Here is a 55,940-nt window from a genome sequence, read left to right on the forward strand (position 1 = left end):
CTCTCGTCTTCTCCCGCTGTCCGTTACACATTTCCGCTTCTCGTCATATCCGCTCAAGGTATTTTCTTGCAAAAACAACTAAACATATAAAACAAACTAAACATAAACTATGATGCCACGCTATTTACCCAGACAACTGTGCACTTATCAAAAAGATAAAATAAAACGGAAAGAAATCTCGCACTTGTCGTCATGGCAACCCATACACAACTCTGTAGCGCCAGCTACATGCAGGACAAATACTCTTTCAGTCTTTCATTTCTTCAGCTGCATTATGGATCTTTTGATACTACTCGGAGACATGGAAATAAATGTTTAAGCCCCTTGTTGTTGCACATATTTACATTTCCAAGGTGAAAATGATTCTGTAAATAGAGACGGAAGAGCTGATTTGTTTCATATCTTATCAGCTTAGAGAAAACTGTGTGCAGAATTGTAATTTTGATTAAACGTCAGTGTTATTGTATCGTTGGACATCCCTGTCACCGTTTGCTTTCTCTCTTCAGGGCGGCGTCTCTGATGAAGTGACTCTCAGTGCGTACATCACTGCTGCCTTCTTGGAGATGAACTCGTCTGTTAATGTAAGTACAGACTTGTTCAACAGCTTTGTTGTGTGTGTTATATTATAGAGGTAAAACAACAATGTCACACTGAATTAAAAAGAGGAGTCGAGGGGCGTCGAGAATGCCCAAATTAAAATCTTAAAGAAAGTGTAGGTGACTACAGCTGATGTGTGCTGTCAATGATTTAACCAATCAGAGAGCAGTAGAGCACCAGGAACTGCAGCATGTGCTTCACTAAAGAGACACATTCAGAACAAACAGGGGTTTGAGCTTTCTGTCAGGACAAACGGTTCCATCCAAAACGCAAAAAGAAGCTCTGGACAGCCAAAGTGACAGTCAGTCAGTGAAACGGCTTTAACTGATTCTGCTGACTGTTTACCTTTTGTGCCATTCATCTCTGGAGGCTGATGTGATTTGTATCTCGCAAACTTGAATTGTTTTCTTCACTTAACCGTGAAAATAAGAGACGGACAAGTCTGGACACGTCTTCTAGGTTTTCTTTATCCAGGTCATTTCTGCATTTACCCAAATGGTACCTCATGGGCACCATTTCAGTGACGCACAGATGACTATTTATTAAAACAAGATTATTTTAAATGTCAGAGTTTTGACGTCACATTTTAATTTATTTATTACGATGATTACTTCCTTATCAGATCATGTGGCTTCTTAAACGTGTTGCAGGATCCTGTGGTGAAAAGCAGCCTGTCCTGCCTCAGGGAGTCCATCAGTGACCTCAGCAACACCTACGCCACCGCTCTGCTGGCGTACGTCTTCACCCTGGCAGGTGACATGGAGACCCGTGCTCACCTTCTGAGACACCTTGACACAGTTGCAATACAAAAAGGTGAGTCTTCCCCCTCAAGGAACCCCTTCTGGTATCGTAGCTCTGACAGTATAGCTCACCATGAGTGTGTTTGTGTTTCAGGAGGTTACCTCCACTGGTCTCAGAGCGCAACAGACACCTCCTCTCTGTCTGTGGAGATCAGCTCTTATGTGCTGCTGGCCAAACTCAGCATCTCTTCTCCCACTGCTGAAGACCTGGGATACTCCACACGCATCGTCAGATGGCTGACCACTCAGCAGAACTATTTTGGAGGCTTCTCCTCCACACAGGTAACCCTGAAATAGAGTCAAAGTGAACTTTTTTAGAAGAGAAATACACTACAAAAAATGTTCTCAGACAAGCCTGTGACTTGGCTAGAAACTCTTTTTATAAACCAAGTTAGCCAACAAATTTGATTGTACACAAATGCATCAGGAAGAGAAGAAGGAAAGCACAGTTACAAAACATCTAAAGTCTTTTGTTTTCTTTAAATGTATTTTCCATAGTTTTAGTTGTTTCTGGCATTGCTTTTGTCAGCCATCATTTCCTCCTGTAAATAAAGCCTTCATAAGAAATACTACTGATCTCGTGTTTGTCGTAGGACACAGTGGTGGCTCTCCAGGCTTTGGCTCTCTACTCCACCCTGGTGTTCAGTCCAAAAGGTTCCAGCACGGTGACGATCCAGTCTCCCAGCATGCAGCTGTTCTTCGACGTGAACCAAGAAAACAAGCTGCTCTACCAGGAGCAGGTGCTGCAGGGCGGGGCCGAAAAGTACAGCCTGCAGGTGAAGGGAACGGCGTGTGCTTCAGCGCAGGTCAGTAAACGTGTAAACAAATTGTTGCTGATAACACTAATAGAATCCTCTTGATGAACATGTGGTATGTTTTATTTCTGTCTCCACTGTGACCCATTCACACAACACTATCTGTCCTGTAAAGGGAGAAAACAAGTTTTAGGTTCACTGCTCCTGCAGCTTGGACTCTGCTGCAGGAGGATTTGTGTCTGGGGGAGCGGGTCTCTTAAATGTGTTAAAAAGTAGACTGAAGATGCATCAGGTTACAGATATTAATAATACTTTTCTGCTCTGTGACTGAGATGTTGAATGTGTTTCTGCCTGTCTTACATCAGGACACTTTCAGGAAAGACCTTCTTAATCTCAATGAGGCTTTACTGTTGAAATGAATCTGATGTCAAATTTCTTTGAGTTATTTTCTGTCTTCAAGTTTATTTAAAGTCAAATATCGCAGCAAGTTTCTCACAGTCACAGCGCCAGTACATGTTTGGCCTTTACATGCTGCAAAGAAAAAATGTACAGCTTCAAAATCAGGTGAGAAGAGTTGAAGATCGTTGTAAACTTGTTTTCCAGATTTCTCTTCACTACAACATCCCAACTCCAACTGCTGTCAGCACGTTGATGGTGAATGTCGAACCAGAAGCTGACTGTGGCAGCGCCTCTAACAGACGCAGGCTTTCCCTGAAATTCAAGAGCTTGTAAGTTAAATTTCTACACAAACTGGAGCCAAATTCCAAATAACTTCATAATGGATCACTCGCATACCTACAAACCGCACACAAACACTTTAAGTGTTTGTTTGAATCAGATGTTGTCTTTTTGACTTTTTTGCGTTATGAAGCGGGCTCAAAAGCTGTACAATCCTGATTTGTGTATCATAGTAAAATGCCTTACTGACTGCTGTAGTAAAAGGCACCTGATATTTGCAGCAGCACCCAAACGTCCCCTTTTTCCTCGCCTATCACAGGGTGTAAAATAGAATGCATACGTATACTCTGTACATGTATAAGCTGTAATGTTGAGAACAAATGAAAGGACACATCTTGTGGTCAATGACTGATTTTGACTTTTTGAATTATCTGACAAAACCTACACTGCAGTGAAAACATCAATCTAATGATGTCTTTGTTGTCAGGCCAATAACTGTTGTATGAAGGAGCTCACAGTGCACTGAGTACAGGATAAGTCCCTGTGTAACTAATTTACTGCTGTGTACAGATACAGCGGAGCGGAGAACAATACAAACATGGTGATCCTGGATATCAAAATGCTCTCTGGATTTGTCCCAGACCCAGAGTCTTTGAAGAAGGTCAGTTACACCTCATTGTTAACCTGAGAGATGATGATGTCATCATGATGGTGATAATAATTTGCTGTCTCCTCACAGCTCAAAAGCGCCCCGCTAGTGGATCGTGTGGAAGAAAAGAAAGATCATGTTATGGTTTATTTTACGGAGGTGAGAGGAGTCAAAGTGAGAAATGATAAGTAATGCTCTGCACATTAGTTTCTAACAATATTGTCTGTTTTCTTTTCTAATAGTTGCCGAAAGACACACCCATCAATCATGAGTTAGCGCTCATACAGAAGCTCTCGGTGCAGAACTTGAAGCCAGCTGTTGTCAAGATCTACGACTACTACCAAAAAAAAAAAAAAAAGCTAAAATTACATTCTTTAAAGACAAAGGCTGACTGTCTGCTAAACACCACAGCCTTTGTCTTTAAAGTACCTTGTATATGTAAATCTAAAAAGTCACTGCTGTTCCAGGTTGGATTGGGGAGCTCAAAGCCAGAGGTAGCCAGAGTCTCTAGCACAGCTGTCTGCATGCTAGAAGCCTACTTTTATTTGACTGTGAAGCAGAGTTGTTTAGGCCTGAGGGATAAATGGGGTCTTTTAAGAGATGAGCCAAGATTGGAACAGCCTTCCCTCAATGATCTCTAAATGCAACAAGAAAGCTATAATTTTATTTAATTGGCTCAGTAATTTGTTTTTGATCGTTTTCTTCTTTTTTCCTTTCAGGTGACCAGGCTGAGACTCAGTACATCTACCCCTGTGTTACAGGAAAGGAAGTGTGAGAGCGGCTTGCTTTCCAAACATTAAGTCATCAGATATTTATTCTTAATTTTTAGTTGTTTTCACACATGCACTCTGAATAATTTCCTTTTTTAAGTTTACTTTTTTAAGGCAGGTTGAACCCCAAATCTTCCAGAGTTGGTTATTCACACATGCACCTGCGTGTGAGGCTATCCCTGTCTGATACATCCTCCTTTGACCCCACTGGTCTAAGGAGGCAAGATGTAATGTAAACAGCTGTCAGCTTTTTGATTGTCCTGCTGTCTTTTCATTTGCAGCCTGAACACTGATGTTGTCTTGATGCTTCCAGTAAGAGTCTAAAATAAACATGAGTTTTATTCCAAGTCACATCTGCTTGAGTGTATTTATTTTGTTATAAATGTATTTCTTTTTTGACCACTTGATGGCAGCACAATATGCCGTTGTCCCAAATAAAATGAAAAATTCTTCAACTCATCTAAGTGGATTACAAGGAGAAACGTGTAATGAGACTGGTGCAGGGTTATATTTAGTAAAATGATTTGGAATAATATAGCTGTAAGCAGAAATATTGTTTAAGGGTTATTAACCTGTGACCTCTTCATTCTTACTGACCTTGGATATCATCTGATTTATGGTTATGGTGGTTGATCTTACACATATTGAGCTCTCTTTTATAAATTGCCTAAATTAAACTTAATGAACGGTAAAGAAACAGTTTTCACAGAAGCGTGATCCATTTTGTCGTCGCAGCAAAAATGTTTTATTTGGAGATGCATAGAAATGCTTAATTAACTTTAGAGTCTTAACCAAGCACCCGGGGGTATCATTACTGAGTGGAGTCCTGGCTGAACCTTGTTTTTGTGCACATGTTTAAAGTTAAAAAATCCCCTTTTTTTTTTTTTTTTTTTTTTCTGGATTCTGAAAGTTTTTTTTTTTTTTGTCCAGGGCTTGTGATTGTTTTTGTAATCACCCTCTATCTAGACAAAACAATTCTGACATGAACTAATCCATCGAATATTGTCGTTCACAAATTAAAGTGCAAAGCAAATTTGAAAATTACATGGCACCAACTGAAATGCTTCATAACTTTTAGATTGTATGTGTTTACCTAATTTGTATTTTAAGTTTTAATCTAAAATATAAATTGGTTTATTTCACACTAAACATTTTTACAAGAAAACCAGACACTTAAAGCTAAATGCATTAACAAATGTATTTTTCATTTTCAGAATATGCATGATTGAATTAAATTTAAAATGACATCACTAATCTCTGCGGTCGTCACATTGTTGCGTCAACTAGGTGAAAATGTGATCGCCTTTCTTGGTCAGTCAGTGCCAATTGGTCCAATTTTAGAGATCTATCCCACCTGACCACCTCAGATTGTGATCATTTGATCAATTCGGTATAAAAGTTGGCACTTGGCTGAAATGAAAGTGTGCAAAATTGTAGCTCTGTAGTTCCATGTATAGTTCCTCTATATCTGTTGTGACGTCTTGAGAAATGGATAACCCAAGTTCTTCTGGTTCCTATGCAGAAAAGCGCTATTGCTGCAATCCTTTTGATCTTCCACACACAAACAGATTGATGGTAGATTTGAATGTTGTCGGATGCATTACACATTCACAAATAAACCACCCTGATTAAAAAAATGGGGAAATTAGTGAATCCAGAAGAGATTAAATTAAATCCATGAGTGATTTTTTTTTAACGTTCTGTCTAAATAAAGAAGAAGGAGGTGGAGAAGAGATGAGGTTAGTAAGTCAGAGAATTTAAATATGTCCACAAAAACAAAAAAACATATTTTACAAAAAAGCTTAGTTTGTTTTACGCAAACACAAAATTGGTTTAAAATGTTAAGATAATTTATTGAAAATGTTGATGCACTCAGGTCTTTGCAAAAAGTGGACAGATATATCCACCCTTATTTACAGTATTTATATAAACATCACCCTTATTACCTGTTAAATGTCTTTAAGTAATATTACAGTACAGCTTGCTGCAAAAAAAACACCATGAAATAAAATGTTGGACTCAACATAAATCAACAAAAATAAAGCACAACATCCAATGTATTAATTCATGTTAACAGTGAAATTATGTTGTGTCTAAATAAAGAGAGTGATTACAGAAAAAATAACCCCTGGACAAAATCAATCTTGATGAACAGTGAACCAAGAAAAGAAGAAATGAATGATATATTTTTTTAAATTGCTGTCTAAATATAGAAGAACAAAGAAAGAAGACACAAACTAGTGTAGTAGGTCTAAAGAAACAAAGTTGAGCCACTCTCAGTGAACTCTCCATCACTCGGCGTAATGGTGCCACCTAGTGGTTGGTTAAGACCCTCATTTGAGTTGAGTGGCTATGTCTCAGATCAACCACAATAACCAGAATGATCTGTTCATCTGTTTTTAAAATTTTAAATCAACACACCGTCTAATAATAATAATAATAATAATGATCATAGTAATTATAATTATGTGTGTATATACAGGTCCTTCTAAAAAAATAGCATATTGTGATAAAGTTTATTCTTTTCCATAATGTAATGATAAAAATTAAACTTTCAAATATTTTAGATTCATTGCACACTGTGGTGTACTTAGCCTAAATAACGAGGCGATGCACACGTTTCTACACTTTATGCAGCGTACTTGTGGAGAGCAACGTGCACGAGAAGTAACATGGCACTTCCGGCAACAACATACACATGCGCAGTAGACAGTATCAAAACTATGGTGAGCTTGAACGGTCAAACATCCACAAATAATAACATTAATACACCACATTACCTCCCCCCTTAGTTTAAAGGTAATTTCTTCCAGTGCATTAACTTCACCATTATAAACACAAATACCACATTCTTTTATCCATTACAGGTTATCTTGTGAACAGGTTTTTACCTGGTTAATTAAAGAACCATTTCAATACTGCACATGTAACTATTAATCAACTCAACCTAACAGGTAATTAAACATCTCCCCTCACTGTCCTTATTCCCTGTAACGAGTTGGCAACCTAGTTGTGCGCCCTGAGCGTCTCAAAGTCATTGTCTCTGTGTCAGGTGGCGCAGGTTGGTCCAGCTCGGAACCTGGTGGCAAAGATGCTGCTGACTCTGGTTCACCAAAGTCACTCTCCTGCTCAGTTGACTGAGTTGCACCTTCAGGTTCAGGATCAGGAAGGTCCTGAGTGTAGCGAGGTCTCAGTTGGTCCCCATGGCGTCTGTACACTTGGTCAGTTGACCCACCTTGTACTCTGTACGATACTGGGCCAGTCTGTTGGGTCACTACTCCTGGAATCCATTTATGTTTTCCTCCTGCAGTGTTGCGCAGATACACAGGGTCATCCACTTCAAACTCTCTCACAGCAGCCCGACTATCATGCTCTTCTTTCTGTCGATACTGCCTCCTCCTCACCTTCTCTGAGATGCTAGGCTTCAGGAAGTCCAATCTGGTACGCACATGTCTCTTGAGGTGCAAGTCTGCTGGAGACTCACCGGTAGCACTGTTGGGAGTCGTGCGATACCGCAGTAGGAAATGCGAAACCATATCCTCCACACTCAAATTTTGTCCGGCAAGCTTCTTCATGCCTGCTTTGAACGTGGCAACGTACCTCTCAGCCAGGCCATTAGTAGCTGGGTGCCTGGATGCTCCAGTTGTGTGAAGAATACCATTACTTTTCACAAACTGTTGGAACTCATCTGACGTGAAAGTCGTGGCGTTGTCTGTGACGATTTGCTCTGGTATCCCATGAGATGCAAAAAGTCTCTTAAGTCTTGAAATGGTCACAGTGGATGTTATTTGAGACATTGTAAACACCTCAAGCCACTTTGAGTAGGCGTCGACCACTATCAAGAACATGTGACCCATGAACGGGCCTGCAAAGTCCATGTGAAGCCTTGTTCCACACTTCTCCAGGGAACTCCCAGGGGTGCAAAGGGACTTGGCGTGGTGTGCGCTGTTCCAGCTGGCACGTTTCACATTGTTTGCAGATCATCTCGACGTCCATGTCTACATTCGGCCACCAGACATATTGCCGTGCAATCATTTTCACAATGCCAGGGTGTCCACTGTGGATCTCACTTAGCACTGCTCTTCTCAGTTTTGAGGGCACCACAACTCTAGTTCCCCACAGGACACACCCCTGCTCCACAGATAACTCCTCCCTCTTTTTATGGTAAACTTTTAAGTCTTCTGGTATTTCTTTTGGCCATCCTTCCATAACATACCTATGCAGCCTTGAGAGTTCAGGATCCTTTCGTGATGCTTTGGAAATCTGTTTCGCACACCCCGGTGCCTCATCCAGGTGCTCACATATCAGTGCATTCAGGCATGCTGTCATTGGCCCGGTTTCAGTGTCTGTGGTTTCAGGCAACGGGACCCGAGACAATCCATCTGCGTTGCCGTGCTCCTCCGACTGCCGGTAGGTTATGCAGTAATCATACGCGGACAGTATGATGGCCCACCTCTGGCTACGCGCTGCTGCCATTGTTGGAAGTCCCTTGTGTTCTCCAAACAGCGTGAGTAGAGGCTTGTGGTCGGTGACCATGTTGAACCTCCGCCCCCACAGGTATTGATGGAATTTCTTTACTCCATACACCAGGCTTAACGCTTCCTTCTCTATCTGTGAGTAGTTTTTCTCGGCTGGCGAGAGCGTTCGAGAAGCGTAGGCTATTGGATGCTCCTGTCCATCAGGTGTTGTGTGTTGGATCACAGCTCCAATTCCATACGCCGAAGCATCACATGCGAGGGACAGTGGCAGGTGCGGATCATCGTGAATTAACACCTTATCACTCGTTAAAAGTTCCTTACATTTGTTGAAAGCGCTCTGCTCCGCCTTGCTCCATCTCCATTTGGTTTGGTCCTTCAGCAGCTTATAGAGTGGTGCTAAAACAGTACTTTGCTGTGGCACAAAACGTCCATAATAGTTCACCAGTCCTAGAAAAGCTCTGAGCTCTTTGATGTTTGTGGGTGCCGGAGCGTCATGAATGGCTCTGACCTTGCTCTTGGAGGGGTAAACTCCTTTCTCATCCAGCACATGACCCAGATACTCAATCTGAGTTTTCCCAAAGTCACACTTTGACTTCTTCACTCGCAGGCCATTCTCTTGTAGCTTCTGTAGAACCCTGTCCAGGTTCATCAGGTGCTCCGCTTCATCCCGGCCCATCACCAGCAGATCGTCCAGGTAGACCACGACGTTGAGGTCCTTCATCAGGTTCTCCATGATCCTCTGGAAAATACTGACAGCAGAGTTAACACCAAAGCAGAGTCGGTTGTGCACAAACAACCCCTTGTGCGTATTTACAGTTGTGTATTTCTTTGATTCTTCGTCGAGAAGAACTTGCTGATAGGCGGCTGCTAGATCTATTTTGGAAAATATCTTCCCCCCACATAATGCAGCCAGCACCTCTTCAATTCGCGGCAGTGGGTAAGTCTCAGTGTTTGTAGCTCTGTTTACGGTTACCTTGTAATCACCACACAAGCGGAGCCCACCATCCCATTTTAGTACTGGGACCACAGGAGCAGCCTACTCGCTGTGCTTCACAGGGCTGATGATGCCATCTTTCTCCAGGCGCTCCAGTTCTTTTGCTACCTTTTCCTTCATGGCAAATGGTAGGACACGTGCTTTGTGGAATTTTGGGACTGCATCAGGCTTTACTGAGATTGTTGCTTTAATGCCCTTTAATGTTCCTAACTCGTTTTTGAAAACACTTCTTTAATTGACTTGGGCTTTGTTGTCAGTTGCACTGTGCTTTCTGTGACTTTTTTGATCATTTTCCAATTTAGTCTGATCTGGTCCAGCCATTCCCGCCCACAGAGTGATGGACCTTCTCCGGCCATTACTATTAGTGGTAAGTCAGCAGCCTGGTCTTCATAGATCACTTTCGCCATGAACTGCCCTTTTACTGGAATGGTCTCCCCTGAGTAGCCTTTGAGGGCTACGCTGCTGCCCTCTAGTGGCACATGTGAGAATGACTTTTCATACACATTCTCTGAAATAATGCTGACCCCAGCTCCCGTGTCAATTTCCATACGCACCTTCTTTCCATTTACATCAAAAATGGCATTGTATGGCCGTCGACCAGCACCACTTGCATTGAACACGGGATACATGAGAACCTCATCTTCTATTTCATCAGCCTGCACATAGCCAGTCACTTTCCCCTCTTTTCGCTCACTTTTTCTCTTCCCCCTTTTTACGTGCTTGCCTTGTGATGGTCCCCCAGTCTTGCATGCTTTCTGAATATGTCCAACTTTGGCACATTTATGGCACTTTGCATTTTTGTAGTAACAGTCATTGGCGCTATGTCCCTTTACATCTATAGCGTTCATCTTGTTTTGAAGGCGAGCGTCTGTGCTTCTCAGTTACCTTGTAAACAGAAGCGGTGACATCCTCACCCTTCCTCAACTGCTGTGCATCTCGGTGCGCCGTCTCCATGTTGACAGCAAGCTCCACAGCTCTCGCAAAAGTCAGTCTGTCCTCTGAGAGCAATTTGCGTTGGCACGCCTCAGAGTTGACACCGCTGACAAAACCATCACGCAGAGCTTCATCAAGCCTGTCTCCGAAATCGCACTTTGCAGCGAGGTGACGCAGCTCAGCGGCATATTCTGTAGCCGTCTGGTTACTCTTCTGAACACACTTGCAGTACCTGAAACGCTCGGCTATGACCAATGGCTTTGGCTCATAGTAGTTCGTCAGAATGGTCACAACTTCATCAAAAGTTTTGTCCTTAGGCTTGTCCGGTTGAACCAGGTTGCGCAGAAGTCCATACGTAGCCGCTCCGACCGAACTTAACAAGATAGGGACCTTTCTATCATCGTCGACATCATGTGCTTCAAACAGCAACTCCATGCGCTCCACATAGGCTGACCACTGTTCTTGTTCCGGCTTAAACTCGTCCGGTCTTTGGGAAAAGTATGCCATTTTCACTTAGAAAAACCGATTTACTCGTCGCCAATTATGTGGTGTACTTAGCCTAAATAACGAGGCGATGCACACGTTTCTACACTTTATGCAGCGTACTTGTGGAGAGCAACATCACAACGTGCACGAGAAGTAACATGGGTTCCCGGCAACAACATACACATGCACAGTAGACAGTATCAAAACTATGGCGAGCTTGAAAGGTCAAACATCCACAAATAATAACATTAATACACCACACACACCAACTGAAATATTTCAGGTCTTTTATTGTTTTAATACTGATGATTTTGGCATACAGCTCATGAAAACCCAAAATTCCTATCTCAAAAAATTAGCATATCCTGAAAAAGGTTCTCTAAACGAGCTATTAACCTAATCATCTGAATCAACGAATTAACTCAAAACACCTGCAAAACATTCCTGAGGCTTTTAAAAACTCCCAGCCTGGTTCATTACTCAAAACCGCAATCATGGGTAAGACTGCCGACCTGACTGCTGTCCAGAAGGCCATCATTGACACCCTCAAGCAAGAGGGTAAGACACAGAAAGAAATTTCTGAACGAATAGGTTGTTCCCAGAGTGCCGCATCAAGGCACCTCAGTGGGAAGTCTGTGGGAAGGAAAAAGTGTGGCAGAAAACGCTGCACGACGAGAAGAGGTGACCGGACCCTGAGGAAGATTGTGGAGAAGATTCCGATTCCAGACCTTGGGGGACCTGCGGAAGCAGTGGACTGAGTCTGGAGTAGAAGCATCCAGAGCCACCGTGCACAGGCGTGTGCAGGAAATGGGCTACAGGTGCCGCATTCCCCAGGTCAAGCCACTTTTGAACCAGAAACAGCGGCAGAAGCGCCTGACCTGGGCTACAGAGAAGCAGCACTGGACTGTTGCTCAGTGGTCCAAAGTACTTTTTTCGGATGAAAGCAAAGTTTGCATGTCATTCGGAAATCAAGGTGCCAGAGTCTGGAGGAAGACTGGGGAGAAGGAAATGCCAAAATGCCTGAAGTCCAGTGTCAAGTACCCACAGTCAGTGATGGTCTGGGGTGCCATGTCAGCTGCTGGTGTTGGTCCACTGTGTTTTATCAAGGGCAGGGTCAATGCAGCTAGCTATCAGGAGATTTTGGAGCACTTCATGCTTCCATCTGCTGAAAAGCTTTATGGAGATGAAGATTTAATTTTTCAGCACGACCTGGCACCTGCTCGCAGTGCCAAAACCACTGGTAAATGGTTTACTGACCATGGTATTACTGTGCTCAATTGGCCTGCCAACTCTCCTGACCTGAACCCCATAGAGAATCTGTGGGATATTGTGAAGAGACAGTTGAGAGACGCAAGACCCAACACTCTGGATGAGCTTAAGGCCGCTATCGAAGCATCCTGGGCCTCCATAAGATCTCAGCAGTGCCACAGGCTGATTGCCTCCACGCCACGCCGCATTGAAGCAGTTTTCTGCAAAAGGATTCCCGACCAAGTATTGAGTGCATAACTGAACATAATTATTGGAAGGTTGACTTTTTTTGTATTAAAAACACTTTTCTTTTATTGGTAGGATGAAATATGCTAATTTGTTGAGATAGGGATTTTTGGTTTTTCTTGACTTTTTTGCCAAAATCATCAATATTAAAACAATATAAGGCTTGAACTACTTCAGTTGTGTGTAATTAATCTAAAATATATGAAAGTCTAATGTTTATCAGTACAATATAGAAAATAATGAACTTTATCACAATATTCTAATTTTCTGAGAAGGACCTGTATGTGTCTCTCTAAAAATAAAGAGATACAGTAGATCCATCCTTGTTTACAGTATGACATCACTTCTTACCTGTTAGATATCTTTAAATAATATCACAGCTTACAGCTATATTATTTTAATTGTTTCAGCTGTTTTTACAAACAGACATTTTAAGTTGTACCAATAATAACATTTTTTCCCCCTTTTTATTAACACACTGTGTCCTCTCTGTCTTCTTCTTGGATTTGGTTGTTACTGTATGTTTCCAAAACTGTACAAACGGTTTATGACTCCATGCACACAGATTTGTAAACCATTAGAATTGGCTTTACAAGCTTTGAACCTTTCTCAAGTGGGGTACACAGATGCTCTGGGCCCATTTTACACCCGCTTGCGGACTTATCGTGAGATAACTGCGCCCCTACGGCATACCTTTCACAACGTGTGTTTGAGGCAAGAGGAGAGAAAGTATACCTGAAATGTATATTTTTTGCGCTCTCAGATCGTTAATATGACATATAGTAAAAATTGTTGCTTAAATGCAGGCCTTCCGACTTAAAAAAAAAAAACAGGACTTGATGAACTGGCTTCATTTATGCGTAATGATTGAATAACAAGCCGCCCAGAATAAATAAGTGGGCGTGTGTTATTTTCCGGAAAGGTGCGTCAATTTGTGGCAGACCTTATATAACACAGGTGGTCTTTGGAGTTCATCACAGTCAGCCATGGGTCGTCCTGGGGTTCAGACGTTAACATGGACACTGTTTGTCTACCTGAGTTTGATGTGTGTGGATCAAGCAGTGGCAGGGCCGTAAGTTCACTTTTATTGTTGATAAAATTCACACTTTTGTTTGATTGTAAGTTTAGTTTAAGTTTAATACTTTGATGCTCAATTTGTTGTGTGCAGGCAGTTCATGGTCACCATTCCTGCAGTCATCGAGGCTGGAGCTGAAACGCCGTTCTGTGCGAGCCTCTTGAAGCCCAATGAGACCCTGGTGATGACTGTATCTCTGAGGTCCCTGCAGCAGAATATGACTCTCATGGAGGAAACATCCAGTCAGGAGTTTCATACCTGCATTAAGTTTACGGTCAGCTTTTTTTGTTGCTTAAATCCTCTGTGGAATTTTTGTTGTAACTTCTAAAAACTGCCATATAATGGCTTAATACGGACTCTGAAAATGGAGAATCATAACGCAGGGTGCCAAGGAAATGATCAGCTTTCACAACTATTGAAACCCTGTGCGCAATATTCGGTTTATGTTTATTTTGGCGTCCCCTGTAGACAAAGTGGAACCTCTGATTCTGTGCCTATTCCCTGCCCTCATCAAGCGGTTACACGTTTAATATATTATCTGGAAAATGTCACATCACTTTACCCACTGGAGCTTAATTTAAAAGATTAGATTTTAATTTCCATCAATGGGAAACACTAACATGAGAAATCTTATACAAGGCAAGGAACACTGTGATTACGGTAAATAGACCGGGGTAATCAAACACAGACACAGGTGAGGACAATCAGGACAATCAACAGGAAGGTAAAACAGGCAGGAGTAAAGACAACACTGGGGACTACCATAATCTAAGTAGTTTATTGGTTCTATACTACAATTGGGTCCAGTTCCCTGTTTTCATTCGCAACGAGAAGACACTAAAAAAAGTACCCTTCTTTCACAGGCTCCTTCAGTTCAAGAGGAAGTCCGGATGTTGGAGGTGCAGGTCCGCGGGGCAACGTTTAACTCAAAAGAAGTCCGAAAAGTTCTGATCAAAGCCTACCAGCCCAGCACATTCATCCAAACGGATAAACCGATCTACCTCCCAGGACAAACAGGTTGTTAGATAGTTGTCTGGCTTTCAATTTCTTATGACGTAAAATAGGTGTTTATAATTTATTGAGTGGTTGACTTATTGCTTGATGATTAAACAATGTAAGGAAATGTGTGTTCCCCTTTAAATGGTACCACAACAAAGAAATGATATACTAGAGACAAATGTCCTTTTTGTGCAAGGTTTAGGTGGATTGAAAGTAATACTCAGAAGATGAGGTTTTTTAACTTCATATCTCTTTGCACATTTCTCAGTGAATTTCAGAGTCGTCTCTCTGGACAGCAAGTTGAGACCTGTCAATCGCTTGGTAAGAGTGTAAACGGCCTTTTCCTGGATTATTAGATTTTATTCATCTAAAGATTGGTACTTGGGCTGATTTTATAATAGATTTACTGAAACACTTAAACGTGATGTATTGTTCTAATGTAATGTTTGGCAGTTTCGTCTTGAAACTCGCTAGAAAGCCAACCTAGGTTTATGATGGAAGCCTCAGAAAGAGTAAAATAAATTCAGTGTTTAATTGCCAGTTGAAACTGGAAATGATGAAACACAATGATTTTTCTATGGAAAATGAAATGTAACAAAGACACTGGCAACAATGACAGAATCAAAATGTCCTCTAATACAGCTTTCTTTTTTCACAGTACACTGTCATTGAAATGAAGGTAAGAAAATATCTACTCACCTTTTTTGATGTATCAGGACCTGTCTCACAAAAATATGTTGCACACTAACTTCTGCAAACATGTCAAAAAGATGTATAATTTACAAATCATTCAAAGTGTTCCCTTGCACCCCTAACTGCGCTGCAGAGCGAAAATGATTATTATTTTTTTTTTTTTAGAAATGAAATGAGCTTCATGCTGTCATTTGGGAGAGAAGTTGGCAGTTTGGTCTGGGCTTTATTCTGTTTTGAATACACGTTTCTCCTGTATTTTAATTTTGCACCTTCGTCATATACAGGATTCAGCCAACAACAGGATTGGACAGTGGTTACAAAAACAATCCAATGGGAAAATATTGCAGCTGTTTTACTCCTTAAACTCTGAGGCTCGTGAAGGAACCTACAGTGTCATTGTGTCGATTGGGGATGAGAAAATTGTTCACAACTTTAAGGTGGAGAAATACGGTGAGTTATTTCTCCATGCCTTCTATTTCAATACGTTTGTATTGAAGCAATAATAAAATGTTTTTGTCTGCAGTTTTACCGAGATTTGAAGTCAAAATAGATGCAGCTGGTGAAGTTAGTATCGGACAAGAAGACATCAAAGTTGTAGTTTGTGCAAAGTAAGTCAAGCTTCTTTCATTCGTTCACTCTTAAACAAACTAACAGAAAATGTCTCCATTCAAACACCATGTTTAATTTGTCTATGTAGATATACATACGGGCAGCCTGTCCCAGGAAATGTTAAAATTGAGATGCACCGACCTCTCAGTCACTATTATACAAGGACCTTTGACGTCACCCCTGATAATCCAGCTCGTGTCCCTGAGATAACACCCCCATCTCACATGGAGATAAAACAGGTAGAGTCTGCTGGAACCTTACATGCATTACTTGACATTCAACATACTGCATACTACTAAATACAGAAGAAAGTATATAAAGGCTCCTGTCTTATCATTCCAAAACAAAGAACAGAAGATTGTTTTCCAGCTTGAACCAAGCTTCAACAAAACTGGAGACTGAACCTCAATGTCCATATTTTAATTAGTCTGTTAAATTAAACTTTTTAGGCGGATAAGACCGGCTGTGCAACTTTTCTTATCAAGATGTCAACTTTCACAAAACTTGACCAAAAAGTGCTTCGAGATGAACTGCAACTCGAGGCCAGCGTGGAGGAGGAGGGAACAGGCAAGTGTCAATCATGTTTTGAAAAATCTATTCATTGTTTATATCTTTGAGCTTTAACACTGAGGCTTCTTGTACAGGTATTTCACACCATAATCAGAAGAGACTTGATGTATCCTACGTCATCGGAAAGGTTTTCTTCATTGACACACCCAAGATTTATGACAAAGGATCAGATGTGGAGGGAAAAGTAAGTTCACGCTCACTCATGCATCAGATCCTGAGCACAGTCTCAGCTTTTCGTTTAGTCATGCAACTTTGTGCTTTTAACAGGTCAAAGCTGTGACTTACGACAACACGCCCATCCCTGGCATGAAGGTGCACTTGTTTGAGGGAGAGAGGTGGTCGTCACGTCTGCTGCAGAATCTCACAACTGACAGTGAAGGTGTCGCAGCTTTCACGATCGGCACAGCTGAGTTTAAACACGACATCCAGCTTCTTGTAAGTACGATGTGAAACTGCACTAGAAACTAAGACAACATCAAAACACACAAAGGTTTAGACCTAAATGATCAATACGCTGCTACTGATCATCTCTATGCACAAATATCTGCTTCAGACTGGATTTTGGCGTCTTATGAACAGGAATGTACAGCTTTCTGTTTTGTCGGGTTGATCGATCGTGTTGGTTAGGATTTGGTTTCTTTGCAGGGAAAAAGTCGAGAACAGAATATGTGATGTACATACTTCTGTTACACCTTTTAGGGATCTGTATGTTCATATAGACGCAAACAAGACATCAATCTGACATCACTACACACATTCTCCCATGTTGTCATAGTAAGTTACACAGAGGGTTGTGAAGCTGTATACTGAGGTTTACATTATCAACCCAAAATGATGTGAAATGAGAATAACTTCAGTTTGAGTTCCCACCCTCTCCTCTGAAATAATACTTGGTTGAAGCTCAACACTCACAGGTTCATTTCTCAACTTCACCCCACGATCTAGGTAAGCAGCAAACCCTCAGTGAGATACGATGGGCATCGATCTCCGTACTACCAAATCGGAGAACACACGCTGACCTCGGTCAAAGCTTTTGCTCCACAAACTAAAACAATCAGCTCCCTGGAGGTGAAGAAAAACGATCAACCACTTGCCTGTGATACAGAAGCAGAAATCTTCATCCGTTTCGTTGTAGTCGGAGAAGCTCAAGGCTCTGCTGATGTCATGTATCTGGTGGGTGAACTGTTTGGAAGTCTATTCATGTTCTTCTGACAAACAAGAAAAGCACAGTTTGTAATCTGCCGTAATAAGAATGAGGTGTCACTGTGAGAGAGCGTTACTTATTCAGTGTGTCTTTTAAACTCCACAGGTCTTATCCAGAGGAGCCATTGTATGGCAAGGATTCAAACAAGTTGAAGTCCAAGATAAATCAGGTATTAAAAGACTGGCTTGAATCAGGAACTTTCTTTCCACGAAGGCCCAGTATGTAACTGTTTGTCTCACCTCTCTGGTTAAAGAGTTCTTCACTGGAAAGAGAGGGAGGCAGGATTTCATATCTTTTTGTATAACCCAGAGGTTATTCACTCGACAAACACAAACTTAACTTTGTTTTAAGGCTGCTGGAAACCTAAACGCACAAAAGTCATGTTCCTCTGTAATACAGGGTCTCCTGTGCACAAGAGGGGGGGCATCTAAAAATCTCAAAATTCCACTGTTGTGAACATTGTTAGCTTTTAATAACCCAGTGAGGACTGGAACTGAGGTCAGGCCCAAAAAAAAGACGGGGGTGGGGGTGGTGGGGGGGGGGGGGGGGGGGGGGCTGGGGCTGGTAAGGCTGAACAAAAACAATGCACACCACTTTAACCCCTTTTTCAACACATGGGAAATAATAATTTAAGGACTTTCAGGAATGCAGAAGTTTCACTTCAGTGACAACAAACTGAAAAAAATGAACTGCTGTTCTCTCCTCCTTGCAGCTGATCTTTATAAGTTTTAAAAAAACCATGAGCACTTGGAGAAAGTATAGGCTCTGCACAGGGTATCCTGTTAACCATTTCTATATTTGTCTGTTTCAGTGACTGAGGGCAAGATGTCCTTCAAGTTCAGAGTGTCCCCTGAGATGTCTCCATACGTCCAGGTTGTGGCTTACGCTGTCCTCCCCAGTGAGACGGTGATCGCCCACAGTGCTGACTTCTCCACTGAGAAGTGCTTCACTCACAAGGTCAGTGTGTTTTGTCTCACAGACTTTGCTTCTTAAACACTTTTACTGTGTCCCACTGACAGTTTTTCTTTGTCAGGTGTCACTGGAGTTTTCTCCATCCTCGGCTGTCCCAGGAGAGGAAAACATCCTGAAGTTGACGTCCCATCCTGACTCTCTGTGTGGACTGAGCGCTGTCGACCAGAGCGTCCTCATTAAAGAGCCCGGGAAAACTCTGGACGCAGAAAAGGTAAATGCTTCAATAAACCAAGTGTCTATTAGTCTCAATCAAGAACCAGGGGACTCTCTTTAACATGACAGATTTGTCCCCTGTTGGAAACTCATTCAGCTGCCTTTCTTTTCAGATATTTAATCTGTTACCAGTCAGAAAATCTACACATATTCCATACTCAGCTGAAGACCCTTTAGAGTGCCTGACAGTGAGATCAAAAAGATCTATCATGCCACATCGCCCACCGCGTGCCACAGATGATGCTTACAATGTTTTCCAGGTAATTCTTATGAAATATTTAAAAAAAAAAAAAGGTTTTATTTAATACATTTTCAGTGAGTTTCCTTTGATGTTTTATCTAGAGTGTTGGGCTGAAGATGGCAACCAATTTGTTTATTCGGACACCATCGTGCCTCATCTATAGAGGAGAAGAATACCACCGGGGCTATGGTGACTTTTTGTCTTTCATTTATCATACTGTACTTGCTCATTGACACTCAGAAGCTGTCAAAAGATTTAAAGCACAACATGTTTTGATGGAATATTTTCTGGTTTCTATGCAGGATATGGATTTCATTCCAGGGAGCTTATTCCTTTGGCTAGTGCACATCCTGGCAGCTTTGAGGGAGTTGTGGAGACTGTCCGCAGTTTTTTCCCTGAGACTTGGATTTGGGACCTTGTGGAAGTTGGGTGAGCTTCTAACACACACCTGGCAAAATGTCCCAAAGCATTTCTACCTTTTACACGATTTGTATGCAGTGACACCTGCAGGATTACATTTTATAGCATGCACTTCACAATAAGCACTACAAACGCTTTGATGTGATTTCAGTAGCTCATTATGTTACACCAGAGATTCCCATTGAAAGCCGTCCTTCTATGTGGTGAGTGGACCGGCTAAAGACTGCGCCTCGAAAACCTAAAGGAGAGAGGAACCAAAATTCAGTTCAGACAAAACAACTTGCTGGAATGTAACTATTAAAAAACATAAATCTAAGGGCCAGCTCAGGCTGTATAGAGAAGATTTGAGCTTCTTAACACAGTTTAGGTCTTATTTACTGTACCAAGCAGGATCACATCAGCCAATCAAAGAAAAGAGACGAGAACTTGATAAAAATGGATTGACTTAAGAGTTGTTTGTTGATCCATCCTACACTGCTTTGATGCTGATGAACTGGTTGTCATCAGGTTTGAAAGCACTGTGCAAACTGGTAATGCTGTTATTCAGAGTGACACTTGATGTAACATTTCTTCAAGTCATAATGCAGACCTGTGTTCATTATTTTTTTCTGCTTCAGGGAGACTGGAACAAAGGATGTGCCCGTCACTGTCCCTGACACCATCACCACCTGGGAGACGGAGGCTTTTTGTTTGTCACCTCAGGGTTTGGGTTTAGCTCCTCGTAAAGAGCTCACCGTCTTCCAGCCTTTCTTCCTGGAGCTCAGCCTGCCTTACTCCATCATCCGAGGCGAGAACTTTGAGCTGAAGGCGACCGTCTTTAACTACCTGTCCAGCTGCCTCATGGTAACCAATGTTTATAGTCGGCTTATGCTGTGGCATCCCTTCTGCAGTGAGACAAACATTTTAATCTTCAGGAGCCCCCGGGGTCACCTGGAGTTTACCCCCGCAGCACTGAGAGGATCCTGTTTTCATCTTTTTACTGAGTTTAACTGGACTCTTCTAAAGGTGTAAGGAGAATTAAGTACAGCTGGTGTGGGGCGTCGGTGGGCTGCTGGTTAGTTTGTCTGTACAGGTTGTAGTCCTTAAAGTGGACAGCCGGGGTTTGAATCAGACCTGTAGCTTGTTTCCTTTGTCATGGCTCGCTCGCGCTTTATCTCCCCCCCACCCCCGATATCCAACTCTGTCCACAGTCCTGTCTGTCAAATAAAGGCTTAAAGAGCCCCAAAATGAACCTTTAAAAAAAGGATAGGTGGTAATGTGAAGGGGTTGAAGTAAATAGTTAGTTGAAAATACTCCATTAAAGCAGATATAGCTTCAGGACTACAACAACGTACTTGTGTCTCTTAACTTCCTGAAATCAGTTAAAATAATGTCAACAAAACTTTAACGCCCGCAGTCACATAATCAACTTTATTTTCTGGATGAAAAGCTTATCGATGTCATTATGAAGAGCTTGTTTGGATCTTTTTTTAGATCAATGGTTGTTTGTGTTTTGAACATGATAAAATACAGTTGTCTCTTTTCAACAGGTCACTGTGACTCCAGCCCCCTCCTTGGATTACACACTCACCCCCCTCTCTGGTGACCAGTACACGTCATGTTTATGTGCCAACGAGCGCAAGACCCTCAGCTGGATCATGGATGCCACAGCTTTAGGTGATGGTCAAGTCTATTTGTGTTTGTTTTTAAACTGGTTGTTTTCACTCATGCACTCTGAAAATGTTGAGTTCAAGCCGCTCAAAAACAATTTTATACTCGTCACCATTCTCCTGAAAAACCCTACAAACTAGTTTATGAAGTTACCTTTTTGCCGACACTGAAATGGATTTAAAATTGTTCTCATACAAGTGTAAACAGGCTGTCTGGCATATTGTTGATAATGTTCTCACTTTGTTTCAGGGGTTATGAACGTGTCTGTGACTGCTGAGGCTGTGGCGTCTCACACTTCATGTAACAATGAGATTGTGAGCGTGCCGGAGAGAGGCCGCGTCGACGTGGTCACAAAATCCCTCATTGTAAAGGTTTGTACCTTACAACACAATGAAAAAGGAACTCTAACTCATACAGAGAAACTTCAACCGATGTATCAGGGTGTTATTAATCGACGCACTCACCCTGCTTTTACTTGGGTCAGGTGTCTTCAACAGCATTATTTTTGTATTTGAGAAACTTGACAACTTACAGTATTCAAGTCATACTATTTTTGTGATCCTGCAGAGCGATCAGTCACTGTTTACGTTTATTTGAAGGATTAGTTGGTCTTTAACACTAATGAATACAGTGTCTAATTTAAAGCAGCGTTTATGCATCATAGCACCAGGCTATAAAAAGAGACTGGACATGACATTGAGATCAGCTTTTCTTTTCTGTAGTATCCCAGTATTATCATTAGCATCTCATGCTAAATATGTGCAAGTGACATCATTTCTGCTCCTCAGGCTGAAGGAACCGAGGTGATCAAGACCCACAACTGGCTGCTCTGTCCCAAAGGTCAGTGTGGACAATGCAAGAGATTCTTCCCCACATCATTGTGTCGGCCTTTTTGAATTTTATTCGGAGTCCTCGTTTTGTTCTTCTCTGTAAAGGATTTGTTTTGTGTTTACAGATGAGACTTTGACAGAGGAAGTCGAGATATCGCTCCCTGAGAATGTGATCCAAGGATCTGCCCGTGCTCTTGTTTCAGTCCTGGGTAAACTGATGATTTCTCTTTGCTGCAGTGGCGTGATTGTCTTCACAGCTATTAACAGACTTTAATGTGTGGCGTTGTCCTGAAAGGATTTATGGACCTTAGTATTCATGGTGTTTAATAAGAGCTAAGTAATAAAGGTGGCGGAAAGATCAATGAACCTCAGTCACCAATCTTTCTTAGAAGACATTTCTTCTCAACTCATTGACCAGTTTTTTTTTTTTTTTTTTAGATAATTCTGGCATTCCCCAGCATTTTCTTTTCTGGGATTTGTTGCTGTAGGTAAAGACAAAATCAGTCAAGACTCAGAAGTTTACTTGCACACATCTAAGTGCTGAAACGTCCTTATCTAATCAAATACCCAAACATCCAGAATATAAATCTCTGTGCTATATAAGCCACAGTCTGCCACTCGGAGAGACCCCCAAAACAAATGATGACACTATCTTCCTTACAAGTCCTTCCGACTGTTTGGAGATTTTCTTTTTAGCTGAGGAAAAATCCCAGATAAGAAACCTTTGGTGAATGTGAAAACTGTGTAGGTGGGTTTTTTTTTTCATGAGACCCAGTGTTGCCGATCTGCTAAACTTTTAACCATTTACAGTCAAATTGAAAGTGTCCACAATTGCAGCAATGAATGAAGTCTGTGTTTTTGTTCAGGTGACATCCTGGGCCGAGCTCTGAAGAACCTGGACGGGCTGCTGCGGATGCCATATGGATGTGGCGAGCAGAACATGGCTCTTCTGGCCCCGAACATCTACATCCTCCAATACCTGAAGAACACACAGCAGCTGACCCCGGCCATCATGGAGAAGGCTGGCAACTTCCTGACCAGTGGTGTGTATCTGTTTTCTTAGGGATGCAAAAAATAAAATATTCAGTCTCTTCCATCTTTCAACTAACCTCATCGTTTTTACTTACTTAGAATAAATGTTGCATGATGTGTTAAAAACAAAGATTCCTGCAGTTAGGATAGTTACACGGATGCAATAGAAGCTTAGTCTCCAAATGGTTGTCATAGTAACATCACATTTACAACCAATAAAGAAACAAACCTAATCAAAAAAAATCTTGAATTCAAGAACTCATATACTGAGGGATATAACGAAACGTCAGCATCGCCTTGAACTTCCTCTCTGTGAATCTTCCTGAATATTTCCCGCCGTGTTCTCACATCAGCTCACCTGTTGAAAGTGTTCAGTACAGTCAATCTGTTTTCATCTGTGATTGTTTAACAGGCTACCAGAGACAGCTGAACTACAAGCATCATGGAGGAGCTTACAGCACATTTGGAAGAGGATCAGGGAACACTTGGTGAGAACATTACTGAATCCTATCCACATGTTCTGTGTAGACAAATGTTTCTATTTCTCCATTATGCATTCAGGTTGTTGTTGTGAATGTCTAATCTAAGTAAGGTTAAGATCCTTGTATGGTTGGATGTAGTGCAGGACAAACACTCTTTCAGTCTTTAAATTTCTTTAGCTGCATTATCGATCTTTTGATACTACTCAGAGACATGGAAATAAATGTTTAAGCCCCTTGTTGTTGTTACTTCTCTAGAGAGACAGGAAATGTAAGGGGATGTTGTGCACCAAACAAAGGCAGGATTGGGAGTAAAGAGGTTCATTATCCAGAACACCCTGCAGCCAATCAGAATCAAGTCTTCACTTAGATGTTGGTGTAACTTGTTTCATGTTCTCAGGCTGACGGCTTTCGTGCTGAGATCCTTCGCCAAAGCACAGTTGTTCGTCTTCATCGACCCAGAAAAGATTTCAGAGTCAAAGTCTTGGCTGGTGAGCAAACAGCAGGAACATGGATGTTTCCAACAGTTGGGGAAACTCTTCAACAACAGAATGAAGGTAAATGCAAACTGTCTGTGTAGAAAAGACAAACCAGTCAGCTCTGTGGGTCAAATTAAAAAAAAAAAAAAATGGCTTTATTGGCACATATTTACATTTCCAAGGTGAAAATGATTCTGTAAATAGAGACGGAAGAGCTGATTTGTTTCATATCTTATCAGCTTAGAGAAAACTGTGTGCAGAATTGTAATTTTGATTAAACTTCAGTGTTATTGTATCGTTGGACATCCCTGTCACCGTTTGCTTTCTCTCTTCAGGGCGGCGTCTCTGATGAAGTGACTCTCAGTGCGTACATCACTGCTGCCTTCTTGGAGATGAACTCGTCTGTTAATGTAAGTACAGACTTGTTCAACAGCTTTGTTGTGTGTTATATTATAGAGGTAAAACAACGTCACACTGAATTAAAAAGAGGAGTCGAGGGGCGTTGAGAATGCCCAAATTAAAATCTTAAAGAAAGTGTAGGTGACTACAGCTGATGTGTGCTGTCAATGATTTAACCAATCAGAGAGCAGTAGAGCACCAGGAGCTGCAGCATGTGCTTCACTAAAGAGACACATTCAGAACAAACAGAGGTTTGAGCTTTCTGTCAGGACAAACGGTTCCATCAAAAACACTAAAAGAAGCTCTGGACAGCCAAAGTGAAAGTCAGTCAGTGAAATGACTAACTGATTCTGCTGACTGTTTACCTTTTGTGCCATTAATCTCTGGAGGCTGATGTGATTTGTATCTCGCAAACTTTAATTGTTTTCTTCACTTAACCATGAAAATGATGGTGGCAATTTTAAATAAGAGATGGATAAGTCTGGACACGTCTTCTAGGTTTTCTTTATCCAAGCATTTACCCAAATCCAAGATGATCAGTCCTTCACTGGCCAGCATGTCGTATTTTTCTGCGTTTCTACCCAATTAAAGCATTAATGCATGCTCACTGCAGTCGATGTGCAGGAGGACAGTCAGACGTGCAGATATTAGCATGTCTATAGACGGGGGCAGAAATGAGCAGTGCTCATTGGTACCATTTCAGTGACGCACAGATGACTCTTTATTAAAACAAGATTATTTTAAATGTCAGAGTTTTGACGTCACATTTTAATATATTTATTACGATGATTACTTCCTTATCAGATCATGTTGCTTCTTAAACGTGTTGCAGGATCCTGTGGTGAAAAGCAGCCTGTCCTGCCTCAGGGAGTCAATCGATGACCTCAGCAACACCTACGCCACCGCTCTGCTGGCGTACGTCTTCACCCTGGCAGGTGACATGGAGACCCGTGCTCACCTTCTGAGACACCTTGACACAGTTGCAATACACAAAGGTGAGTCTTCCCCCTCAAGGAACCCCCTCTGGTATCGAAGCTCTGACAGTATAGCTCACCATGAGTGTGTTTGTGTTTCAGGAGGTTACCTCCACTGGTCTCAGAGCGCAACAGACACCTCCTCTCTGTCTGTGGAGATCAGCTCTTATGTGCTGCTGGCCAAACTCAGCATCTCTTCTCCCACTGCTGAAGACCTGGGATACTCCACACGCATCGTCAGATGGCTGACCACTCAGCAGAACTATTATGGAGGCTTCTCCTCCACACAGGTAACCCTGAAATAGAGTCAAAGTGGACTTTTTTAGAAGAGAAATACACTACAAAAAATGTTCTCAGACATGCCTGTGACTCAACTAGAAACTCTTTTTATAAACCAAGTTAGCCAACAAATTTGATTGTACACAAATGCATCAGGAAGGGAAGAAGGAAAGCACAGTTACAAAACATCTAAAGTCTTTTGTTTTCTTTAAATGTATTTTCTATAGTTTTAGTTGTTTCTGGCATTGCTTTTGTCAGCCATCATTTCCTCCTGTAAATAAAGCCTTCATAACAAATACTACTGATCTCGTGTTTGTCATAGGACACAGTGGTGGCTCTCCAGGCTTTGGCTCTCTACTCCACCCTGGTGTTCAGTCCAAAAGGTTCCAGCACGGTGACGATCCAGTCTCCCAGCATGCAGCTGTTCTTCGACGTGAACCAAGAAAACAAGCTGCTCTACCAGGAGCAGGTGCTGCAGGGCGGGGCCGAAAAGTACAGCCTGCAGGTGAAGGGAACGGCGTGTGCTTCAGCGCAGGTCAGTAAACGTGGAAACAAATTGTTGCTGATAACACTAATAGAATCCTCTTGAGGGTCCAGGTGAACATGTGGTATGTTTTATTACTGTCTCCACTGTGACCCATTCACAAAACACTATCTGTCTTGTAAAAGGAGAAAACAAGTTTTAGGTTCACTGCTCCTGCAGCTTGGACTCTGCTGCAGGAGGATTTGTGTCTGGGGGAGCGGGTCTCTTAAATGTGTTAAAAAGTAGACTGAAGATGCATCAGGTTACAGATATTAATAATACTTTTCTGCTCTGTGACTGAGATGTTGAATGTGTTTCTGCCTGTCTTACATCAGGACACTTTCAGGAAAGACCTTCTTAATCTCAATGAGGCTTTACTGTTTAAATGAATCTGTCAAATTTCTTTGAGTTATTTTCTGTCAGTACATGTTTGGCCTTTACATGCTGCAAAGAAAAAAATGTACAGCTTCAAAATCAGGTGAGAAGAGTTGAAGATTGTTGTAAACTTGTTTTCCAGATTTCTCTTCATTACAACATCCCAACTCCAACTGCTGTCCGCACATTGATGGTGAATGTCGAACCAGAAGCTGACTGTGGCAGCGCCTCTAACAGACGCAGGCTTTCCCTGAAATTCAAGAGCTTGTAAGTTAAATTTCTACACAAACTGGAACCAAATTCCAAATAACTTCATAATGGATCACTCGCATACCTACAAACCGCACACAAACTTTAAGTGTTTGTTTGAATCAGGTTTTCTTTTTACTTTTTTGCCTTTTTATGAAGCGGGCTCAAAAGCTGTACAATCCTGATTTGTGTATCATAGTAAAATGCCTTACTGACTGCTGTAGTAAAAGGCACCTGATATTTGCAGCAGCACCCAAACTTCCCCTTTTTCCTAAATTAAATGTATACATATACTCTGTACATGTATAACCTGTAATGTTGAGAACAAATGAAAGGACGCATCTTATGGTCAATGACTGATTTTGACTTCCAAACATCAGTCTAATCATGTCTTTGTCAGGCCAATAACTGTTGTATGAAGGAGCTTATAGTAACGGTGCACTGAGTACAGGATAAATCCCTGTGAGTGATGTATTAAGTAACTAATTTACTGCTGTGTACAGATACAGCGGAGCGGAGAGCAATACAAACATGGTGATCCTGGATATCAAAATGCTCTCTGGATTTATCCCAGACCCAGAGTCTTTGAAGGAGGTCAGTTATACCTCATTGTTAACCTGAGAGATGATGATGTCATCATGATGGTGATGATGATTTGCTGTCTCCTCACAGCTCAAACGCGCCCTGCTGGTGGATCGTGTGGAAGAAAAGAGAGATCATGTTATAGTTTATTTTACGGAGGTGAGAGGAGTCAAAGTGAGAAATAAGTAATGCTCTGCACATTAGTTTCTAACAATATTGTCTGTTTTCTTTCCTAATAGTTGCTGAAAGACACTCCCATCAATCATGAATTAGAGCTCATACAGAAGCTCTCGGTTCAGAACTTGAAGCCAGCTGTCGTCAAGATCTACGACTACTACCAGCCAAGTGAGCTAAAATTACATTCTTTAAAGACAAAGGCTGACTGTCTGCTAAACACCACAGCCTTTGTCTTTAAAGTACCTTGTATATGTAAATCTAAAAAGTCACTGCTGTTCCAGGTTGGATTGGGGAGCTCAAAGCCAGAGGTAGCCAGAGTCTCTAGCACAGCTGTCTGCATGCTAGAAGCCTACTTTTATTTGACTGTGAAGCAGAGTTGTTTAGGCCTGAGGGATAAATGGGGTCTTTTAAGAGATGAGCCAAGATTGGAACAGCCTTCCCTCAATGATCTCTAAATGCAACAAGAAAGCTATCATTTTATTTAATTGGCTCAGTAATTTGTTTTTGATCGTTTTCTTCTTTTTTCCTTTCAGGTGACCAGGCTGAGACTCAGTACATCTACCCCTGTGTTACAGGAAACAAAGTGTGAGAGCGGCTTGCTTTCCAAACATTAAGTCATCAGATATTTATTCCAGGGATCTTAATTTTTAGTTTTCACACATGCACTCTTAAAAAAGGAAATTATTCAGTTTACTTTTTTTAAAGGCAGGTTGAACCCCAAATCTTCCAGAGTTGGTTGTTCACACATGCACCTGCGTGTGAGGCTATCCCTGTCTGATACATCCTCCGTTGACCCCACTGGTCTAAGGAGGCAAGATGTAATGTAAACAGCCGTCAGCTTTTTGATTGTCCTGCTGTCTTTTCATTTGCAGCCTTAACACTGATGTTGTCTTGATGCTTCCAGTAAGAGTCTAAAATAAACCTCAGTTTTATTCCAAGTCACATCTGCTTGAGTGTATTTATTTTGTTATAAATGTATTTCTTTTTTGACCACTTGATGGCAGCACAATATGCCGTTGTCCCAAATAAAATGAAAAATTCTTCAACTCATCTAAGCGGATTACTAGGAGAAACGTGTAATGAGACTGGTGCAGGGTTATATTTAGTAAAATGATTTGGAATAATATAGCTGTAAGCAGAAATATTGTTTAAGGGTTATTAACCTGTGACCTCTTCATTCTTACTGACCTTGGATATCATCTGCTTTATGGTTATGGTGGTTGATCTTACACATATTGAGCTCTCTTTTATAAATTGCCTAAATTAAACTTAATGAATGGTAAATAAACAGTTTTCACAGAAGTGTGATCCATTTTGTTGTCGCAGCAAAAATGTTTTATTTGGAGATGCGTATAAATGCTTAATTAACTTTAGAGTCTCAACCAAGCACCCGGGGGCATCATTACAGAGTGATAGAGTTCTGGCTGAACCTTGTTTTTGTGCACATGTTTAAAGTTACTTACAGTCATTCCTACTCTATTTAGACAGTCAAAAAAATATATTTTTATTTTTTGTCCAGGGCTTGACTATTTTTATAATCACCCTCTGTCTGTACATACACATGTAACTAGTTTCTAGAAGGTCAGCCCTTGTTTCCAAGGCTCTTTAACTGTCTACAGGTCTCTTTTAACCAGCACACATGTTTCTCTCTTCTCACAGGTTAGGTACATTATGCTATATAAGTTTTAAGTCTAATGCTAAGGCCAACTGCACAGGTTTAACCTTTACTCTTAGTCACATAGGGGCTGCTAAATCTTGTTTGGGGATTATTGTATAGAGAGGGGAGGGGGGACAGCGGGTGTGTATTGTAACCAATGTCTTGTGTCCTGCCTGTCTGTATACTGCTACTGGATGCCCTGAATTTCCCTCGGGATCAATAAAGTATCCATCCATCCATCCATCCATCCATCCAGTTGATGGATATACTCAGATCTGGCATTTTCGACCATCACATTGTATGAGGACACAAGGTCCCTGAGGTAGAGCCTGTGCACCTCAAGGTTAGTGGATTTCCACAGGCGTTCAGTCTTTCGACATAGTCTCTTTAGATTTAGGATGTCTTCATTAGTCCACGGGCGAGCTTTTTCCCTGGTAGAGGAGTTTGTTTTAACAGGAGCCACCTGGTTCAGAATTTCTACACAGTGATTGTTAAAACAGTGAGTGAGATCATCCACATCGAGACAGTTCATGACCAAGACAGGATCAAATAAATGAGAGAAACTATCTGCAGTATTAGCAGTGATAACACGCCTCTGAGACCTGACTGTTGAAGGCTTGGGCTCAGGACAAAAGTGCAGATCAAACAGAACAAGACTATGATCACTCAAATGAACATCATTTACAGACAGTGATAGTACGAATTTCTGTGAATACGTTCAGTTTGGTTACACTTTGTAGAGGTGACTTTGCTGTGAGCAGACTACGATCTATTTGGGGAAGCTATGACCATATTTGAAGAGAAGAATGTCTTTCAAGGTTTTCTAAAAGTATAAATGTATGGCCTCAGTTGACAATGGAATGAGGAATTGTTCTTCTAATAGAGGTTTGACATTGTAAGGGTAAAGGTGATGTGATTCTCCTGACCATGTACAGAAGTATCTAAAGTGGGAAGGAATTTGTGACATCTGTTGAACAGTATATAAGGGCTCTGCAACGACTAATAAAGTGTCTATTTTCTCAGCCTACACAGCGTCTCAGTGTTGTCTGTCAGAATGGAACCACGGCCGTGACATGCTGCATCTTTATCCAGTCTGTTGATAGATTCAGCTTTAGGGACAATTATATTATTCAACCCATCAGACAGGTTTAAAATGTCTAGGCCAAGCGTAAAAACTAAGTCTAAAATATGGCCTTTTTGGTGAGTGGGCTCAGAAACATGCTGCTCAAAATTAAAAGTTTCAGTCAATGTTAGAAGTTCCATTGCAGGGGAAGACGAGCTGTCATCAACATGAAGGTTAAAATCCCCAAGTATTAAAACAGAGTCCAGCTTTATAATTGAGGACAAGAAGTCACTAAAATCCTTTAAGAAGATAGCGGCAGGGCCAGGAGGACGGTAGATCAACACACAGACTATCTATCTATCTATCTATCTATCTATCTATCTATCTATCTATCTATCTATCTATCTATCTATCTATCTATCTATCTATCTATCTATCTATCTATCTATCTATCTATCTATCTATCTATCTATCTATCTATCTATCTATCTATCTATCTATCTATCTATCTTTCTATCTTTCTATCTTTCTTTCTTTCTTTCAAGCGCAGAGAGCATCATGAAGAACAAGGAACACACCAGGCAGGTCCGAGATACTGTTGTGGAGAAGTTTAAAGCCGGATTTGGATACAAAAACATTTCGTAAGCTTTAAACATCCCAAGGAGCACTGTTCAAGCGATAATATTGAAATGGAAGGAGTATCACACCACTGCAAATCTACAAAGACCCGGCCGTCCCTCTAAACTTTCAGCTCATACAAGGAGAAAACTGATCAGAGATGCTGCCAAGAGGCCCATGATCACTCTGGATGAACTGCAGAAATGTACAGCTGCGGTGGGAGACTCTGTCCACAGGACAACAATCAGTCGTATACTGCACAACTCTGGCCTTTATGGAAGAGTGGCAAGAAGAAAGCCATTTCCTAAAGATATCCATAAAAAGTGTTGTGTTGTAAACAAGCCACCTGGGACACACACCAAACATGTGGAAGAAGGTGCTCTGGTCAGATGAAACCAAAATTGAACTTTTTGGCAACAATGCAAAACGTTATGTTTGGCGTAAACGCAACACAGCTCATCACCATGAACACACCATCCCCACTGTCAAACATGGCGGTGGCAGCATCATGGTTTGGGCTTGCTTTTCTTCAGCAGGGTCAGGGAAGCTGGTTAAAATTGATGGGAAGATGGATGGAGCCAAATACAGGACCATTCTGGAAGAAAACCTGATGGAGTCTGCAAAAGACCTGAGACTGGGATGGAGATTTGTCTTCCAACAAGACAATGATCCAAAACATAAAGCAAAATCTACAATGGAGTGGAAACAACTGAAAACTGCTGTTCACAAACGCTGTCCATCCAACGTCACTGAGCTCGAGCTGTTTTGTAAGGAGGAATGGGCAAATATTCCAGTCTCTCAATGTGCAAAACTGATAGAGACATACCCCAAGCGACTTACAGCAGTAATCGCAGCAAAAGGTGGCGCTACAAAGTATTAACTTAAGGGGGCTGAATAATTTTGCACGCCCAATTTTTCAGTTCTTTATTTGTTAAAAATGTTTGAAATATCCAATAAATTTCGTTTTTCTTCATGATTGTGTCCCACTTGTTGTTGATTCTTCACAAAAAATTACAGTTTTAAATCTTTATGTTTGAAGCCTGAAATGTTTGAAAAATTCAAGGGGGCCGAATACTTTCGCAAGGCACTGTATATGTTGATTTTAATATCTTGAATACTAGTTAAAAAATATACTGCACCACATTGCTAAATGTATTAGGGGTCCAGGTCGGAGCTTTCTTCACACTCTACTGTTCTTAAAGTGGGGACTGGGACCCCCTGGGGGCTCATGAGACACTGAGAGGGGGGTTGCGAGATGCTTTCCATCACCAAATACAAAAGTTGAATGATCTAAAATTTCATATCTTACCCATTTTGGTGGAAAAAAACCCCATTGAAATATTAGTTGAATTTTAACTAATGGTTCAATTTATGCTTCCCAAAAGTGAAACAATGCAGGGAGTCTGCTGCTCCCTATGAATGACATTTGACACCTACATAAACTTGAGTGTCTTTTAAGGAAATTGTGAATGTCCACACAGTCCTACTGTTTATACATTATATTATTATACAGCATTTCTTGCATTACTCTGTTGAAATAGAGACAGTGGGGTTCCCCAGTCTTTAGCACAGTTATTGTGGGGGTCCAAAGCTGAAATGTATGGTAACCTCTGCTCTATATCATCATCGATACAGTTCTTCCAAGTCATACCTTTGTCATTTAGCTTACACTATGCCCCACTGACCTGAGCCAATGCAGGTTCTCTCTGAGCCCAGCCTGTCCTTTTAACTTTGTTTATGGGCTGAGCCTGACCAAAACCATACAAGGTGACTTTTATAATTTGAGTTTGCACTTTACGAATCAGATATCTTTTTAGACAAGATCTTAATAAACACAACAAAGAAGCATCTATTATATAGAAAACAGCATATTTATAAGGTTCCCTTAGAAACACGTATCAAAACACAACAACATACTATTTTTTACAAACTGTCTGCTCGTCTCCGAGTTTCTAAGCAGTAATCTAATAGTGTGAGTGTACCTGCACATTTAGCTCTGGATCACCGTGGTCCTGTGTCTCTGCTTGTGTTGTTACTATAGGCTGTAAATATGAATGGCAGAAGCCTGAGTGACGTCACATCACCTATCTGTTACTGCAGGGGGCTTTGGAAGCCGATCGTTTCTATGCTCGAAATCCTGTCTCAACCTAACTTTTAGTCAACCTAACAACAGGCTAAGAGCTGGAGTTGAGGCAGGTTTTGAGCATTTTGACACCAACTACACCACGCCTGCCTATCAATCAGGTCAGCTACACACCTTATTGTGAATAACTCTGATCCTTCATCCAATCAAAACTGATGAGTCATCAAAACATTCACCCCCCCGTACATGTGTGTGTGTGGATGGAGGCATGAGTTAATCACACCTATTTGGTTTTTGAAGCAGGCTGTAAACATACATCAAGTCTGATGTAAAAACAGGCTTTTTGAATGGGTGTGTATGTGACTTCCTGTGCTGCTGCAGCCAGCCTCTAGTGGACACTCGACATACTGCAAGATTTGACACTTTCACATCGGCTTAATTTTTCAACATTAGAGGTTGTTGCATAAATGCACCAGGTGCTTTGCACTTGGTGATAAACGTACCATATCTGCTCAAATCTGTTGATCAAAACAGGAGTTCTTGGTTTTAACAGTGATCTTTTTGCAAGTTACTATAGCCATTAAAGAACTGGTATCCACATTTTCCAGTACACATATCATGTACCATCTGTTACTCTATACCTGGTGTCAGTGTGTCTTGTTTGATACAGGTTCTTATGGAAGGCGGTGGCTGAGTTAATCTCACTCGAAACTGTAACTCCAACAGATAGAGGGTGAAGCTGCAAAGCAAAGTCTCCAGGCCTATATCAAAACCTGGGACTGGAAGGTTTAGCAGAGTCTTTTGGACCTCAGTGACTATTGATGGGTGGGAGGAGTTTATGGTTATAAGCTGGTTCAAACACAGGACCCAATGGCTCCTGAGGAGCTTTAATTGTATGGAGAAAGGTGTTGAATGTACCTTGGCATGCAGAAATGGTAAAGGTACAGCGTGCAAGACCTGTATCAATGATGATGTAGAGCAGAGGTTACCATACATTTCAGCTTTGGACCCCCACAATAACTGTGCTAAAGACTGGGGAACCCCACTGTCTCTATTTCAACAGAGTAATGTAAGAAATGCTGTATAATAATATAATGTATAAACAGTAGGACTGTGTGGACGTCCACAATTTCCTTAAAAGACACTCAGTTTATGTAGGTGTCAAATGTCATTCATAGGGAGCAGCAGACACCTGCATTGTTTCACTTTTGGGAAGCATAAATTACTTTGCCACTGCTAACCATTTTTGAACCATTAGTTAAAATTCAACTAATATTTGAATGGGTTTTTTTCCACCAAAATGGGTAAGATATGAAATTTTAGATCATTCAACTTTTGTATTTGGTGATGGAAAGCATCTCGCGACCCCCCTCTCAGTGTCTCATGAACCCCAGGGGGTCCCAGTCCCCACTTTAAGAACAGTAGAGTGTGAAGAAAGCTCAGACCTGGACCCCAAATACATTTAGCAATGTGGTGCAGTATATTTTTTAACTAGTATTCGACACATTAAAATCAACATATAGAGCTGTCGTAAATTTACATGTAGTGGGCGTGGCCATTTCTCCACCAAGGAATGGACTTTTTTGAAAACAAATGTTTGCAATGGATTCAGAATCCTAAAGAACCCCTAGTTTAACCCCTCACAAGCTACCAAAAGCAAAGGTTAACATTTTCAAATTTTCACCAATAAGTATATAGTACCAATAAAGTACTATTCCAGGTACCCCGACTTTGAGCCGCTCTCACAGATTTTCCTATGGGAGTTGGATTAAAATGTTTTTTAATGTGTTATAAGACACCTTTATGAACACGTTTGTGAAGAAATCTATTGGTAAGGAATTTATTCCCAGATTGGCCAAATATCTGATAAAATACCATACTATCTGCGGAATGGCCTTTAAACCAAGGCATTTTTAGGAGGCCTTTACACACTGGCTATGTGCTTTGTAGTGCTGAAAATGCCTGGATGGTTTAGTTTTTGCATAAACTGAGATTTTAAATGGAAAAAAAATGACACTTGTGTCACACTCATAAACCTGTATCTCCTGAACGTGGTGGTTGTATAAACTAGATTTTTTTTTCCTGGAATGGTGTACTACTTTAGATTAGCTGGGCCAAAAAAGAAGTTGTTCTGTCAGATTGTCTCTGCATTAGAATCTGTCAAAGTTGGCCTCAGAACGAAAAATGCAAAAAATGCCCTGTGTTTATTGATGTATTTGACCATCACACCAGTTTTTGCGAGCATGTCAGGAAGCCTAAGAGACCAAAAAATCTTGTCTAAGCTGCTTCTGGGTTAAATTCTGCCTTGAATTTGCCCTGTTTTTGGCCTTTCGGAGCATTAGGGTGGGCTTTGTAGGTTGGGGCTTCAAGGATCTAGGGTATTTGTGCCGTGTAGTTTTTGTTGGGTATTAAAGATGTAAAAAATAATGAACAGGTGTCTGAGTCCATTATTTTTAAACTTGCATGAATTTTGCTTCCACATCTGTTGTGACGTCTTGAGAAATGGATAACCCAAGTTCTTCTGGTTCCTATGCAGAAAAGCGCTATTGCTGCAATCCTTTTGATCTTCCACACACAAACAGATTGATGGTAGATTTGAATGTTGTCGGATGCATTACACATTCACAAATTACCCACCCTGATTTAAAAAATGGGGAAATTAGTGAAGAGAAGAGAAGATATTACATGAAATCCATGAGGGATTTTTTTTTAACGATCTGTCTAAATAAAGAAGAAGGAAGTGGAGAAGAGATGAGGTTAGTAAGTCAGAGAATTTAAATATGTCCACAAAAAAAAACATATTTTACAAATAAGCTTGGTTTGTTTTACGCAAAGACAAAATTGGTTTAAAATGTTAAGATAATTTATTAAAAATGTTGATGCACTCAGGTCTTTGCAAAAAGTGGACAGATATATCCACCCTTATTTACAGTATTTATATAAACATCACCCTTATTACCTGTTAAATGTCTTTATTATTATTACAGTACAGCTTACTGCAATGACATTAAAATCATTTTACTCAGAACTTTTTACCTTCTATGTGATTTTTCTTCTTATAGTCAACTTAGATCAGTTCTTAAATGGATACTTCACCCATTTAAGTTAAGCTTTGTATCATTGGAAACCTGGCACTGTTTTTGAATGGTCTTGCATCCGGCCCTCATTTTTCACTGAGACGGGAAAGCTTCATTTTTCTTTTTTGAAAAGCAGCCTCTGATGATGAAAAAAAATCGTCATTTTGTGTCATCGGAGGCTTCTTTGGTTAGAGGGAGTGTAACTAAATTGCTACTTCCTCATGTTTTCAACCCACTGCAGCTATAGACCTATCATAGATCAGTGGGCGGGATGTCATCTAAAAGCAACATCTGAAGCTATGCTAACAGGCTCTGTTGAGAACACTGAGAAGAACTGAGAGTGGCAGACAGCAGGTTTAAACTTCAAACTAATGTGGATGAAGGGGATTTCGAAGGTCTTATGCTCTTGGCTGTTTCTATATAGCAACGAGTGGTTGAGGCTGAATCAACGTGTCAAAGCATTCGTGTGCTTTTTAAAATGCCCTGTGGGCAGAGCCGCTGTCGAATCTGCGGCAGAAAAAGCATTAGTTATGGAGGGATTTTTTTTTTAAATGAAAAAAAAAAAAAAAAGATCCAGTTACAACGTCTTCTTTTGTGAGACAGGGCTGCAGTATGTTAATGTATCAAGAGCAATGTGTTACTCTTCACTGATGCAGAAGGATAAGGATAAACTTTATTGATCCCCAATGAGGGAAATTTGGTTACAGCAGCTCCAAAAAGAAAGGAAAACAGGGAATATAAACAGCATCGATAGCAAAAAAGTTTAAAAAGCTTTGAGCAAGTTTTAATCAATTAAAGGGAGAAAAAAATCTAACAGCATGAAATAATACTAGGAAATAGAATAGATAATTATTTGTTGTGAGGCCTCTTATATTTTTACACACAGAACCAAAGCAACACGTATTTCAGTGTTTTTAAAAAAATGATTCTCTAATCTCCAAGTTAGAAACAAATATTTACTGTAGATTACAGAAAAAAACTGAAAGAATGATTTAATAAGTGGATTACAGAGAGAACAACAACAGACTATTTATTTAGGCATGAATACTGAAATTAGATGTAACTTACAGTTAGAGGGCAAAACGCAGTATTAGCAAAAAAGGTTGTCATTTTTAGCGGGGAAAGGGACATGGCAAGACATTTGATTTGACACTATCGACAGCCCTGCTTTTCTATTCACTTGTGTTTCAGTAAGGGGCAGGCAAAATAAGATTTTTCTCCCCCCAGCTCCTTCCTTCCTCAATATTTACACTATGGTTCCTTCCAAAGCATGGGGTGTGAAAACATTGTGATAAGTTTTCTTTTATGATAAACTGTGAACATTTCCACGAGTGGAACAAAGACAAATAAACGAAAACAAATGGCGGAAAGCTTCTCACCTGAAGAGACGCCTCCCTCGATCCGACTACTCTCACAGCTCACTGTCTTTGACTCTGTTAGGACTGTTGGCCTGTCAGAGCAATCAGAAGCAGTTTGATTAATGTTACATCCACTCACCAATGTACATATGCATTCATTTTGTGTGCAGCCAAAAGAAAATGTCTTTTTTATAGAAAAAATAAATCTGTCTATAATAAAGATAAAAGTCAAGGCGTTGTGCATCGTCAGTGGTGTCTTACTCCAGAGTGGCTGCTCAGGCTGACAGATGTCTGCAGAAGAAATGCTGGCCCCTCTTTGATCAGACGTCGGCATGTGATCTGGACAGGCCAGAGAAAGGGAGGAGGACTTGGGGGGCTGTCACCACATGACACGTAAGTGCAAACAAGGTCAAAGATCACTGCTTGCCTTGTTATTTATTTACCACTGTCAATAAAATTAGAACAACATGGAATCACATTCAGATTTTTAGAGAGGTGCTGCCTCTGAACGGTCACAGAATAAAACACAGATCTCGATATGCATCACTTAAACTTAGGAATAAAACATTGTTCAGCAAAAAAACTTTAAAAGTAGTAATAACTCACTATTTATATCACCTAGCACTTTTCCACACAAGGCAAAAAGTGAGTCAGTTGAGCCAAATTTCTGAGAGAATTCTGACTATTAATACATCTTTGCTTTTCATATAATTTAACATCTTATCATGTAGTGTTTTTGATGGCAATCTATCAAATCAGAGTAGTTTTCAAATTTGACATTATTGACAATGACAAAATGACAATAAACGACGAGTGTAGTCTGAGAGGAAAGTCTGTTGGATAAAAATGATCGACACATCTGTAAACAAACCCAATCTAAAATTTATTTTTCAACCACAATATTTGATGAGTTGTGTTAAAAGGTATAGCCGGCCTGTTGCAATTCTTTGTCTGTCAAAAATAAATCTTTTTTGATGTTGACACAAAGTGTTTTAAGCTGGTAAAGCAGTGACATCACTAAAGTGACAGAATTTTGAATAGACTCTGGCTTGTTCTCTTAAGTAACCCCCTGTGTAAAGAAATACCCCTTTAAAGTTTGGACATCGTATTGTTCTTTATAATAAGCATGAGCCTTTTTTTTTTTTAATTCGTAATATTTTAAAAGAAACTAAATGTATTTCAATCAGGAGAGACAAGTGATATTAAGAATGAATTTATTACAGTGAAAAAGTGATTGACAGAATGAGATTTGACAGAATGTTTTGGCGCTTGGACTCTATGGGGTGGAAGATGCGATTTAGTGATGAAGTCCTGCTCGTCATTAGGATAGATCCCCCCATGGAGTCCAGACCCTGGTGGTGGAGGACTGATGATTTGATGAGACCGAGTTGGAGAAGAATTGATGGGAGTTGACTCTGCTTCTGAAGATGGCGGTGATGGGGAGGTGGAGGGGCGCACGAAGCCAGCTTGAAAGAACTAGGGAAGAAAAAGGATCATATTTAAAAGGAGAGCTGAACGATGATAGGCCGAAAACGAAGGAGGAACGCTGCGCCATTGGTTAGATGAGGTCCGGTGACAGAACAGCTGATTAACCCACGGACGGCCCAAACTGACAGCTCGAAAATGACAGCGTGAAAAGAGTGACTGAGAAACCTGATTGTGGATCACTTAAAGTCTTCCTTACTGAACTTTCGCTAAGCTTCATATGTGGTTTACTTGGTAGAGTAAGAAAAGTACATTTGGGGAAAGTGCACCTTGTAACAGACCAACTCATTTAATAAAAGTTGACTCCTCAACACAGTTGTTTATCAGTATTAAATTCACGGCGAACTGATACATAACTCTAAGTGACTCTTAAAATACCTTAAATTATGTTGTCCAATCCAATCCAATCCAACTTTATTCAATTAAGCACTTTAAAACAACCACAGCTGACCAAAGTGCTGGACAATAAAACAAAAGTTTAAAAAAGGCATAATACACAATACAGAATAATTTAAAAGATATAAAAATGCTATAAAATAAGTAAAATACATAAAATAAATAAAATCATCTTACTCTGTGTCAAAGGCCAGGGAGAAGAGATGGGTTTTAAGACACGATTTAAAAACAGACAGAGAAGAGGACTGTTTAAGGGGCTGAGGTAGGTCGTTCCAAAGTTTAGGAGCCGCAACAGAAAACGCACGGTCCCCTCTGAGCTTCCGTTTAGTTTTGGGCACCCTCAGGAGCAGCTGATCAGCTGACCTGAGGGTGCGGGTCGGTGTGTAAGAGTGTAGAAGCTCAGAGAGGTAGGGTGGGGCAAGACCATTTAGGGATTTAAAAGCAAATAAAAGAATTTTAAAATGGATCCTAAAATGCACAGGCAACCAGTGGAGGGAGGCTAAAATGGGGGTAATGTGGTCATATTTACGAGTGCCAGTTAAAAGACGTGCAGCCGCATTTTGTACCATCTGGAGACGGGGCGATGGAGGACCCACTAACCCCCACATACAAAGCATTACAGTAATCCAGCCGAGTGGTCACAAAGGCGTGGATTACTGTCTCGAAGTGCTGCCTCGGAAGAATGGGCTTTATTTTGGCCAGCTGCCTTAAGTGAAAGAAGCTTGACTTGACAACAGCCTTGATCTGATTGTCAAGCTTTAGCTCAGGGTCCATTTTAACCCCTAGGTTTGTGATGGACTGCTTGGAATACTGGGCCAAGGAACCCAGATCCACATGAGGGGCCCCAGAGGTACCACCAAAAACCATCACTTCGGTTTTATTGTCATTAAAATTTAAAAAATTAAGAGCCATCCAGGCTTTTATGTCCTCAAGACACTCGAATAATACTCGAAGAGAGTATTCACTGTTCTTTTTAAGTGGAACATAAATCTGACTGTCATCTGCGTAACAATGGAAAGAAATGCCATGTTTCCTGAGTATAGAACCGAGTGGGAGCAGATAGAGAGAGAAAAGGAGGGGGCCAAGAACTGAGCCCTGTGGGACTCCACATGTGAGAGGAGCAGAGGAGGAAGAAGAGTCACCAAGGCTAACACAGAAGGTTCGATCAGACAGGTATGACCTGAACCAATCCAGTGCTGTGCCCCTGATGCCCACCCAATTCTCCAAACGAGAGATCAGGATCTCATGATCCACAGTGTCAAAAGCAGCAGTCAAGTCTAAAAGAACAAGGATAACACAGTCACCGGAGTCTGTAGCTAAAAAGACATCATTGTAGCTACTCTGGCCAGCTCAAAAAAGGACTTCACGTTTCGACTGATGTCCACAGACGTTTATTTATCTTCTTTATATCTTTGAAGTCAAGGAACACCGTGAAAACTAAAATAAAAAAGACAAATACCGTTTTAAACTCTTCATGTCATTATTTACATAAATTACAAATTCAGTTAAACAAAGCACTACAAAATAAAACTTTACCGTGTGCGCCTGTATGACCAGCAGTAGCGTAGGAATCGTTGTTGTCTTATTTCACTGTTTTTTACGACCTTATTACCCTTTTTTCTGACTCCGTTCCTTTAGTTTCTCTCGTCTTCTCCCGCTGTCCTTTACACATTTCCGCTTCTCGTCATATCCGCTCAAGGTATTTTCTTGCAAAAACTACTAAACATATAAAACAAACTAAACATAAACTATGATGCCACGCTATTTACCCAGACAACTGTGCACTTATCAAAAAGATAAAATAAAACGGAAAGAAATCTCGCACTTGTCGTCATGGCAACCCATTCACAACTCTGTAGCGCCAGCTACAATCATTAAAAACTCTGATAAGAGCTGATTCAGTGCTGTGCAGGGGTTTAAAACCGGATTGGAAAACCTCTAAAATATTATTCTGCTCCTCCAGAAATGCCATCAATTGAACGTGAACTACCTTTTCTAGGGTTTTAGAAAGAAAAGGCAGTTTGGAGATCGGCCTAAAGTTAACAAGAACTGCAGGATCCAGACCAGGTTTTTTAATCAGAGGTTGTACTACTGCATGTTTAAACAGTTCAGGGACAACACCTGAGGACAGACTGCTATTAATGACTGCAGTAACAGATGGTCCTACAGTGGGGAAAACTTCTTTAAGTAGCCGAGGAGGAAGAGGATCATTTGGGGAACCTGAGGGTTTCAACTGACCAACAATTTCCTGTAAGGAAGTCAAAGTCACAGGCTCAAACTGGTCAAAGACAGCAGAGCAAGGGATGGAGATTGAAGGGTCATAAGCAGGGACTGAGATTTGAGCCCTAGCACAAGCGACTTTATCAATAAAAAAGTGAAGAAAGTTTTCACAGACAGCAGGAGAGGCTTCCATGCCAACAGTCTGTGGGGCATTAAGAATCCTGTCAATAGTGCTAAACAAAACACGAGGCTTGTGACAGTTTGACAGAATAATATCTGAGATCACGTCTGTTGTTCCTGCATGGGTCCATACCATGTCCATACATCGCAGTCACCTCTAAAGTGATAGGTTGTTAAAAGAAATGTTGCTTCTCCTTGTGTTGCCAATCGCCCTTGAAAATAAAGACGTTTTAGATGTAAGCACTTATAAGCACATGTACACATCTAGAAGAGAAAAAAACGTGATGTTCTGCGATACAGCAAGACGATATTATTAATACGGCAGATTCCTTTTACAAAAATCAATAGTTAATAAAACAGAACTACGACTTTTCTATATTAATTCCTATCAAAAGCTCCCATAAATTCACGTCATAATGAAGGAAACTGGAAGATCCAACAACAGGCAAACAGATTGTAAAAGTTGATATTTCATTGCCATTAATTAAAAATTTTTTTGGGAATTGACACCGAACTACTCATGTAATATTGGAAAATACAAATAAGGTCTGACATTGATGTTGTTAAGATAAAAATAGCCTGATGAGGAAAACATAAGAAATGATTGACACATTTTTAAACAGAGTCTGGCTTGTTTAGTTTTTTTTTTAGGGTACAAAGCTTACCCTGCACACACAGTACAAAAAAGAGCCACCACAAATACGATCTGTACTTGACCATCTTCCTTGACCTGTCTATTCAAAGCTATGTGTGTAGTAAAAAATGCCAGATTAAAAAAAAGTAAATAAAAAAAACACCATGAAATAAAATGTTGGACTCAACATAAATCAACAAAAATAAAGCACAACATCCAATGTATTAATCCATGTTAACAGTGAAATTATGTTGTGTCTAAATAAAGAGAGTGATTACAAACAAAATAACCCCTGGACAAAATCAATCTTGATGAACAGTGAACCAAGAAAAGAAGAAATGAATGATATATTTTTTAAATGTCTGTCTAAATATAGAAGAACAAAGAAAGAAGACACAAACTCGTTTAGTAGGTCTAAAGAGCGACTTTAAAAATGTCCTCAAAAACAAAGTTGAGCCACTCTCAGTGACCTCTCCATCACTCGGCGTAATGGTGCCACCTAGTGGTTGGTTAAGACCCTAATTTGAGTTGAGTGGCTATGTCTCAGATCAACCACAATAACCAAAATTATCTGTTCATCTGTTTTTAAAATTTTAAATCAACACACCGTCTAATAATAACAATAATAAGTATAATAATAATTACATGTGTGTATATATGTGTCTCTCTAAAAATAAAGAGATACAGTAGATCCACCCTTATTTACAGTATGACATCACTTCTTACCTGTTAAATATCTTTAAATAATATCACAGTTTACAGCTATATTATTTTAATTGTTTCAGCTGTTTTTACAAACAGACATTTTAAGCTGTACCAATAATAACATATTTTTTTCCTTTTTATTAACACACTGTGTCCTCTCTGTCTTCTTCTTGGATTTGGTTGTTACTGTATGTTTCCAAAACTGTACAAACGGTTTATGACTCCATGCACACAGATTTGTAAACCATTAGAATTGGCTTTACAAGCTTTGAACCTTTCTCAAGTGGGGTACACAGATGCTCTGGGCCCATTTTACACCCGCTTGCGGACTTATCGTGAGATAACTGCGCTCCTACGTCATACCTTTCACAACGTGTGTGAGGCGAGAGGAGAGAACGTATACTTGAAATGTATACTTTTTGTGCTCTCAGATCGTTAATATGACATATAGTAAAAATTGTTGCTTAAATGCAGGCCTTCCGACTTAAAAAACCCAAACAGGACTTGCTGAACTGGCTTCATTTATGCGTAATGATTGAATAACAAGCCGCCCAGAATAAATAAGTGGGCTGTGTTATTTTCCGGGAAGGTGCGTCGATTTTTGGCAGCTATTTAACACAGGTGGTCTTTGGAGTTTATCACAGTCAGCCATGGGTCGTCCTGGGGTTCAGACGTTGACATGGACACTGTTTGTCTACCTGAGTTTGATGTGTGTGGATCAAGCAGTGGCAGGGCCGTAAGTTCACTTTTATTGTTGATAAATTTGATAAAATTCACACTTTTGTTTGATTGTAAGTTTAATTTAAGTTTAATACTTCGATGCTCAATTTGTTGTGTGCAGGCAGTTCATGGTCACCATTCCTGCAGTCATCGAGGCTGGAGCTGAAACGCCGTTCTGTGCGAGCCTCTTGAAGCCCAATGAGACCCTGGTGATGACTGTATCTCTGAGGTCCCTGCAGCAGAATATGACTCTCATGGAGGAAACATCCAGTCAGGAGTTTCATACCTGCATTAAGTTTACGGTCAGCTTTTTGTTTTGCTTAAATCCTCTGTGGAAATGTTGTAACTTTTAAAAACTGCCATATAATGTCTTAATACGGACACTGAAAATGGAGAATCATAACGCAGGGTGCCAAGGAAATGATCAGCTTTCACAACTATTGAAACCCTGTGCGCAATATTCGGTTTGTGTTGTTTATTTTGGCGTCCCCTGTAGACAAAGTGGAACCTCTGCTTCTGTGCCTATTCCCTGCCCTCATCAAGCGGTTACACGTTTAATATATTATCTGGAAAATGTCACATCACTTTACCCACTGGAGCTTAATTTAAAAGATTAGATTTTAATTTCCATCAATGGGAAACACTAACATGAGAAATCTTATACAAGGCAAGGAACACTGATTAAATAGACCGGGGTAATCAAACACAGACACAGGTGAGGACAATCAACAGGAAGGTAAAACAGGCAGGAGTAAAGACAACACTGGGGACTACTATAATCTAAGTAGTTTATTGGTTCTACACTACAATTGGGTCCAGTTCCCTGTTTTCATTCGCAACGAGAAGACACTAAAAAAAGTACCCTTCTTTCACAGGCTCCTTCAGTTCAAGAGGAAGTCCGGATGTTGGAGGTGCAGGTCCGCGGGGCAACTTTTAACTCAAAAGAAGTCCGAAAAGTTCTGCTCAAAGCCTACCAGCCCAGCACATTCATCCAAACGGATAAACCGATCTACCTCCCAGGACAAACAGGTTGTTAGATAGTTGTCTGGCTTTCAATTTCTTATTACATAAAATAGGTGTTTATAATTTATTGAGTGGTTGACTTATTGCTTGATGATTATACAATGTAAGGAAATTTGCGTCCCCCTTTAAATGGTACCACAACAAAGAAATGATATACTAGAGACAAATGTCGTTTTTGTGCAAGGTTTAGGTGGATTGAAAGTAATACTCAGAAGATGAGGTTTTTTAACTTCATATCTCTTTGCACATTTCTCAGTGAATTTCAGAGTCGTCTCTCTGGACAGCAAGTTGAGACCTGTCAATCGCTTGGTAAGAGTGTAAACGGCCTTTTCCTGGATTATTAGATTTTATTAATCTAAAGATTGGTACTTGGGCTGATCTTATAATAGATTTACTGAAACACTTAAACGTGATGTATTGTTCTAATGTAATGTTTAGCAGTTTGGTCTTGAAACTAGCTAGAAAGCCAACCTAGGTTTATGATGGAAGCCTCAAAGAGTAAAATAAATTCAGTGTTTAATTGCCAGTTAAAACTGGAAATGATGAAACACAATGATTTTTCTATGGAAAATGAAATGTAACCAAGACACTGGCAACAATGACAGAGTCAAAATGTCCTCTAATACAGCTTTCTTTTTTCACAGTACACTGTCATTGAAATTAAGGTAAGAAAATATCTACTCACCTTTTTCGATGTATCGGGACCTGTTTCACAAAAAGATGTTGCACACTAACTTGTGCAAACATGTCAAAAAGATGTATAATTTACAAATCTTTCAAAGTGTTCCCTTGCACCCCTAACTGCGCTGCAGAGCGAAAATGAATCTCAATAAGTTATTATTTTTTTGATTGAAATGAACTTCATGCTGTCATTTGGGAGAGAAGTTGGCAGTTTGGTCCAGGCTTTATTCTGTTTTGAATACACGTTTCTCCTGTATTTTAATTTTGCACCTTCGTCATATACAGGATTCAGCCAACAACAGGATTGGACAGTGGTTACAAAAACAATCCAATGGGAAAATATTGCAGCTGTTTTACTCCTTAAACTCTGAGGCTCGTGAAGGAACCTACAGTGTCATTGTGTCGATTGGGGTTAAGAAAATTGTTCACACCTTTAAGGTGGAGAAATACGGTGAGTTATTTCTCTTCATGCCTTCTATTTCAATACGTTTGTATTGAAGCAATAATAAAATGTTTTTGTCTGCAGTTTTGCCGAGATTTGAAGTCAAAATAGATGCAGCTGGTGAAGTTAGAATCGGACAAGAAGACATCAAAGTTGTAGTTTGTGCAAAGTGCGTCAAGCTTCTTTCATTCATTCACTCTTAAACAAACTAACAGAAAATGTCTCTATTCAAACACCATGTTTAATTTGTCTATGTAGATATACATACGGGCAGCCTGTTCCAGGAAATGTTACAATTGAGATGCACCGACCTCTCGGTCACTATTATACAAGGACCTTTGACGTCACCCCTGATAATCCAGCTCGTGTCCCTGAGATAACACCCCCATCTCACATGGAGATAAAACAGGTAGAGTCTGCTGGAACCTTACATGCATTACTTGACATTCAACATACTTCTAAATAAAGAAGAAAGTATATAAAGTCTCCTGTTTTATCATTACAAAACAAAGAACAGAAGATTGTTTTCCAGCTTGAACCAAGCTTCAACAAAACTGGAGACTGAACCTCAATGTCCTTATTTTGATTTTAATTAGTCTGTTAAATTAAACTTTTTAGGCGGATAAGACCGGCTGTGCAACTTTTCTTATCAAGATGTCAACTTTCACAAAACTTGACCAAAAAGTGCTTCAAGATTCACTGCAACTCAAGGCCAGCGTGGAGGAGGAGGGAACAGGCAAGTGTCAATCTTGTTTTGAAGTCTATTCATTGTTGATATCTTTATGAGCTTTAACACTGAGGCTTCTTGTACAGGTATTGCACACCATAATCAGAAGAGACTTGATATATCCTACGTCATCGGAAATGTTTTCTTCATTAACACACCCGTGATTTACAACAAAGGATCAGATGTGAAGGGAAAAGTAAGTTCACGCTCACTCGTGCATCAGATCCTGAGCACAGTCTCAGCTTTTCGTTTAGTCATGCAACTTTGTGCTTTTAACAGGTCAAAGCTGTGACTTACGACAACACACCCATCCCTGGCATGAAGGTGCAGTTGTTTGAGGAAGTGGGGTGCTCTTCACGTCTGCTGCAGAATCTCACAACTGACAGTGAAGGTGTCGCAGCTTTCACGATCAGCACAGCTGAGTTTAAACACGACATCCAGCTTCTTGTAAGTACGATGTGAAACTGCACTAGAAACTAAGACAACATCAAAACACACAAAGGTTTAGACCTAAATGATCAATACGCTGCTACTGATCCTCTCTATGCACAAATATCTGCTTCAGACTGGATTTTGGCGTCTTATGAACAGGAATGTACAGCTTTCTGTTTTGTCGGGTTGATTGATCGTGTTGGTTGGGATTTGGTTTCTTTGCAGGGAAAAAGTCGAGAACAGAATATGTGATGTACATACTTCTGTTACACCTTTTAGGGATCTGTATGTTCATATAGACGCAAACAAGACATCAATCTGACATCACTACACACATACTCCCATGTTGTCATAGTAAGTTACACAGGGTTGTGAAGCTGTATACTGAGTTGTTTTAGACTCTGCAGCATATTATTTCATCATAGTTTTCATGAACCTGAAAACGATGTTGTTACTTTAAATGAACAGGTTTACATTATAAACCCAAAATGATGTGAAGTGAGTATTATTTCAGAGGAGAGGGTGGGAACTCAAACTGAAGTTATTCTTTGATGAACTTGGTTGAAGCTCAACACTCATAGGTTCATTTCTCAACTTCACCCCACAATCTAGGTAAGCAGCGAACCCTCAGTGAGATACGATGAGCATCAATCTCTGTACTACGAAACCGGAGAGCACACACTGACCTCGGTCAAAGCTTTTGCTCCACAAACTAAAACAATCAGCTACCTGGAGGTGAAGAGAAACTATCGACCACTTGCCTGTGATACAGAAGCAGAAATCTTCATCCGTTTCGTTGTAGTCGGAGAAGTTCAAGGCTCTGCTGATGTCATGTATCTGGTGGGTGAACTGTTTGGAAGTCTATTCATGTTCTTCTGACAAACAAGAAAAGCACAGTTTGTAATCTGCCGTAATAAGAATGAGGTGTCACTGTGAGAGAGCGTTACTTATTCAGTGTGTCTTTTAAACCCCACAGGTCTTATCCAGAGGAGCCATTGTATGGCAAGGATTCAAACAAGTTGAAGTCCAAAATAAATCAGGTATTAAAAGACTGGCTTGAATCAGGAACTTTCTTTCCATGAAGGCCCAGTATGTAACTTTTAGTCTCACCTCTGGTTAAAGGGGGGGGGTGGGGCTGGTAAGGCTGAACAAGAACAATGCACACCACTTTGCCCTGTTTGCAACACATGGGAAATAATTTAAGGACTTTCAGGAACACAAAGAAGTTTCACTTCAGTGACAACAAACTGAAAGAAACTGAACTGCTGTTCTCTCCTCCTTGCAGCTGATCTTTGATATAAGTTTTAAAAATATAGGATTTCTTATCAATGCAGCAAAAGTTTCTGCAACCATGAGAACTTGAGAAAGTATCGGCTCTGCACAGGGTATCCTGTTAACCATTTCTATATTTCTGTCTGTTTCAGTGACTGAGGGCGAGATGTCCTTCAAGTTCAGAGTGTCCCCTGAGATGTCTCTAGACGTCCAGGTTGTGGCTTACGCTGTCCTCCCCAGTGAGACGGTGATCGCCCACAGTGCTGACTTCTCCACTGAGAAGTGCTTCACTCACAAGGTCAGTGTGTTTTGTCTCACAGACTTTGCTTCTTAAACACTTTTATTGTGTCCCACTGACAGTTTTTCTTTGTCAGGTGTCACTGGAGTTTTCTCCATCCTCGGCTGTCCCAGGAGAGGAAAACATCCTGAAGTTGACGTCCCATCCTGACTCTCTGTGTGGACTGAGTGCTGTCGACCAGAGCGTCCTCATTAAAGAGCCCGGGAAAACTCTGGACGCAGAAAAGGTAAATGCTTCAATAAACCTGTCTATTAGTCTCCATCAAGAACCAGGGGACTCTCTTTAACATGACAGATTTGTCCCCTGTTGGAAACTCATTCAGCTGCCTTTCTTTTCAGATATTTAATCTGTTACCAGTCAGAAAATCTACACGTATTCCATACTCAGCTGAAGACCCTTTAGAGTGCCTGACAGTGAGATCAACACATCGCCCACGGCATGCCACAGATGATGCTTACAATGTTTTCCAGGTAATTCTTATGAAATGTTTGAAATATTTAAAAAAAGGTTTTATTTAATACATTTTCAGTGAGTTTCCTTTGATGTTTTATCTAGAGTGTTGGGCTGAAGATGGCAACCAATTTGCTTATTCGGACGCTATCGTGCCTCATCGATCGACAAGAATACCACATACCATATGGTGACCACCGGGGCTATGGTGACTTTTTGTCTTTCATTTATCATACTGGACTTGCTCATTGACACTCAGAAGCTGTCAAAAGATTTAAAGCACAACATGTTCTGATGGAATATTTTCTGGTTTCTATACAGAAGATGATCTTCTTTGCGCGGAGGCTGAAAATCCTGACGACTCAGAGGGAGTTGTAGAGACTGTCCGCAGTTTTTTCCCTGAGACTTGGATTTGGGACCTTGTGGAAGTTGGGTGAGCTTCTATCACACACCTGGCAAAATGTCCCAAAGCATTTCTACCTTTTACACATGATTGTATGCAGTGACACCTGCAGGATTACATTTTATAGCATGCACTTCACAATAAGCACTACAAACGTTTTGATGTGATTTCAGTAGCTCATTATGTTACACCAGAGATTCCCATTGAAAGCCGTCCTTCTATGTGGTGAGTGGACCGGCTAAAGACTGCACCTCGAAAACCTAAAGGAGAGAGGAACCAAAATTCAGTTCAGACAAAACAACATGCTGGAATGTAACTATTAAAAAACATAAATCTAAGGGCGAGCTCAGGCTGTACAGAGAAGATTTGAGCTTCTTAACACAGTTTAGGTCTTATTTACTGTACCAAGCAGGATCACATCAGCCAATCAAAGAAAAGAGACGAGAACTTGATAAAAATGGATTGACTTAAGAGTTGTTTGTTGATCCATCCTACACTGCTTTGATGCTGATGAACTGGTTGTCATCAGGTTTGAAAGCACTGTGCAAACTGGTAATGCTGTTATTCAGAGTGACACTTGATGTAACATTTCCTGATTTCTTCAAGTCATAATGCAGACCTAGGTGTTCATTATTTTTTCTGCTTCAGGGAGACTGGAACAAAGGATGTGCCCGTCACTGTCCCTGACACCATCACCACCTGGGAGACGGAGGCTTTTTGTTTGTCACCTCAGGGTTTTGGTTTAGCTCCTCGTAAAAAGCTCACCGTCTTCCAGCCTTTCTTCCTGGAGCTCAGCCTGCCTTACTCCATCATCCGAGGCGAGAACTTTGAGCTGAAGGCGACCGTCTTTAACTACCTGTCCAGCTGCATCATGGTAACCAATGTTTATAGTCAGATTATGCTGTGGCATCCCTTCTGCAGTGAGACAAACATTTTAATCTTCAAGAGCCCCCGGGGTCACCTGGAGTTTACCCCCGCTGCACTGAGAGTATCCTGTTTATCTTTTTACTGAGTTTAACTATAAATATTAAAAAAATATGAGGTAATGTGAAGGGGTTAAAGTAAATAGTTAGTTGAAAATACTCCATTAAAGCAGATATAGCTTCAGGACTACAACAACGTACTTGTGTCTCTTAACTTCCTGAAATCAGTTAAAATAATGTCAACAAAAACCTTTGACACCCGCAGTCACATAATCAACTTTATTTTCTGGATGGAAAGCTTATCGATGTGATTATGAAGAGCTTGTTTGGATCTTTTTTTAGATCAATGGTTGTTTGCGTTTTGAACATGATAAAATACAGTTGTCTCTTTTCAACAGGTCACTGTGACTCCAGCCCCCTCCTTGGATTACACGCTCACCCCCCTCTCTGGTGACCAGTACACGTCATGTTTATGTGCCAACGAGCGCAAGACCCTCAGCTGGATCATGGATGCCACAGCTTTAGGTGATGGTCAAGTCTATTTGTGTTTGTTTTTAAACTGTTTGTTTTCACTCATGCACTCTGAAAATGTTGAGTAAATGTCAGACCAAGCCACTCAAAAACAATTTTATACTCATCGTCACCATTCTCCTGAAAAACCCTACAAACTAGTATATAAAGTTACCTTTTTGCCGACACTGAAATGGATTTAAAGTTGTTCTCATACAAGTGTAAACAGGCTGTCTGGCATATTGTTGATAATGTTCTCACTTTGTTTCAGGGGTTATGAACGTGTCTGTGACTGCTGAGGCTGTGGCGTCTCACACTTCATGTAACAATGAGATTGTGAGCGTGCCGGAGAGAGGTCGCATCGACGTGGTCACAAAATCCCTCATTGTAAAGGTTTGTACCTTACAGCACAATGAAAAAGGATCTCTAACTCATACAGAGAAACTTCAACTGATGTATCAGGGTGTTATTAATCGACGCACTCACCCTGCTTTTACTTGGGTCAGGCGTCTTCAACAGCATTATTTTTGTATTTGAAAAACTTGACAACTTACAGTATTCAAGTCATACTATTTTTGTGTGATCCTGCAGAGCGATCAGTCACTGTTTACGTTTATTTGAAGGATTAGTTAGTCTTTATCACTAATGAATACAGTGTCTAATTTAAAGCAGCGTTTATGCATCATAGCACCAGGCTATAAAAAGAGACTGGACATGACATTGAGATCAGCTTTTCTTTTCTGTAGTATCACAGTATTATCATTAGCATCTCATGCTAAATATGTGGAAGTGACATCATTTCTGCTCCTCAGGCTGAAGGAACTGAGGTGATCAAGACCCACAACTGGCTGCTCTGTCCCAAAGGTCAGTGTGGAAAAAGCAAAAGATTCTTCCCCACATCATCATGTCGGTCTTTTTGAATTTTATTCGGAGTCCTCGTTTTGTTCTTCTCTGTAAAGGATTTGTTTTGTGTTTACAGATGAGACTTTGACAGAGGAAGTCGAGATATCGCTCCCTGAGAATGTGATCCAAGGATCTGCCCGTGCTCTTGTTTCAGTCCTGGGTAAACTGGTGATTTCTCTTTGCTGCAGTGGAGTGATTGTCTTCACAGCTATTAACAGACTTCAATGTGTGGCTTTGTCCTGAAAGGATTTATGGACCTTAGTATTCATGGTGTTTAAAAAGAGCTAAGTAATAAAGGTGGCGGAAAGCTCAATGAACCTCAGTCACCAATCTTTCTTAGAAGACATTTCTTCTCAACTCATCCAGTTTTTTTTTTTTTTTTTTAGATAATTCTGACATTCCCCAGCATTTTCTTTTCTGGGATTTGTTGCTGTAGGTAAAGACAAAATCAACAGTCAAGTCTCAGAAGTTTACTTGCACACATCTAAGTGCTGAAACGTCCTTATCTAATCAAATACCCAAACATCCAGAATATAAATCTCTGTGCTATATAAGCCACAGTCTGCCACTCGGAGAGACCCCCAAAACAAATGATGACACTATCTTCCTTACAAGTCCTTCCGACTGTTTGGAGATTTTCTTTTTAGCTGAGGAAAAATCCCGGATAAGAAACCTTTGGTGAATGTGAAAACTGTGTAGGTGGGTTTTTTTCTTCATGAGACCCAGTGTTGCTGATTTGATAAACTTTTAACCATTTACAGTGAAATTGAAAGTGTCCACAATTGCAGCAATGAATGAAGTCTGTGTTTTTGTTCAGGTGACATCCTGGGCCGAGCTCTGAAGAACCTGGACGGGCTGCTGCGGATGCCATATGGATGTGGCGAGCAGAACATGGCTCTTCTGGCCCCGAACATCTACATCCTCCAATACCTGAAGAACACACAGCAGCTGACCCCGGCCATCATGGAAAAGGCTGGCAACTTCCTGACCAGTGGTGTGTATCTGTTGTTTTCTTAGGAATGCGAAAAATAAAATATTCAGTCTCTTCCATCTTTCAACTAACCTCATCGTTTTTACTTACTTAGAATAAATGTTGCATGATGTGTTAAAAACAAAAGATTCCTGCAGTTAGGATAGTTATACAGATGCAATAGAAGCTTAGTCTCCAAATGGTTGTCATAGTAACATCACATTTTAAACCAATTAAGAAACGACCCTACTCAAAAAAAATCTTGAATTCAAGAACTCACATACTGAGGGACATAACGAAACGTCAGCATCGCCTCAAACTTCCTCTCTGTGAATCTTCCTGAATATTTCCCGTCGTGTTCTCACATCAGCTCACCTGTTGAAAGTGTTCAGTACAGTCAATCTGTTTTCATCTGTGATTGTTTAACAGGCTACCAGAGACAGCTGAACTACAAGCATCATGGAGGAGCTTACAGCACATTTGGAAGTGGATCAGGGAACACTTGGTGAGAACATTACTGAATCCTATCCACATGTTCTGTGTAGACAAATGTTTCTATTTCTCCATTATGCATTCAGGTTGTTGTTGTGAATGTCTAATCTAAGTAAGGTTAAGATCCTTGTATGGTTGGATGTAGTGCAGGACAAACACTCTTTCAGTCTTTAAATTTCTTTAGCTGCATTATCGATCTTTTGATACTACTCAGAGACATGGAAATAAATGTTTAAGCCCCTTGTTGTTGTTACTTCTCTAGAGAGACAGGAAATGTAAGGGGATGTCGTGCACCAAACAAAGGCAGGATTGGGAGTAAAGAGGTTCATTATCCAGAACACCCTGCAGCCAATCAGAATCAAGTCTTCACTTAGATGTTGGTGTAACTTTGTTTCATGTTCTCAGGCTGACGGCTTTCGTGCTGAGATCCTTCGCCAAAGCACAGTTGTTCGTCTTCATCGACCCAGAAAAGATTTCAGAGTCAAAGTCTTGGCTGGTGAGCAAACAGCAGGAACATGGATGTTTCCAACAGTTGGGGAAACTCTTCCACAACAGAATGAAGGTAAACACAAACTGTCTGTGTAGAAATGACAAACCAGTCAGCTCTGTGGGTCAAATTTAAAAAAAAAAAAAAGGCTTTATCGGCACATATTTATATTTCCAAGGTGAAAATGATTCTGTTAATAGATACGGAAGAGCTGATTTGTTTCATATCTTATCAGCTTAGAGAAAACTGTGTGCAGAATTGTAATTTTGATTAAACTTTAATGTTATTGTATCGTTGGACATCCCTGTCACCGTTTGCTTTCTCTCTTCAGGGCGGCGTCTCTGATGAAGTGACTCTCAGTGCGTACATCACTGCTGCCTTCTTGGAGATGAACTCGTCTGTTAATGTAAGTACAGACTTGTTCAACAGCTTTGTTGTGTGTGTTATATTATAGAGGTAAAACAACAACGTCACACTGAATTAAAAAGAGGAGTCGAGGGGCGTTGAGAATGCCCAAATTAAAATCTTAAAGAAAGTGTAGGTGACTACAGCTGATGTGTGCTGTCAATGATTTAACCAATCAGAGAGCAGTAGAGCACCAGGAGCTGCAGCATGTGCTTCACTAAAGAGACACATTCAGAACAAACAGGGGTTTGAGCTTTCTGTCAGGACAAACTGTTCCATCCAAAACACAAAAAGAAGCTCTGGACAGCCAAAGTGAAAGTCAGTCAGTGAAACGGCTTTAACTGATTCTGCTGACTGTTTACCTTTTGTGCCATTAATCTCTGGAGGCTGATGTGATTTGTATCTCGCAAACTTTAATTGTTTTCTTCACTTAACCGTGAAAATAAGAGACGGACAAGTCTGGACACGTCTTCTAGGTTTTCTTTATCCAGGTCATTTCTGCATTTACCCAAATGGTACCTCATGGGCACCATTTCAGTGACGCACAGATGACTCTTTATTAAAACAAGATTATTTTAAATGTCAGAGTTTTGACGTCACATTTTAATTTATTTATTACGATGATTACTTCCTTATCAGATCATGTGGCTTCTTAAACGTGTTGCAGGATCCTGTGGTGAAAAGCAGCCTGTCCTGCCTCAGGGAGTCCATCAGTGACCTCAGCAACACCTACGCCACCGCTCTGCTGGCGTACGTCTTCACCCTGGCAGGTGACATGGAGACCCGTGCTCACCTTCTGAGACACCTTGACACAGTTGCAATACACAAAGGTGAGTCTTCCCCCTCAAGGAACCCCCTCTGGTATCGTAGCTCTGACAGTATAGCTCACCATGAGTGTGTTTGTGTTTCAGGAGGTTACCTCCACTGGTCTCAGAGCGCAACAGACACCTCCTCTCTGTCTGTGGAGATCAGCTCTTATGTGCTGCTGGCCAAACTCAGCATCTCTTCTCCCACTGCTGAAGACCTGGGATACTCCACCCGCATCGTCAGATGGCTGACCACTCAGCAGAACTATTTTGGAGGCTTCTCCTCCACACAGGTAACCCTGAAATAGAGTCAAAGTGAACTTTTTTAGAAGAGAAATACTTTACTAAAAATGTTTTCAGACAAGCCTGTGACTTAGCTAGAAACTCTTTTTATAAACAAAGTTAGCCAACATAAATTTGATTGTACACAAATGCATCAGGAAGGGAAGAAGGAAATTACAGTTACAAAACATCTAAAGTCTTTTGTTTTCTTTAAATGTATTTTCTATAGTTTTAGTTGTTTCTGGCATTGCTTTTGTCAGCCATCATTTCCTCCTGTAAATAAAGCCTTCATAACAAATACTACTGATCTCGTGTTTGTCGTAGGACACAGTGGTGGCTCTCCAGGCTTTGGCTCTCTACTCCACCCTGGTGTTCAGTCCAAAAGGTTCCAGCACGGTGACGATCCAGTCTCCCAGCATGCAGCTGTTCTTCGACGTGAACCAAGAAAACAAGCTGCTCTACCAGGAGCAGGTGCTGCAGGGCGGGGCCGAAAAGTACAGCCTGCAGGTGAAGGGAACGGCGTGTGCTTCAGCGCAGGTCAGTAAACGTGGAAACAAATTGTTGCTGATAACACTAATAG

The 55,940-nt window shown here is 40.7% G+C and overlaps 3 protein-coding genes and 1 long non-coding RNA gene across 4 annotated transcripts in view; all 4 read left to right on the top strand.

Moving 5' to 3' along the window:
- Positions 1-476: 476 nt before the first annotated feature.
- On the top strand, positions 477-3,990 carry LOC306830022 (alpha-2-macroglobulin-like protein 1; the record flags this gene model as incomplete). Its single annotated transcript, XM_079353239.1, has 9 exons — positions 477-581; positions 1,248-1,410; positions 1,492-1,679; positions 1,991-2,203; positions 2,756-2,880; positions 3,401-3,491; positions 3,570-3,638; positions 3,722-3,872; positions 3,947-3,990. The coding sequence occupies exons 1-9, from the start codon at positions 564-566 to the stop codon at positions 3,988-3,990; spliced, it is 1,062 nt and encodes a 353-aa protein (XP_079209365.1). The 5' UTR covers positions 477-563.
- A 9,612-nt stretch (positions 3,991-13,602) lies between these two features.
- LOC306829915 (alpha-2-macroglobulin-like) lies at positions 13,603-28,284 on the top strand. The gene is made up of 30 exons (XM_079353133.1): positions 13,603-13,706; positions 13,803-13,983; positions 14,573-14,726; positions 14,977-15,029; positions 16,642-16,764; positions 16,848-17,015; positions 17,526-17,753; positions 17,890-17,953; positions 18,596-18,741; positions 18,818-18,967; positions 19,083-19,229; positions 19,312-19,399; positions 19,513-19,639; positions 20,248-20,473; positions 21,160-21,286; positions 21,530-21,651; positions 22,069-22,120; positions 22,236-22,319; positions 22,977-23,153; positions 23,555-23,630; positions 24,022-24,178; positions 24,436-24,510; positions 25,332-25,494; positions 25,576-25,763; positions 26,075-26,287; positions 26,793-26,917; positions 27,403-27,493; positions 27,572-27,640; positions 27,721-27,826; positions 28,192-28,284. Exons 1-30 carry the CDS (start codon positions 13,621-13,623, stop codon positions 28,245-28,247), a joined length of 3,822 nt encoding a protein of 1,273 aa, XP_079209259.1. The 5' UTR covers positions 13,603-13,620; the 3' UTR covers positions 28,248-28,284.
- LOC306831088 lies at positions 15,664-16,537 on the top strand. Its single transcript, XR_013780054.1, has 4 exons — positions 15,664-15,851; positions 15,925-16,009; positions 16,099-16,249; positions 16,460-16,537. It is a non-coding gene; the product is annotated as an uncharacterized lncRNA (long non-coding RNA).
- A 15,038-nt stretch (positions 28,285-43,322) lies between the features above and the next one.
- LOC306830023 (alpha-2-macroglobulin-like) overlaps positions 43,323-55,940 on the top strand; it is a 14,853-nt gene continuing 2,235 nt past the window's right edge. Inside the window, exons 1-29 of the mRNA XM_079353240.1 lie at positions 43,323-43,870; positions 43,976-44,156; positions 44,730-44,883; positions 45,134-45,186; positions 45,522-45,542; positions 45,844-46,009; positions 46,085-46,169; positions 46,259-46,409; positions 46,619-46,736; positions 46,814-46,923; positions 47,007-47,174; positions 47,772-47,999; positions 48,136-48,199; positions 48,584-48,729; positions 48,806-48,955; positions 49,068-49,142; positions 49,524-49,612; positions 50,231-50,456; positions 50,904-51,030; positions 51,287-51,408; positions 51,828-51,879; positions 51,995-52,078; positions 52,736-52,912; positions 53,318-53,393; positions 53,786-53,942; positions 54,199-54,273; positions 54,940-55,102; positions 55,184-55,371; positions 55,685-55,897. Of these exons, the coding sequence (XP_079209366.1) occupies positions 43,785-43,870; positions 43,976-44,156; positions 44,730-44,883; positions 45,134-45,186; positions 45,522-45,542; positions 45,844-46,009; positions 46,085-46,169; positions 46,259-46,409; positions 46,619-46,736; positions 46,814-46,923; positions 47,007-47,174; positions 47,772-47,999; positions 48,136-48,199; positions 48,584-48,729; positions 48,806-48,955; positions 49,068-49,142; positions 49,524-49,612; positions 50,231-50,456; positions 50,904-51,030; positions 51,287-51,408; positions 51,828-51,879; positions 51,995-52,078; positions 52,736-52,912; positions 53,318-53,393; positions 53,786-53,942; positions 54,199-54,273; positions 54,940-55,102; positions 55,184-55,371; positions 55,685-55,897 (3,705 nt within the window). The 5' untranslated portion in view covers positions 43,323-43,784. The remainder of the gene's footprint in view (positions 43,871-43,975; positions 44,157-44,729; positions 44,884-45,133; positions 45,187-45,521; positions 45,543-45,843; positions 46,010-46,084; positions 46,170-46,258; positions 46,410-46,618; positions 46,737-46,813; positions 46,924-47,006; positions 47,175-47,771; positions 48,000-48,135; positions 48,200-48,583; positions 48,730-48,805; positions 48,956-49,067; positions 49,143-49,523; positions 49,613-50,230; positions 50,457-50,903; positions 51,031-51,286; positions 51,409-51,827; positions 51,880-51,994; positions 52,079-52,735; positions 52,913-53,317; positions 53,394-53,785; positions 53,943-54,198; positions 54,274-54,939; positions 55,103-55,183; positions 55,372-55,684; positions 55,898-55,940) is intronic.

The sequence above is a fragment of the Symphodus melops genome (genome assembly GCF_947650265.1).
Source record: "Symphodus melops genome assembly, chromosome: 10".
In the NCBI taxonomy this organism is placed as follows: Eukaryota; Metazoa; Chordata; class Actinopteri; order Labriformes; family Labridae; genus Symphodus; species Symphodus melops.

Coding starts and splice junctions, on each gene's coding strand:
- LOC306829915 (XM_079353133.1), top strand. CDS start 13,621: ATGGGTCGTCCTGGGGTTCAGACGTTAACATGGACACTGTTTGTCTAC. Junction 14,727..14,976: donor CTACCTCCCAGGACAAACAG/GTTGTTAGATAG, acceptor CACATTTCTCAG/TGAATTTCAGAGTCGTCTCT. Junction 19,230..19,311: donor ATGCTTACAATGTTTTCCAG/GTAATTCTTATG, acceptor TGTTTTATCTAG/AGTGTTGGGCTGAAGATGGC.